The 57,546-nt window shown below is 35.0% G+C and overlaps 4 protein-coding genes across 5 annotated transcripts; 2 read left to right on the forward strand and 2 right to left on the reverse strand.

The window, feature by feature from the left end:
- Positions 1-14,584: 14,584 nt before the first annotated feature.
- LOC111397154 (THO complex subunit 4D-like) lies at positions 14,585-21,538 on the forward strand. Of its 2 annotated transcripts, XM_023023913.1 has the most exons (7): positions 14,586-14,869; positions 16,781-17,013; positions 17,849-17,992; positions 18,082-18,150; positions 18,684-18,871; positions 19,866-19,919; positions 21,097-21,538. In XM_023023913.1, the coding sequence occupies exons 2-7, from the start codon at positions 16,822-16,824 to the stop codon at positions 21,254-21,256; spliced, it is 807 nt and encodes a 268-aa protein (XP_022879681.1). In that variant the 5' UTR covers positions 14,586-14,869; positions 16,781-16,821; the 3' UTR covers positions 21,257-21,538. The 2 variants fall into 2 exon arrangements, with proteins under 2 accessions (XP_022879682.1, XP_022879681.1); XM_023023914.1 differs by lacking the exon at positions 19,866-19,919 and having other exon boundaries at positions 14,585-14,869.
- A 6,946-nt stretch (positions 21,539-28,484) lies between these two features.
- LOC111397155 (transcription factor MYB20-like) lies at positions 28,485-29,792 on the reverse strand. Its single transcript, XM_023023915.1, has 2 exons — positions 29,621-29,792; positions 28,485-29,054 (listed from the first exon to the last, which is right to left on the reverse strand). Exons 1-2 carry the CDS (start codon positions 29,683-29,685, stop codon positions 28,721-28,723), a joined length of 399 nt encoding a protein of 132 aa, XP_022879683.1. The 5' UTR covers positions 29,686-29,792; the 3' UTR covers positions 28,485-28,720.
- A 42-nt stretch (positions 29,793-29,834) lies between these two features.
- Positions 29,835-32,091, reverse strand: LOC111397156 (cyclin-A2-2-like). The gene is made up of 8 exons (XM_023023916.1): positions 31,938-32,091; positions 31,539-31,631; positions 30,962-31,095; positions 30,808-30,883; positions 30,472-30,548; positions 30,336-30,369; positions 30,104-30,253; positions 29,835-30,033 (listed from the first exon to the last, which is right to left on the reverse strand). Exons 1-8 carry the CDS (start codon positions 32,037-32,039, stop codon positions 29,854-29,856), a joined length of 846 nt encoding a protein of 281 aa, XP_022879684.1. The 5' UTR covers positions 32,040-32,091; the 3' UTR covers positions 29,835-29,853.
- A 3,817-nt stretch (positions 32,092-35,908) lies between these two features.
- Positions 35,909-37,659, forward strand: LOC111397964. Its single transcript, XM_023024925.1, has 5 exons — positions 35,909-36,207; positions 36,259-36,319; positions 36,439-36,684; positions 36,779-36,880; positions 37,360-37,659. The coding sequence occupies exons 1-5, from the start codon at positions 35,909-35,911 to the stop codon at positions 37,657-37,659; spliced, it is 1,008 nt and encodes a 335-aa protein (XP_022880693.1).
- Positions 37,660-57,546: the final 19,887 nt, after the last annotated feature.

Consider the following 57,546-nt stretch of genomic DNA (forward strand, 5'->3'; position numbering starts at 1 on the left):
AAGGAGTTGTGATTGTGAGATACAAATTACATATAATTGGATCTTGAATAAACCATGGTCGTAAGTAATAACGAGATACGGATATCGTTAATACAGTTAGACCATCACGTGTGGCATTTCTTACTTATGAAGTAAGTAGCTGATCTCACGAGCTAAAGTGTGGTGACACTTAAATGAACATGTGGATGTTTTGTTGTAGAACAAAACATTGGAGACCCGCTAAGAGATTCCACATGGATAACTATCTGAGTGTCAGTGGCTAATCTCTAACGTTCGGTAGTGGGATTGATCCTTTGACTTGAGGTCGTCATAGTACCCTATATGAGGACAGTCATACTTTGGCGGTGTTGGATGTTGCTCTGAAAAGGGCCGCTAATACGACATCGTTCGGGTACGTCAAGAATCGTATGAAGGTTGTGATTGATCAATAAAGGATTCGTCACTCTTAGATAGTAGGAGATGATCTGCGTTTCATTCAATTAAGTCGATGATGAAATCCTTGGCCAAGGTGTACTCATAAGTCGAAAAGGAGTTTTCGATTTATATTGACTTAATAGTGGAATGAAAGATATGATCGATGATCGAGATTGACACAATTCCATATCTCGTAATTGATCGGATCGTATTGACGAAGGGATAATAGTTCCATGATAAACGAACGATTTTGGTTTTGTCATACCACGTGACATTTCCCGTCACATGTATTGCCCTGACACATTGCTAGATGTCAATCAGGGACGGCGAATGTGAATTGACGATAAATTAAAAGGGTGTATTAATTTATCGATTTTGATTAGATCAAAATAATATTTCACGACGTTAGGCATCGTGGTCGGGAACCTAATGGGTCGCACACAAAAGAGAATTGGAAGACTGCAAATTGTTAATTGATTAATTTAACAATCGTTGGATAAATTAATTAATTGATTTTCTTATTTATAATCCCGAATTAATTAATTAGATTAATTAATTCACGGACCGGGTTTGATTAATTGGATTAATTAAATATTGGACCGGACCGGGCCGGGTCCATTTGGGTTTATATATATATGCAGCTAGGGTTTGAGGTCCATTAAGTCATTCATTATTCTTGCTAGTACAAGAAAGAAACCCTAGCAGTTGCTGTTTTCTCTCTGTGTGGATTTCATTGGAGGCTGCACAATTGGACAGTTGTGGGAGGCAGATTCAAGCTGCTGGAAAGGAATAACGCGAAAGAGTTTGCAAATCACACAAAAGGTATATTTCTCATCACAGTTTTTATCTAAATACAAAGCTGAATCCTGAATGGGAATTGAAATCTGTTAAATTCCGCTGTGCATGTTTAAATCAATTCCCAACAGGTGCAACACTAGAACTGTAAGTATTATGCCCTAGGTCCAATCAACTTTGGACATAAATGCTTTTGATATATATAATTAATGTAATTTAATGACAGATCTATTATTTAATTAATAGACAATTAAATAAATAATAGAGTCCGAAAATTCAAACCTCCGTAATTTGTTAATCACAAGGAATTGTGATTGTGAGATACAAATTACATCTGATTGAATCTTAAATCATCCATGGTCGTAAATAATAATGAGATACGGATATCGTTATTACGGATAGACCATCATGTGTGATATTTCTTACTTGTGAAGTAAGTAGATGATCTCACAAGTTAAAGTGTGGTGACACTTAAATGAACACGTGGATAACAAAACATTGGAGACTCGTCGAGAGATTCCACATGGATAACTATCTGAGTGTTAGTGGTTAATCTCTAACGTTCGGTAGTGAAATTGGTCATTTGACTTGAGGTCGTCATGGTACCTTATATGAGGACAATCATACTTTGGCGGTGTTGGATGTTGCTCTGAAAAGGGCCGCTAATACGACATCGTTCGGGTACGTCAAGAATCGTATGAAGGTTGTGATTGATCAATAAATGATTCGTCACTTTTAGATAGTAGGAAATTATGATCTGCGTTTCATTTAATTAAGTCGATGATGAAATCCTTGGTCAATGTGTACTCATAAGTCGAAAAGGAGTTTTCGGCTTATATTGACTTAATAGTGGAGTGAAAGATATGATCGATAATCGAGATTGACACAATTTCATATCTCGTAATTGATCGGATCATATTGACGAAGGGATTATAGTTTTACGGTAAACGAATGAATTTGGTTTTGTCATACCACGTGACATTTTCCGTCACATGTATTGCCCTGACACATTGCTAGATGTCAATCAGGGACGGCGAGTGTGAATTGACGATAAATTAAAAGGGTGTTTTAATTTATCAATTTTGATTAGATCAAAATAACATTTCACGTCGTTAGGCATCGTGGTCGGGAACCTAATGAGTCGCACACAAAAGAGAATTGGAAGATTGCAAATTGTCAATTGGTTAATTTAACAATCGTTGGATAAATTAATTAATTGAATTTGTTATTTATATTCCCGAATTAATTAATTGCATTAATTAATTCACGGACCGGGTTTAATTAATTTGATTAATTAAATATTGGACCGGACCGAGCCGAGCCTTTTTGGGTTTATATAAATACATAGCTAGGGTTTGAGGTCCATATGGTTTTCATTATTCTTGCTATCACAAGAGAGAAAACCCTAGTAGCTGCAATCTTGTTTTCTGTGTGGATTACTGTTGGAGGCTGGACAATTGGACAGCTGTGGATGACGAATCAAGATTGCTGGAACGAAAAGAATAGCAAAGAAGTTTGCAGATCTGGAAAAGGTACAATTTTATCACAATTTCTATCTAAACACAAAGGCAATTTGGTGGGAATCGAAAATTATTTTAAATTTCGCTGTGCATGTATAAGTAGATTCCCAACAGTGGTATCAGAGTAATCTTTGTGCTTGTTAGGAATTGATTTACGTATTATTAAAATCAAAAGTTGATTATCATGTTTTTTCTTTGATCTAGCAATTTAGAATTATTTTTCATTTTCAAAATTCGTTTGGAGATGAAATAATTTTGGATAAAAAAAAAAAAGGCGGGGATGGCGGTGTTGGACACGACAACGGTGGTGCACCGCCCGTGGCCGACCGCGATCTTGCTGCAGCTGGCAGCGACAGTGACGCCGCTGCTGTTGCAGTGGCATCACGCCACTGCTGGAGGGTGGGCAAGATCCCACCGCCTGAAGGCGGTGGGTTTTGCTGGTGAATGCGCCGCCGGCGCCTAAAAAAAAAACCTTAGGGTTTTTTAGTCAGGCAAGGGAGATTTGGAGGCGGGGGTCTCAGTTGCAATTTTTGAAATTGCAGGTCCCCGCTTGCAATATTATGAAAGGGGTCAAGTTGTAGTTTTAAAGAAGGGCTGCTGTGCAATTTTGTAATCTCGAGGGCCCTGTTGATAATTTGCCAAGGGGTCATTTTGCAATATTTTAAAAGAGGACTTGTTCTGCAATTTTAAATTTTGGAAATTTCAAACTTGGGTCAATTTGCAAGTTTTCAAAATGGTTTTGAATTTCAATTTTGAAATGGTTTTAAAATTAATTTTAATTGGGTTCGACCCATAATTTTGATTTTGACCCAAATTAAAATTTTATTTAAAATTGACGACATTTTTATATTTTTGTTAAAATTGAATTTTGACTTAAATATTAAACTTTGACCCTAAATTGAATTCTATTTTATTTAGGAGTTTTATCCTAAATTAAAATCTTAATTCAATTTAAGTTAGAATTGAATTATAATTTAGTGTTTAATTAAAATTTGATTTTAATTAAATTATTCACCCAAAGATATTTTAGATATTAGAATTAGATTCTAATTTGACTTTTGATTAAAATTTGATTTTAATTAAATTGCCTCGCCCTAAATTTCTTCTTGAAATTAGAGTTGGACTCTAATTTGGTATTTAATTAAAATTTTGATTTTAATTAAATTAATTCGCCCTTAATTATTGAAATTAGAGTTAGACCCTAATTTTGTTATTTAATTAAAATTTGATTTTAATTAAATTCCACCGTCTTAAATTGTGAAATTAGAGTTTGACTCTAATTTGATTTTTAATTAAAACTTGATTTTAATTGGATAATCCCGTCATATAATTGTTGAATTAGAGTTGGACTCTAATTTGGTATTTAATTGAAATTAAATTTTAATTAAATATGCCCGCTAATTAAATAATTGGTTAATATGATTAATTAATTATTTAATTATTCCGATCCTTTTGTCTAAAAGAGTTTAGACGACTTAATTACTAGAAACTTGAAATTTATTTGATATAATATTAGATATTATATAGGTATACATTTATGTGATGAATGTATTATTAGTGGATGATTATAGACTCGACTATATGGATGTGTTGAATGGTTAATTTTTATTTTTGTCGTTTTATGGGCCTGCGAGCTCTTAATTGTTTTGAGTCTGCGAGCCTGTTATCATTGTTATTATTTTGGACCTGCGAGTCCATTATTATTATTGTTACTATCGGTCTGTGAGTCCAATTTCATTTAGGTCTGCGTGACAACTGGTATATGATATATGTTGAAATTGGACTAATTGAAGAGACAAGAAGAGGTGGAGACCATGGAGATGGTGTATTGACACTGTTCAATGCTATATCCCCTAGGAATTGACCAACTAATCTTCCTTATGGCTCGGGAAGACTAGATAGTAAAAGTCCATTATCGTCCACACTATTATATTATGTTATATATATATATATATTTGCATAGTAGATGTATAATAATAATATATATATAATTGTATTGTTGTTGATGAGACTCATGAATGCAAAATCCCTCCATAAAATATTAAGTCACATTTGTAATCGCCTTCCATCATTATAGTGAAAAACTAGAGTCCCAAATTGCCTCAACTTGTTGAGTATACTCAAGACTGGTCCATTAGGGATATGTTTGACACTATGAAATATTTGATATTTCTGAATGACGAGTTTGACTTAACTAAAATTTATTTTTTGTTGAGTACACTCAAGGAGATAAATTTTAGAGGCATGTTAAGCTAACACATAAGATGTGTGAAAACAAAGAGTTGTCAGCTTAATGATTTGGGAGTTGTATGGAAATACAATTGATAATAGTATCTACCCAAATGTTATATTAGAGTTTGTTGAGTACACTTAAGGTCTTAATATAATAGATGGGGTCTCAGCCCACTGGGAGTCAAGCATGGACTCCATAAATTTATGTAAGAGGGTCATAAATTTTATTTAAACAGTGGGAGTATAATTAATTTAATAAAAGACTATGTTAAATTAATTGATACATTTTATATATTATTCTTTCGTTTTTCGTCATTTATAATTATTGAATTTGAGTAACCATATATTTTGAATGGCATACTAGATGCTAACAACCAAACTATATTTTCTTAATTAACACTGCAATTTGAGAATTGTTCTTATGCATGAGAAAATTGGTCACGTCCTTGAGTAGCCATTTTCAGAGACACCTGCTGATGATTCGATTAAAAAAGAGGTGGCTACTATAGTAAACACAATGATGATAATAGTACTGCAACGTATGTGATACTTGCAACTATGTCACTGAGTTACAAAAGCAACTTGAGAGTATAGATGTTAACACATAATTCTTCATTACAAAGAGTTGTATGATAATAATCATGTGTGGAAAGATATTGTAGAATCCCGAATTTTTAACTTAAATTCGCATATATTTTTATTTGTCATTTAATAGGAATGCAATGTTTGGTTAAATTCTTATGCAAGTTTATTGATTATCTCTATAGTTATCTTATTAGTTGAGGGACCAAATTGAAAAAAAAAAATATCAAATTATTTTATACTTTATTAAATGGGCCAAATAGTTAACTATTGAAGGAGTTAGAATTACTCTACCAATATTTGGTTCATTTTGAAGCTCATAATAAATGGCGAATTATTGACTCAAGAAAAATTTAATTTGGTCAAGTTAAACCCTAGTTTTAGCCGTCTAAAGAATATTATGGTTATAAGAGTTTTAAAGGATTAAATTTTTCGCCAGTTGACTGCCACCACTAGTTTAGCTAAATAAATTAGAATTTTAAGTTTTGGTTAAACAAAGTCTTTATGTTAAATATTAATAATTATACATTTTTAATTAAGAGGTAATCAATTAAAACGTAATTCCTGCTTACAAATTTAGTTAAATGCAAATCAAAGGAATTTGAATTATTTGATGTTAGACTTTAGTACATGAGTCACCCATGCATTTCATTACAACTTTCACGTGTCCATATAATTAGTAATCATTGTGTCCCGTAATTGGAACAAATTTTGGGAAGATTGGACTAAAATTCTAATTTAATTAATAAGCATACATTTTATAATTTTCGGCCATTAGGAGATTGACAATTTAAGATGTTTGTATTAGAGTAAATTATGCAAATAGGAGGCAGGTTTGTTTTCCCCGTCCACGTGTAAAAGTCATGCAGTGTAATGCCTATCATTTCCTTGTTGTAATTGTAATTAATATAGAAATTGGCAGAAAACCAATAATTAATCTCCAGTCATACTATATCGATCGGGAATTATGAATCAATTTCTCAGAAGATTGCATGAAAGACGAATTTAAATATGGCTGAAATTCCACTTCCCCCACGTGATTACCCGACTTCAACAGTATAAATAGAGCACTAAAATCACATTCTACTACACGTCCATTGCCTCTCCCTCTTTAAAATATTCCTCTATATTATTTAGATTTTTTAAGACTTTGAAATTGCAATCACATTTTTGCAATTTTATTCTCCACTTTCATCTTCAAAAGGTGAGATACTCAGTGCTATTAGTGGTTTTTTCCACATCTTTTCAAATACGTTATTATGAATTTAATTACTTAAATTCAGGCTCCTACGGGAGAAATCATGATACATTTTAAGGCACAATTTAGCCTTCACGTTATTTTCAAGGCACAATTTAGCCTTCACGTTATTTTGCAGCACTTGCTAGAATTATCATTTGTCATGGTGTGATAATTCTCATGTTATATTGGTAAGATAATTTATTTGTAATTTCATATTTGACTTGAATGTGGAGTAGCAAGTATCTCATTGAGTATAATTCGTTATACTCATCCCCTTATTTACAATTTTTAGGTAATAATTAGTATGCTGGACGGCGATGGATGGATTTGCTATTGGACCAACGGATCCTCGTCATGAAGTATTTTAATTTTCAAAAACACTAGAACTAATAATGGGTTATTCATTTTTGACCCAATTGTGAGTGCATTATAAATTTTCAATTAGTTTTAATTGTTCTAATAATTTTTGGATGAATGATATGTTTTCAAAGGTTCCGCATATTTAAATTTATCTTTTGAGTAGATGTTATTCAATCTTTTACAGAATTTCTCGTTATATTAAAACTGTTTATTTCAAGGTATATTCATGTTTCGTAACGTTTCGGGTTATAAGAATTCGGGGCGTTGCAGATATGAAACTTCCAAACAATTATACCGGTGCAAAATGACAGAGTAATCTTCAATCGATGCTTAGACACTGAAAATGATTGACGTTGAGAAATGTCTCAACTGTGTTCAATCATAAACCATGAACAAAGTAGTAACTTGATTCTGTAATCTCTGTCAGCTAAAGTTATTCACAACTAATTATAAATTTAATGTGAATAAGCTCGAATGCAAAAATATTGAGTTGCTTAACATGTTTATGACTGTTAACCCCTTTATCAAAGTTGATAGTGGGAAAACCATTGATTCCTCTAAAGATATTAAGAGGAAGTCTAAAGGGGTTTTGTGAAAGCACCCAATATGGTTAAGACAGTATAAGCGAAGGACAAATACTAAATCTAATGACCCTTGGTTTCATTATAGAATGAAAGGTCATTGAAAGGAATATTGCGTGACTTACGTCTACTTCACAAGTTTCTTAGGTATTTGATACAAAATGTAAATCTCATATTTATAAAAATATGGAGAAACTAAAAGGAAGTAGACCACTGCGAAAGGGAGAAGTTGACACACACGTTGGAGATGAGTAAAGGTTGTTGCATTGCCTGTATGAATATACTTCTTGCCATTGCCTTTTGGTTTAGTATTGAAGTTAGAGAAATGTCGCTTTATACCAACCATAGCTGGAACATTAAAATGAATTTCATGTTCGGACATGAACTATTTTAATGTTAAGGATAATAGTTGTTCTTGTTTATCTTAATAAGATTCTAATGGCTATGGTAAATTATAAAACGACGTTTATATTCTTTAATACTAAGGATTCTATAATGAGTATAGAAATTATAAGGCATAAATACTATAATCTAATTATTACCAAAATCTAGCATGATAGACTTTGTCATTTAGATGAAATGTAATTCCAAAGTTACATAAAGGTGTATACTTGGGATTAATTAATTTTGACAAGTACAAATTATGCATGTTTGGCACAATGACCAAATCTTCTTTTACTTGAAAAGAAGAGAGGTCAACATAATTATTGGTCTAATGCATAGTGATGCATATAGATTCATGTCAATCAATGTCAGGTAATATTTCTCTTATTTCATCAATGATCAAGTATACTTGATGAAAACTCAAATATGAAACTCTTGAAAAGTTCAAGGGATTCACACTAGAATTAGAAAAACAAATAGGTAAAGATACATTCACATTAAGATTCGATCAAGTGAGAGTATCTTAAAGATAAAATCTAGATTATTTAAGAGAAAATGAGATTCTCTTGCAGTGGACTTCTTCATATATACTGCAGTAAGGTGGTGTATCTAAAAGGAGGAATTGTTAATTATTAGATATAATGCGATTAATAACAAGCCATGCAAATCTCCCAAAATTGTTTTAGAGTCATGCATTAATTGCAGTGGGCATCACACTAAATCATGTCCCATCTAAATTGATTAACAGAACTCCATACGAGTTATGGAGAGAGAATAGTCCCAATTTATCTTATATGAAAGTTTGGGGCCATGACGCTTATTTGAAGTGCCTTAAATCGGATAAGTTTGAGATTAAATCTGATAAATACATATTTGTGGGATATTCAAAGGAGAGATTTGAATATAAATTCTATTATTATGAAGAAAGTTTTCATCTCACGACACATTGTCTTCTTAGAGAAAATGTTTACTTTAGGAGGGGACAGTGAGAGTAAAATAGAATTTTGAAAGAGTTGAAAAGTCTACAGATATAGTTAACCAAGTAGATAAATTCGAGTTTGATCTCATATCTGATATGGGACATACTTTGGATCAGGAAGTAAAGACTCTTGAGGACATGATAGCTCTATGTGAATCTAGTAGGATCATTCGACCTTCAAGAAGGTGCGAATCCATGATCATTAATCAGGTATTAGTGATCCAGGATAATAAATCTGCTAGTTGCAACAAAATAAAGTCAAGTGTTGATTTAAAAGAGACAGCAAGAGACCATGAAACTCGACGCAAGTGAACAAGGTTTGGACCTTGGTCAAGCCTCCTAATGGAATAAAGCCCATAAGCTTTTGTAAATAGTTTACAAAAGAAAAGGTCGATATGGATGTGACTATCCATATATACAAAGCAAGACTAGAAGCAAATGTTAAATGTTGACCTTAGTGAAACATTTCTCCTGTAACCTTGCTTAAGTCCATTCGGATTTTGTTTGCAACAGTTGCATACCGTGACTATAGGTTAAGAGAAATTTCTTGGAGTTGAAATCTTAGATTTGATAAAAAGTCAAAGTGTTTGATTTTATCAAATTTGAAAACGAATTGTATGTTTACAAGAAGATAGTGGGAGCATTTTCGTATTTGTAAAACGACATCCCTATATTTTAATCGTTGAAATAATGGTTGTTGAAGGATTTATTCTCAAACGATATTGAAAAAGCAACTTGATTTATAGAAATAGATCTAGAGGGTTGCTTGACTCGTCTCAATCTATATAAAATGTTGAGAAGATTTTATATGGAGAAATTGGTTTACACTTAGACGGTGTGTTGGAAAGGTTCCGAACGTAAGCAACCGTTGATTCAGTAGTAGAAACCTAATACATGATTACTTCAAAAGTAGCAAGGAGTTGCAATCTGGATCATGATGTTCATAAATGAATTTGGAGTAGTTCCTGATATTGTCGATCACATGTCATTGTATTGTGATAACAATAGAGCCATTGCGAAAGCAAAGGAACTAAGGTCTCATCAATGATCCAAACATGTATTATCAATTTTGATTAGATCAAAATAATATTTCACGTCGTTAGGTATTGTGGTCGGGAACCTAATGGGTCGCACACAAAAGAGAATTGGAAGATTGCAAATTGCCAATTGGTTAATTTAACAAGCGTTGGATAAATTAATTAATTGGATTTGTTATTTATATTCCCGAATTAATTAATTGGATTAATTAATTCACGGATTGGGTTTAATTAATTTGATTAATTAAATATTAGACCGGATCGGGTCTAGTCCGTTTGGGTTTATATAAATACATAGCTAGGGTTTGAGGTCCACATGATTTTTATTATTCTTGCTGGCACAAGAGAGAAAACCCTAGTAACTGCAATCTTGTTCTCTGTGTGGATTATCGTTGGAGGCTGGACAATTGGACAACTGTGGATGGCGAATCAAGATTGCTGGAATGAAAAGAATAGCAAAGAAGTTTGCAGATCTGGAAGAGGTACAATTTTATCACAATTTCTATCTAAACACAAATGCGATTTTTGGTGGGAATCGAAAATTATTTTAAATTCCGCTGTGCATGTATAAGTAGATTCATAACAAGAACTTCCTTAGATTAACAATATTTCTTTTGAGACGACCACAAATGATATTACTAATGACTCGTTTGAGATTGGAGACCTTTTGATGCTGTCAGTAAGGAAAAATCTTCCGAGAAAGAAGGCTGGAGTGACACCAAAACTTCCTCGTGTTAACATGATTGATGGGTTACTGGTTTTTGAAAAGATGGAGGGGAAGAGAAAAATCGTGTAAGACTATGCCTTGAGCTCCATTTTTGTGAAGAAAATGAATTTTTGAATAGTGTATTGAGAAAATGTGTGGTTAAAAAATAAAGAAAAGTTTTTGATTTGCTTCTAATATTATTTTATTAAAAAATGTGTAGTTAAAATGATGTCAAATCACTACTGAATAATATATTTTGGTTGAAAAAGGGCTCAAACAAGGGCATTTTATATTATTTATTTATTTATTTATTTTTGTATTGAGTCAACGGTGGAATTAACTTTAAGTGGATGGAACGATATTTTTTGCAGCGGAAGATGAAAATGCCAAAAAAGAAATGTAGGAATATTTTGCACAAAAACATTAAAATGTGAGGACGTTAGGTACAAATTAGCATTTTATAAAGTACTAGTCTTGTGCCATGCAATGCATGACTTGAATTTTATAAAAGGAGATATTAGCATATTAAATAAGGAAACAAAGGGAGACCGCAAACAATAAAAAATTGATTTGATTAATTAAACGATTTAATTATATCAATTAGATATTCAACAATAAAAAAAATGATTCGATTAATTAAACGACTTACTTATATTGAATATAGTATTATCAAATACGTCATTTATAAGTAAAATAATCACTTAGACTAAAATAATAATGTTTGAAAAAATACATTTGAATTATAGCAACAAGAAATTGAGCCAACAAATTTTTCATCTTAATTATTTTAACATCTAAAAAAATTTTATATATAAAAAAAAGTCGATAATTTTTAGGAATTTTTTTTCTTATTGTTACTTTTTCTTCTTGATAAATTAATTTTTAAAATAATCTAATACAATTTTTTGCATAAAAGAATGATTATTAAAAAATTTTACGTTAAAACCAAAAAAAAAAAAAAAAAAACAAATTTGACGTCAAACAAAAAAGAATTAAAAAGGAAAAAAGAAATAATTTTAAAAAAAAAATGCATTTTTAACACATACGTTTAATCTCCGTTTAACTATTTTCGATATTTATTTAGATCATTCGATATCTCTACGATATAGTTCTCAAAATGAGTTTCGAGAGAATGTAAATATTTACCGATTCGACTATCGTACAATCGTCGACGAATTTTTAAAGTTAACTTGTTATCGAAAATTTCGAAATAGTAATAAAATAATTGATTTTTTTAAGAAAAACTAATTATGCGTATTTTTTAACACATACGTTTAATATCCGTTTAACTATTTTTGATATCTATTTAGATCATTCGATATCTCTACGAAATAGTTCTCAAAATGAGTTTCGAGAAAATGTAAAATATTTATCGATTCGACTATCGCACAGTCGTCGATAAATTTTTAAAGTTAGCTTGTTATCAAAAATTTGGAAATATAGTTTGAAAATGCTTACATTGACGTCCGATAACATTTGCTATGATTGACTGTTTCGCGCACCGTTAATGACATGCAATACTATATCGCGGGTACTTCAAAACGATTTTAAGAATATAATATTTCGACTTCATTTGATATCCCGTAATGAGCCTGAAAATAAACACAAAAACATAAGTAAAAAAAATAAAATTCGAGAGAATGTAAAACATTTATCGATTCGATTATCGTATAATCGTCGACGAATTTTTAAAGTTAACTTGTTATCGAAAATTTCGAAATAGTAATAAAATAATTTATTTTTTTTTAAGAAAAACGAATTATTCTTATTTTTTAACACATATGTTTAATATCCGTTTAACTACTTTTGATATCTATTTAAATCATTCGATGTCTCTACGATATAGTTCTCAAAATGAGTTTCGAGAAAATGTAAAATATTTATCGATTCGATTATCGCACAATCGTCGATAAATTTTTAAAATTAGCTCATTATCGAAAATTTCGAAATTTAGTTTGAACATACCTACTTTGACGTTCGATAACATTTGCTATGATTGACCGTTTCACGCACCGTGAACGACGTGCAATACTATGTCACGAATATTTCAAAACGATATTAAGAATATAATATTTTGACTTTTTTTAATATTCCGTAATGAACCTGAAAATAAACACAAAAATATAAGTAAAAAAAATTAAAAAATTAAAAATTTGAATTCAGGCACTCCGCACAGCGCGGAGTGCTTGGAAAATTTTATTTTATTTTTTTTAGGACTTTTTTTGGGTAATTCGATCATAACTTTGGCTACAGTTATCAGAATCCTGCCCATGACCCCAATTCGTAAAGCTCTTTTTGACACGCACGTCGTGGCCACCCAGCTACGCTGGGTGGACATCATTTTCGAGGTCAAAATTCGATGTTTTCCCTTCCAAATCTCTTATAGTTATTTTCTTCATTTACGCGTTTGATGTACGTTTAACTATTTTCGATATTCATTTAAATAATTCGATATGTCTATAATATAATTCTCGAAATGAATTTGATAGAATATAGAAAATATATTTTTTTATAGATGTTGCGTAAAATATTTTTTTTTTGTTTTTGGTATAAAAATTCCTAATAAAATTATTATCGCCCTACTTTTCTTAATTCCTTTACGTAAAATGTATAAAAAAATATATTTTCTATATTACATCGAAACTCATTTCGAGCACTATATCATAGACACGTCAAATGATTTAAATGAATATCGAAAGTAATTAAACAAATATCAAACACGTAAATGAAGAGGAAGGGAAAATAGCGAATTTTGACGTCGAAAACGATGTCCACCCAGCCTAGTGAGGTGGCCACGACGTGCGCGTCTAAAAGAGCTTTCCGAATTGGGGTCATGGGCACGATTCTGACAACCGTAGCCAAAGTTATGGTCGAATTACCAAAACAATCTGTAAAAAAAAAAAATAATAATAATTTAGTGAAGCACTCCGCGCAGCGCGGAGTGTCTAATTTTACTCTTCTTCTTTTTTTTTTTTTTCTTTTCTTACGGAGTTATTTTTTTTCTAAATTTATTATTATTATATTTTTAATTTGGCTATAAGTTTTGCTACAGTTATCGGAATTGAGCCCATGATCCCAATTCAGAAAGCTCTTTTTGACATGCACGTCATGGCCACCTAACTTCGCTTGGTGGACATCGTTTTCGAGGTCAAATTTTGCCGTTTTCCCTTCCAAATCCCCAATTATAGTTTGACGTCAAATTTAAAAAATGCGTATAACTCGTCATTTTTTTAACGCACACATCTATAAAAAATATATTGTCTATATTTTATCGAACTCGTTTCGAAAAACTATATTATGCACTCATCGAATTGATCTAAATGAATATCGAAAATAGTTAAAGTTACATCAAACGCGTTTCTTAAAAAGTTTACAAAAAAAATATATTAATAGTATAATTAAAAAAATTAAAATTAAAATTAAAAAAAAAAACTTATCTGTGCAAAATCAACAACTGTGGGCGCAAGTGACCATTAAGTTTTCAATGTGTTAATTAGTGTAAGGTGGGATTTTCAAGGATAAAGTGGGAAAATAATGTAAAGGAGGAAAAAAGAGAAAAAAGAAAAGGACAAACTACTGTAGTAAAATTGGATAAATTAGATTCAAGTGTGAGAACGACTGTAACATAAATGAATAATATCAAAAGCCTCTCTTTTAAGAGATTAAAGATAAACGATCCATCCCTTGGTTATCCTTTTATAAAGATTAATATGAACGATCCAAGCCCTTGGTGACTCCAATCACGGAGTCCACCATCTAACCTTTACACACGCTGGTTGAGAAGAAATCCTAACCGAACAAATAAAACTCCCTTTCTCAAAAAGTCGAAATTCAAAGCTTTCAATACCCTTCTTCTCTTCAAACCCTGGGTCCTCCGATTTCTCACTTTAATGCAATCAATCAAAAGGAAATTTCCCATCAAACCCTGAGAAACTTCTCATCTCTTTCAGATCTCCTCCTCCCCACTCGTTTTTGATATTTATTCACGTTTACTTTTCTGTAAAAAATTTGGTCGCGGAAAATTTCAGATTTGATTCAGGTAACTGATCTAGTGCAGATTTTATTTTTTAATTTCGTTGTGTATATTATCCACGTGTATGTTAGGATTGTTAATTTGGATTTGGATTTTAAACTTTTTTGTTGAATTTCTAACTGAACTTGTTTTTACAATCCTGTCAAATGATTTGTTTTTCAATTCTGATAAATGAATTTGTATTGTTTTAATATTATGGCAAAATTTTGAGGGTTGTCGGATCTATTGGTTTCATGTTTGCTATTGAATAGTATCTTAAATCTTACGTACTATTATTGACAAAATTAACTCCTAGATGTAATCCTTTGTATGAATTATTCAGAAATTATGATTATATAGCTTTTTGATTGTCGTAATGCTTTTATTTATGAAAAGGAAATATTTTTTCGGGTAATTATATTACCGCAACAAAATTTACTTATTGCACCACATTTTTAATCAATTTTTTTATTTACTTAAATCACGTTGAGTAGAATTACTTAATTACCCACAATTTTATATAAATTCTTAACATAAGCATTTTTTTAATATCATACTCCACAATCATGATCGGAGTCTCCTTCCAGCCTGTACCACTGCTGCCACCACCTCCTCCATCTTCTCCGTCTTCAACTTTATGAAGAAGAAGAAGAAGAAAAGGAAGAAAAGAAGCAAGAGGGCATCCCTTCTGTATTTTCCATTCCCACATTGTCATCTCGTTTGCTCACCTCTCTCCCTTCTCTCTCCACAATCCACTGAATCATCTTCTAAACCCATTTTCTAACCCTTCTCTGTCGAAAAACCCACCACAATATAAACATACACTAACCTATAATCCACACACAAGCATCTTGTTCATCGTAATTGTAATTGCAGTACCCTTAATAATTTTTTCATTTCTATTTTGGCTCAACTAGTGTATAGATGCAATCAATTTTCACTTCCTTCAATCTTCGCCATCGGATGTTATGACCATTTTTGCTATTCAGTGGCTCTTCTCTTCTCGCATTTTGTTTCACTAATTTACAGCTCACAATATTAACAACCTTGTCAAACTCTAGCTCAGTTTTTGCTTTAGTTTCAGCATCGGGTGGTTTGAATTTTGATTCAGATTTGGGTCAGAGTTTTTGTTGTTTCACCAGAATTATCCCTTGCCGGCGTAGTGAGTGAGATAAGTGCATTTTTTGCACATAATGATTGTGAGGACAGCTAATATGCGCAGGGGTGCAAACTATGAACGTAGTGATTGGAAATTTACGAGGGTGTTGACCGTGGAGGAGGTGATGTCAGTTGTGGGTAAATATTCGGATGATGAATACATCACAATATTACATTATTTATTTATTTATTTTTGTTTGATTAGGAGTGTAATTGTAAATTTATTGTGGTGCATTTATTAAAAGTAAATTTTAATTGTGGTGAGATTGTATCATGGTGAAGTAAGTAAATTTTGTAGTGGTAATATAATTATCCTATTTTTTCTGTACCATGTATTTTGTCCTGATGTTGGAAGATCTGGTTAAGCTGCGACTGACAATTTTCTAACTCTACAATTTTGGTCATATTTATGCAGATTGGATCTCTACAGACACCCATAACTTCTTTTAAATAAGGAAGCCAATAAAATTAATTGTGTCCATTATTAAGGCATTGCTTAGATTGGATTTCAATTATCGTATATTTTCTCTGAAATTTTTTTTCGTTTCTTCGGATATAAAAAAAATTGTACTAGTTTTCTTCAGCAATAGTTAATCATTTTGTGATTATTTAACTGATTTTGAATTTCTTTCCATTTACCAAGACAATGGTCAATTGTTTTGCAATTTTGAAGGCTGATGCCTGATCTTGTAGTTTGTAGTAAAAGAGTATTCCTTTGTCTGCTTTGCGTATTTGACCCTGGTACTTATGAGACATACAATTGGTCTTTCTTTCTTGCAGATTTACCTTGTTTAGCAGAGGTTTTCTGGTTTTCTTAATCAATGGCTTCTCTAGATATGTCTCTTGATGATGTGATAAAGAGCAGGCGCACTAGTGATAGAGGCAGAGGACGAGGCAGGCCTCGACGTGGTAGAGGCTCGGGAGGGTCCTTCAGAGGTGGAAGGACAACTGAGGCTCCTCGCAGAGGTCCACTTGGCATAAATGCTCGGCCATCAGCTTACACCATTGCCAAGGCAAGCTCAAAACATTGAAGTCTTATGCATTTCTAGGCAACCTGCTATGCTTTAGTAACTCACGTGAAGGATCTGTAATTTTCCTTAAGAAATTCAAATATGAGAGATCTTGTGATACTATTTGGTCCAAGGAGAAGCTCATATTACTGCGGCCTGGAAAAGCTGTTTTATTGTAGTGCTTCTGTCCTGTGCTCTTCACAGTTCTGTTCATGTGTGGTTTTGTTCAAGGGATTTGCTGTGGAGTCTTTTGACAAAAGTAGAAGATCGTTGGTTGCCCATTAAAACACTTTGCTACTTTGCATCTTATGTTGAGGAGCTTCTTTACTCAAAAACTTAAGAGCTCTCACCATTTTAACATCTGCTAACCACTAAGGGCTTGAATTTTCTAAGTCATCTTTAAACATTGTTTAGCTGCCTTTTGATTGTTTAGAGGGGGAGTTCATGCTGGATACACGTGCTAGTGCTGTTTGTGGAATTATTTTATGATGAATACCATTGCTAAATGGACTTACCTTGAGGCGAGATTTCAGTATCAGTTTATGTCCTTTTTGCAAATGTGCCTTCTCTCGCTGGACTTCAGAACTGGAGCTCTCACCTTTTACATAGCACCCATTGACATGCAGTCGGTTGAATCAGCTAGCTACCCATTACTCTAATTTTACATACAAATTTCTGTGGAATTAGATTATCTTGTTTGAGCATCTCGATGTGGCTCCTTCGTGGAATTTTTTCTGATATCTGATTTATCTTGAGGAATGGTAAAATATTGTTTTCTTGGTCATATGCTGACATTTACTATCCCAATCACAATATATTTCTGGTTTGCATGCATCAGTCCTTCCGCAGAACCAAGAATTTGCCATGGCAGAATGGTCTGTTTGAAGATAGCCTTAGAGTTGCTGGGTTGTCAGGATTAGCAAATGGTACAAAGCTATATGTCTCCAACTTGGACGTTGGAGTGACAAATGATGATATAAGGGTACTAGCTGAACCATTCTTCTTGACATTTCATTCATCCTTGCAATGGGTTTCTTTTGAAGATATGTTGAAAATGGACTTGCGTCACAGGAACTATTTTCAGAGCTCGGGGAGATGGTAAGATATGCAATTCACTATGACAAGACTGGACGACCAAGTGTAAGTATCAGGCTTCACGCATTAATTTCCACTGTACTTTAGGTTATTTATGTTCTTTGAATTGTACATGTTCTCCTGACTATGTAATGCTTCTAGTGTTGGAGGTAAATTGTAAGTTGAGATATGTCACTCTTGATGCATACTCAAGTTAATGTAGAGGGCCATTTCTCTAGCAGGACACCCCTGAATTTTGAAATCACAGTGGTGGATCTTGGTAATATTATATGAAAACATTTTACGAGTGTGCAAGTGCAATGGCTTTGATGAGGGTGTTTCAGGTTTTCAATGTGCTGCATTGCATATTAGCTTTTTCCCTGATTCAGCATTTACGTTATCTGCTGTTTTAATCTTGTAAATTTTGTCTTCCACATGTAATTTTGAATTTTATCTTGCTTGACAATATTTTTAATGACTTGACGTTGTTCCCTAACGAATCTATTGTTCAATATTTTATGTTGTTTTGCTTGTATTAGACTATTTTTGCAATCAATAGTTTTCAGCTGCAGAAGTTCAATAAATCTATTGTTATGCAGGGCACAGCTGAAGTGGTTTTTGCTAGGAGAAGTGATGCATTCCAAGCTCTTAAGAGATATAACAATGTCCAACTGGATGGGAAGCCCATGAAGATCGAAATAATCGGTACTAATGCAGAGATCCCTCTATCAGCTCGCGTGAATGTAGTTGGAGGATCAAATGGAAAAAAGAGGACAGTTGTTATGACGTATGTTATTATATTACCTTACAGCTAATTTATTAAGTACTTCCAAGGTTTTCTTTTTACTCATATTTCTTCTTGATGTGGCATATCCTCTTAGTCTTGAATATCTAAACTATATAACTGTCTACATAGTTGACGTTATTAACTTTAGGTCACGAGCACACATTTTAAAACTTATTGATATTTTGCCGCAGGCTTTATATGGTTGTTATGAGTTTGATACGAATAGTTGATTTTTTATCCTGTCCACCTGTTTATCTCCGAGATCTTTATGTTTCAACCTGAAGATAGATGGAGGGTTTTACATCCAATTTTCTATCATACATTCTTTTCGAATTGGGCCCACATCTCTGGTTGGCCAGCTTCTGTATTTTGTGAGGAGGCGTATATACGCCCAAGGATACCAGTAAATGTCATAGAACTTGAATACATGAGTTTCTCATAGTCATCTTCTCATCTGAATAAGGGAAACTTGAAGTCAAAATCTGAGTTGCTCCCTTTGATTGACTGATTTTATCTGGGAGAACCATTTTTCTCTTTAAACCCCATGTAAAGATAAGCTATGCAAAGAAATCCAAACAAAGGCACCAACTTTATTTTTGAAAATAATCCCTATCATCTTAAATACAAACTGTATTCCTGATTAGTTCTGACACAGTTTAGCTGAGATAGGAATTTCTGTATATAGAATTGATGTGGTCCTACTTCCGCAGTAGCAAAATCTATTCGTAGTTATTATAATATATGTTTTATTTATGTGCTGGCTCTGTTAATGTTCTTGTAGCCAGAGCTGATTGTTCTGAAATATGCTGTCTTACTTATTGTGCTTTTCCTTTTTTTTTTCTTTTTTGGGGGGGGGGGGGGGGGGGGGGTGAGGAAATTGATCCCAGTATTATTGAGAAGATCTTCATCTTAAATTTTAGTTGAATAGTAACAACAATTCCATCATAAGTTGTCCTATTTTTAGTCAATTAACGGGGAGCTAGCAAATGTGCAGGCCTGGACCAGGTCGTTCCAGAGTTGGCTCGAGTTCTGCTAATCGCAATGTTGGGTAAGCTGTCCTGTAGCATCTACAATTTTGAGATGGTTTATAAACTGTAATTGAATTATATTTGGTGACTTCTGGAGCATGGAGCATTATTATTGGTAATAATCCATGTTGAAATGCCCAATGCTTCTGAGATATGAAATTTAATCATCCACTGTTAAGCAATGCTGGTTTAAGGAAGGACAAATCTTACCAAAATGTAATTTCTATTCAGAAGCTTGGTCTTCCTTGATACATGATTGAGTAAAGAAAGTTTACTTTCACGGAAGGGACATTGGTCCCTAACCTAAAGGAGCAAGTTGGTCCCCAAATTCTTCAATGTAGTTAGGCTATCGATCTCCAGCAATGGAAACCATCCAAAATGCTGTTCAGATTATCGTTTGGTCCTGACATGATCAACTTCATGATAGGCAAAATGTCGAGGTTTAAACTCTAAACTGTTATACACTTCATAAAGTTGGTATGTGAGCGTTATTTAGTAGATTTTTGGAAAATTTGTGTGAGTGAGTCTGCTTGTGGAATTCTATTGAAAGATTTGGGACCAACTTCTATTTATAGGTTGGGGACAAATAGTGCAGTTTTCCCTATATAAAATTTCTTTATATTTTTTATATATAGCATTTTCTTGATTGAAGAGTTGTTTGGAACTGTAGATACTCAAACCAGCATGCATTAGTTGCACAGTTTGCAGTCACTGTCAGTCTGTCACAGAAGTTCGAATGTTGGGTTCTAATAGCATGAGGGGGTTCAGATCTTCCTCTTTTTCTCTTTCGTTATTTTTTTTGTGTTGAGGGGTTTTACTTGTGGTGGTGGTGATTCCTTGCTTCAAAATTATTGTGTGCGCGCTTCTAAAATTGTATTTCTTGGCTGATTTAAAGCCCTGGCAGTCTCACACCTTATAGTGAAGTTTCGCATTAGTCTTTAAACTTCATTTTGTTTTCAAGTACTCTCCAAAGTTTATGTTTTAGTTTGACGTGGCATATGACATGGAGTCCTTCATGCTAAACATTACTTAGAAAAAATAAGTGTTTAGCTGATCAAATTAATCAAAAAGCGAACTCCAGTGACCACTCATGAGTTTGGAACAAAACCTAGTTTAGTGCCAACTTGAAACTTCGCCGAGTAAGTGTGTTTTTAACTTCAAGTTTGTTAATATGCGCTGCTGTATCTTTTTGTACAGCCAAAATAGCCGTGGTGGTTTGAGGAATGGACGAGGAGGTGGACGTGGACGTGGACGTGGCAGAGGCGGTGGTCGCTGGAGAAAGAAAAATGTCGAAAAATCGGCTGGTGAACTTGACACGGAGCTTGAGAACTATCATACCGAATCAATGCAAACATGATTCGATGGCTCTGCCTTCCAAGTATTTCAGTAAAAAACAATTAGTACTCAGAATTACATTAGTACGAAGTTTGACATGACAAACTTGCTCGGGTTTTTGTTTGTCGGACAACTTGGATGATGTGCTATTTAGTGTTCGAGTTTCTTTCTTGCTCTGTAAGTGTTTGTCGGACAATTTGGATGATGTGTTATTTAGTGTTCGAGTTTCTTTCTTTTGTAAGTGGAGAGCTAAACTTTAGATTTCATTATGGCTTTTCTGGGTGTTACCATTTTTCCTTTCCTACGTGCTGAGTTCAACATTTACATAATTTGATGGTTAACCCCTGTTTGGTTTGGATAAAAATTAGTTTTAGTAAATTTTGACGACTGTGAAAAAGTGCGGGTTCAAAAGTTTATAAAAGTTGTGACTTCCATAAAATGTGTGTTTAAAAATGAGTTTAGAAAGTGGTACCAAATAGGGATTTTGGTACAAAGAATGCAAGATAGAATTTCCAGAAAAATCCAAGGGATCTTAGCTTGTGGATTGTAGACTTGAAAATTGAATTTTATTTAGCATTCCGAATTTAGAGTTTACATAGAAAATGCTCTAACTGAGCAAATTCTGAGGGAGCCCTTTATTTAGCATTCCGAATTTAGAGTTTACATAGAAAATGCTCTAAATGAGCAAATTCTGTAGGAAGCCCTTTGAACTATTATAGGCATTTTCTTTTAGTTCTATCTTGCGTCTCGGGCCTCCCCTTTTTCGAACGCTCTTTACGTCATATGAATCTGCTAACGATGGAAGAATTACCCAAAAAAAAGAAAAAAAGAAAAGAAAAAAAGGAAAAATCTCTGAACATATTCCATTAATTTTTGGCACGTGTTTAAATCTATTGGTCCCCACGTTTCCTTTTAGTGTACTTTTGGCATCGTCCTTTTCATAACTGGTACGAGTAAATTGCTCTGGAGATCATAAATACCGACCGTACTCGCAACTTGGCAATTTGATGCAATAATGTCTGTTTGAGTAACATTTTTCAAGCAACCAGGGTACTCCGTTTGAGTTCTGCCGATGAACATCAGTTTAAGTTATATTTTTTAGGCAACCAGGTTACTCCGTTTGAATTTTGTCAATGAACATGCTGACATATCTGTCAAAACTAATGACGGCCAAAAGGGTCATTCGATTTCCTAAATTAACTCAACTAAAACTACATTGAGGTCGCCAAACTTTCACCATACTAGCGACTAGTCGTCTAACAATAAGTTTGGTGTAATCAAGTCATTATACTTAATTTACGAGCAATTAAGTTACTCCACATGAGTTCTAACAGTGAATCTACCTATGATATCTTATTTAAGAACGATCGATTGATTTAGTAGTTGAATCAACCGAAATGAAGAACACCCAACATAAAGGACAAATATAAACAATCTTCTTTTTCGAAGGCAACATTTGTTTTGGTCCTTTGCTAATTATGTTTCTAAGGTATCAACCTTCAGAAATAAAATTAATATTACAATGCTAAATAGACGGTGTGTAGGAGTTGGTTCAAATAATTAACCAAAAATTGGAAAATGAAAAGGTGTGTAAAAGTGAAAAATGAAAAGGTGTGACTACGTGTCAATTTCGACCAAATATTCGGACTGGATTCGATGGTCAAATTATAAAAGTAAATAGACCAACTTATTCTACTCGTCGAGTAAATCGTCGTGGTATATTTGGAATATCGAAACCAATTTCGAATGAATGAGAAATCGAGGTCCAATGTTGGAAGAAATGAAGTGTTGCAACTTTTCGAAAGAATGCAGATTTTGACAAAGTGTTGCAATTTTTTGAAATGATGCATGTTTTGGCTCACACTACTTCATTTACACCCTTTCTACATCTATAAATAGAACTCTATGGACATGGTTTGGAGTACACAAATTGCATTGAGCATTCATTCTCCTCTTGCAATTCTCTCCTTTCTAATTCCATAACATTTTCATGCATGTCCTTGGTAGAGAGAAAATTCCGTTCGAGTTCGTTGGTCGAAGCCATTTGGAGTGCTCCTATGACTTGACGTGGTCATTGTATCTTGAAAGATGATTGTCGAAAAATCGTTAGCACTGATGCAGGGCAAATTCATCTTAAGGACCAAGTGTCAAACACTTGCCTCGACCAAAAATTCATCACTTGCATTTTTCTTCATACAGTTTTTTTTATTTCTTTTGATTATATTTTAATTTCGGGAAGTGATTAACATTGTTTACATGTTTATGTTGCAAGGTTTGATTAAAAGAATAATTTGCTTTCATTAAAGAATCGAAAGGGATGAATCCATATCCATGCGTTCAGATTTGGTAACTTTTATGTTTTGCTTCTCAAATCCTATTTCGGTAAGTCGAAATTACGTTTCAATTTCACGCAAATAACCGATATGCTTTTGTGATTATAATATGCACGTAATCGGTGTAAATTTCCCCAACAATCTTAAGATGAATTATTGTTGATTTTCTCGTGCATTTTATATTTATGATCTTGGAAATTATATAGTGTGCAATTCTGAAAATTGTGTATAAACACGTGAATCCGTAAACTGACAATTGGTTAAGCACTTAAATTAATGGTATATATGATATTCCAAATAATTGTACTTGCCAAAATTGTGATACCAATTGGAAAGTTGGCAGTTTTAATTTGCTGACATCTTTTAATTAAACAAATGGTTTTGTGCATGAGGAATCTTGACTGGGTGTTTGTGCACTCATATTGATGGTTCTGTTCTCCATGAAACAGAATTCGTGCAAAAATAATTGGAGCCAGAATGTCTTAATATATTCGGATAAATTAAATAAAATATACATGTTGTTGAAGGATGTATCCTTCTACATTTCTGAAATGGTATGAATTTGTCTTTTATCATAAGTTGTGTTACGAAATAAAATTGCCTTACATACAAACGAGTGCTTACATGAAAAGATACATATTTAATGAATAAGTTACTAGTTTGATGATATTAAATAAATTACATGAAGGGTTGCTTCAATTTATTTAGTAATTAATTACTTGTGCAATTGTGAATTTAATCATGTTGTAACTGCCTCAATTAAAAGTAGACAACTATTATATGCCGTCCATTCATTTAGAATATGATATATGATTGCAATTGTTAATGCATGGTTGCTGAACCAGTACGTTTCTTTCCATGATGGTTTATTTTTGAACAAGTGAATGGGGTTCTAAAAACAGTTTACTAGATGGCAACAAAATATGGAAATACGTGGACCTCCTCCATGAGACATTTTATAGGATAAACTTATACAAATGAATGTATAAATATTTGGAATATATGTTGCTATTCCTACACTTTGTCCATGATGAATTGGATATCATTAAAATCAACTTGAGTCCAATAATGAATGGATGGAAATAAGGAAATTATTCCTAACCATTGGAATATAAGGATGCCAATTATTTGATGAAAGTATATGAATTTTCATGAGATTCCTTTGATTGGAATATGAAAATGGCATGGTAAATTAGTTTGTTAAAGTTTCATAACTTGTTGAAATTATACTAACTTTGATAAATATTGATAGCCTCATTTAATCCTATGAAATTAAATGAGATGATTTAAGTGGATATAATTATTTAGTTATAAGATTTAAGCCACTTAATTATTATGAAATATTCTATGATCAATTTTGCATGGACAGATGTATCTTTTCATATGAATAATCATGACTTTTGGTATGATTAATTTTTCAATGGGTGTACCTCTTTATAGAGATTAATTCAAGAGGTGTGTCCTTTTGTAAAGTTGTGTCTCTTGAAAACACAACTTTTCAACCGATGGTTGAAATAAAACTATCATGTGAAATGTCACAAATGTGATGAGTTGCATATGTTTGAAGAAGTTGCAATGCTTAGCCATCTTTATTGTTGAATTGACTTCAATCGCGAGACCAATTAAATTGGTTTATGCTTGGAAAGTATTACTGGTCCATATGATGGCCTTAATTTAATTTGGCTGATCAAATTAAAATAATTGGATTGAAATAAATTGTGAGTCGATGATCAATATTTTGAAAGTACCTAGACTTTCACGAAATACTCCATACGGATATTATCTAAGAGATAAATGAATTGAACTATGAAAGAGTTGATGAACTCTAAGTTCAATTATAACTTAAGAATGTGGGGGGTTAAATTTAATGCTTGTGAACTTGAAATAGAAAGTTCAAAACTTGTGGATGCAACATTACTAGATTGCATATGTATTCATAATTGAGAAATTGTGGGGGTAACTCAGTTTAACAGTTACGTTTGCTTCTATCTTATAATCACAGAACAATATCTATGAAGGTAGGAAGATAGAAAACCCTTATACTAATTATAAGGATGATATATACTAAGTCTAAAGTGGATGAAATGGGTTGTAAAACTAATTATGACGTTTGTTTAGATATGCAAGAACAATTGGAATATATGAAGAATATTCATAAAGTTAAAATGCATGGTAATGTTTCAATGATGATATTGAACACCTATGATTCTGAAATCCACTAGTAAAAGTGATTGGCTAGAGTAGTGATTGATAGAAATCTTCCAATCGTGTTTGAAAATTGATAAAGCTAATGAGGCATATAGCTTCATGAGAAGATTTCTTGGTGGCGACATTTTGCATCTATCAAATAAATCAATCGTTGGCTAGCTATATTTGATAAGATACTAAGTCACATGTAATGGTAGATCTAGACGTATAAGTTATAGACATAATACCATTAAGTAGTTGATCTCAATGGTGTAAACTCATGGTACCTTTAAAGAGATATACTAAGAGAGATTAAGAATACTGCATATCGAAGGGAATGAGGTAAATGCTACTACGTTAGAGTCCTTATAATGGTAACCCTATCTTGTTGACTGGAGATCTCAAGATCTTGGTTCAAAGGGACAACTAAGTTATGAGGATTCCATGAAGCACTAAGAAAAATAGTTTCCTAACTCATTCCTATGATATTAAAGTGCTTTCTGCAGAGTTGTAAGAGGTTAAGATAATTTTTTAATGATTCCTATATCTTGCTTAAGTCAAGTGGAGTAGGGCATAATACTCTTAATAGGAGGTTACCTACGTGAGTGTGAAGTGGGGCCGCTTCAATGAGAATTATTGAAGGCTTGAATTCTTTAAACACTCATAGAACCAAGAAGGGTTCAGGGCCAAAATGAACCAAGTAATGAGAACCATGAACGGTTTAGGAAAGACATCTATGTGAGTATCGTTGTCTTGGCTTACACTAAAGGATGAATGGTTCAACACATCACGTTCACCAATTAGCCAAGTAAGTCCGATGATATTTCATTAAGAGAGGTTTAAGGCCAGAACTACCTTCCCTGATGTAGTGTTTTTTTTCGTATCCTCTCTACATTGCATCATATCCAATTTCTGTTAATGTGGGGGATTGTAGGAGTTGGTTCAAATAATTAACCAAAATTTGAAAAATGAAAATGTGTGTAAAAGTGAAAAATGAAAAGGTGTGACTACGTGTCAATTTCGACCAAATATTCGGACTTGATCCGATAGTCAAATTATAAAAGTAAATAGACCAACTTATTCCATTTATCGAGTAGATCGTCGTGGTATATTTGGAATATCGAAACCAATTCCGGATGAATGAGAAATCGAGGTCCAAAGTTGGAAGAAATGAAGTGTTGCAACTTTTCGAAAGGATGCAAATTTTGGCCAAGTGTTGCAATTTTTTGAAATGATGCATATTTTGACCCACGCTACTTCATTTGCACCCTTTCTACATCTATAAATAGAACCTTATGGACATGATTTTTAGTACACCAATTGTATTGAGCATTCATTCTCCTCTTGCAATTCTCTCATTTCTAATTCCATAACATTTTCATGCATGTCCTTGGTAGAAAGGAAATTCTGTTCGAGTTCGTTGGTCGAAGCCATTTGGAGTGCTCCTATGGCTTGACGTGGTCGTTGTATCTTAGGAGATGATTGTCGAAAAATCGTTAGTACCGATGCAGGGCAAATTCATCTTAAGGACCAAGTGTCAAACACTTGTCTTGACCAAAAATTCATCACTTGCATCTTTCTTCCTACAGTTTTTTTGATTTCTTTTGATTATATTTTGATTTCGGGAAGTGATTAATATTGTTTACATGTTTATGTTGCAAGATTCGATCAAAAGAATAATTTGCTTTCATTCAAGAATCGAAAGGGATGAATCCATATCCATGCATTCAGATTTGGTAACTTTTATGTTTTGCTTCTCAAATCCTATTTCGGTAAGTCGAAATTACATTTCAATTTTACGCAAATAACCGATATGCTTTTGTGAATATAATATGCACGTAATCGGTGTAAATTTCCCCAACACGGTGCACTGTGGGCTAACACCATGAGAAAAAACCTCATCCATCATCATTCTAATAACACTCGACAAGATTTATAAGTCCATGTTAGGCAGAGATTCTTCGAGAAGAGATTTTGTAAAAAGTGATTTTTAAAGAATTTGTGGTTAAAAAATAAGAAAAACCTATGAATCCACGTATTAAATTATTTTATTGGAAGAATGTGTGCCTAAAAGTTAGTTTGAGAAAAATGAATTGAGTAGTGCTATTTAGTTGTAAGCGGAATTTGTGTTTATTATCAATCATATTCAGACTGCATCTTAATACGACGAAGAAGATAGGGATTGATCATTGATTTGTTTTGTTTGAAACACGTACACTCTAGCAAGGATTTTGTATGTAAATAAAAACAATAGTAACTTAGATATAAAGTGCACGAGGAAAGTACATAATTATATTTTAATTGGTCTGAGTCCCGCACGTGGAAAGTGCATATTCTATTTTATTTCTCCAATTTTTCATTCAAATTTGAACATTTCATTTGTAATATTAATATAACCCGTTGGATTGATTTTTGTTAGCACGAGAATACATCGAGTAACAGAAATAAAAGTTGAACGATTTGATTGTAACAAAGAAATTTTTTTGCTAATATTCCGTGACATCGGTTGTTTTTAAATGTTTAGATTTGTGAATTTGAGTTGGAATTTCCTATCGGTTTCACTATACCTCTAGAATAGTGTCTCTTGACTGTTTGAGATGGGATAGTGCGATTTGATCCAATATTCAATGTAGTTATATTGTTCTAAGATAATTCCACCAAGTGAAGTTGTCTCGTAAATTGAGGAAATGGCGTTTGTAATTTATACGGAGAAGAAAGATAACACGTCTGTTCTTACTAGAACTTACTGAGTAAAATCAAATTGATCATAACTTGTATACATAGCAAATATGCCTAACACAGCTGGTACGCCCGTGGAATTTTCGAACGTGGTTGTGTTGGCCTCTGTTTGGTACTAGTCTAATACTCAGTTTGGTGGTCATCTCCTCGACTTTTTGGACTCTATCTTGTCTAATCTAATCTAGTCCAGTCATGTCGACCTATAATCTAGTAATATCAAACCATTCCTAACTACTGAAGTCATCATACAGAACACTTAAGATATCAGTGTAATCTATAAAATCTAGGGGAAACTGCAAATCCTTAAATGGGCTTGCACCCATGCTTTTGTCTTCAGTAATAGTGGATTGCATTGACGTTTCAGGGTCTCTATTTTGATCCACTACCTGGGACGGTGGTTCTTGATTTTCCAGCTGTTGATCGGGGGTCGGAGGCGGCAGTGGGTTGTGGGTCAAAGGATCAATCCCTGTATTCATCAGCTTTTTCTTAATGCGAGTGTTCCAGTGATTCTTTATACAATTATCAGTTCTTCCAGGTAGATGAGAAGCAATCTTGGACCATCTGCAGAACATTAGGAACGCATAAATTATGGCATTGGACCACAAGAATTTGTCCACAAAAGAAAAAGGCTGAACTTTTATGTTGTCATGAAAGTCATAATCAAAATATAATGATTAGGCATTCGGGCTACTTTTCTTAACGAATTTGACCTCTTCATCAAAAATAAAAAGAATCGATCCAATTGCAACTTCAAATACGACAATGAAAAATCAAATTATCACTATATTAAACGAGCAATTAGATTTGTCTGAAACTCAAACTAGTATTTGGATTTTCAAGTTTGGTTATTTCCCTTGGTGTTCTCGAATGATTCACCAACTTCAAAGCTTTTTAGGGTAAAGTCTTAACTTCTTGTTATCCTTAAAAAGTCAACATTTTAAGATGAACCCCAAAACTCAATAATATCAAACTGAAAAGAAAAGCTTGTCCGTTGCACGTGGCTGGCAATGCAAACAAAAATAAAAAATAAAAAATCACCGAGGACTTGGGAGGAAAATAAAGATAATATCGAGATATATATGGTAGGTAGTACTGAACAAGACTGTACATAACAGGAAATGAGATACCTGTTTCCAAGCTTAGCATGGAGATCAATAACAATCTCCTCTTCATCTTCTGATAGAAGTCCCATTTTCAGGTCTGGACTTAGATAATTTTTCCATCTCAATCTACAGCTTTTACTACATCTTGATAGTCCTGCAAATTGCAATGACTTCAGGGCATATGACAATGAAAATTTGAATTAATAAGACTTTAACTTCTTTTGTTGCTTACCAAACATGCTATTAGTGCATTGCTATCAAGGTGCAAAAGTGAAAGGAAAGGGATGTCGTAAAAGGTTTACCTTAGATTGTTTATATTTTTCACGTATTGCTGGCAACTTGCATCCATGAGTGTTTAGCTGCAAGTCTTGCAACACGAGAACAGTGATTTTCATCTCCGATGCCTTGTAGTTGGTGTAATGCTCCAGAGTCGAATTCTGCAGAAAGTACACGGTCATTTTGGGTTTGATTGCTATCAGAAAGGGAAGAGTTATAAATGATGCAAACCCATGGATGGTCTGATTGATCTAGTGTCCATCTGGCTAGAAATACAGCAGATGCAGCAACAAGGGATGGAAGAAACTCCAGGAGACTGTACTCGGTTAGTGTTAACTCTGCTAAATAATTTGCCAAGAATTCCAGTTCAACAGATGGAACCTAGAAATGGGGGAAATTATTTAGTCAGAATGGTTTCTTCCTCGTATGAAAAACAGAAAGAGCTGTATAATGTCTTGTCTACCTCATATGAAACTTGTGCTGCTTGAATGAATCTCCTACGAAACAGATTGAGACAGGGCAAAAATAAGAGATACTTAACTTAACAAGATTGCATTTTATTGAAAATAAGGGACACATATTTTAGATATATCGAGTACCTAAGGAACTTCTTTGTAGTGGGAACAGATAATTGAAAACCCAAAAAGTTCAAAACACGACTTTCCATTTTCACCACCTGCCACGTAACCACAAGTGAGTTCTACTTTTGCAAATAAGGACTTTTCCAGATGGGGAGAGCATAAGTTAATTTATGGCCAAAGGCATTAATACTTTTAAAGCTATGAGTTTATTGAGATTTATATCAAGGAAAATGCAGCTATACAAAGAAAGAACCAAAATGAAACATAAAATATATCAGCCTCTAACATGAACATTGTCCTTGACCTACAGAAACTCAATAGTAGAAATAACCTTGTCAAAATAAAAGGATGTACCTCTTCTTTTGTGTAGGTATTGTCTGTTATAAAGCAAAACTCTTCCACACGAGGTGCGCATATTTCTTCATATTTTCTTCAAACCAAAATCCAGAAAGATATAAGCAAGAAAATATTTAAGCGTTTATACTTCTTGTAAATAAAGGAAACTTACGAAGCAATTAGCATGCAAGTTACACCAAGCAATTGCAATTTCTGCTTTTCAATATAGTTTTCAGACAGGAACCGATCAAGAAGATTTACAGTGAGGTAAAGTGTGTCTGGGACCAGCCTATACTCTTCAGAAACCTGAAATAGAGGAGACATACCCACAACATAAGATGACAACTAAGCAAAAAACTAATTTGAATACTCTCAAGAAATCCAGTTTTTCTTAAAAGATTAAGATTATTGGATGTCACAAGTTCTGAAACTTTGAATTAATAGTACAAAACAAAGATTGAAGATAACAGTGCACTGCTCAGAGGAGGTTGAAGAGTACAATTGAAGAGTGCAACCAACAACTGCTGGATTTACTATTTTTACAAGGAAGAAGCTTGATTTCTAGAGAACAAGAGGAAAAACTTGCTAGTTCGAAGTGAGAAAGACTATTGATACTAGTTACTACATACCAAGAGCAAAGGAACAAGAATTCCTAACAGTTCTTTGGTATCTTTGTAAGAATGATGGTTGTTTCCACAAGGAAAGGACAGTATAATCTCATGCATCCCAATTTGACTGTATGCACTAACCTCCACAAGCCAATCAATCAGTATCCCTCGCATGCCTGGGTTGATGTCTTGCTGCAGCTTTTCCATATAATCGCCAGAAGGCCTCCGGTCAAACTGAGAGAGAAGAAAATTGGTCTGAGTCTGAGTTAACATGATAGAAAACGGAAGTCTGCGATCGATCTAGAAAAACGATTAAGGTTTTGACTCCTTTCAACGTGATTATAAAAAATGAATTCACGGTGTGATACTGAACTAAATTTGATAACATGACACTGGATTTAGAAGTGACAAAAGCAAAAGTTCCCAACAATTTTGAGATTATTATGTATCAAGGGGCTAAGTGCTGAGTGGACAAATTTATGAATTAAAAATATGACAGAAAGAAAGAACATATAATAATAGGTATGCAGCCTTACAAACCTCCGTTGCGTGCAAATTTCTATATATATCAGGGGCATACATGCTGCACATCAGTGGATCCTTGTGTTTTGAATCTATATCCATAATGCCCACATTATCCATGTTTTCTTGTTTACTCCAGAATCTGCTTTCTCCTGGATGATACAATGAACACCCCCACCCCCCACGCCCAAAAAAAAAGAAAAAAAAAAGGAAAAAGCATTACTTTAGAGGTGTCCTGCGAGCTTAAGTAGATATCGATCCAGTCACACATGTTGCTAAGGAGGTACATCTCGTGAATTTAAATAGAAATCGATCTGCTCACACAGTGTTAGGAGCGCGTCCTGTGAGTTTAAAAGTAAAAGACTATCTAGTCACACATACAGATATGTCACGCAAGCTTAACCAGAAGTTGATCTAGAAATCGTTAATCTTTTACGTTTGTCTTATTTTCCTTTTAAGTTATTTATCATGAACTGAAAAATTTCCTTTAACCCTAAAAAATAGATAAAGTTAATATGAACTACCATAAATCAAACTTGGAAACAAGGTTATAAAAGATCTCACCTAATTGTGTTCATAAATATAAGAAATAGCGATACTTCTTGATCTTTCCATATCTTACTCAATTAAAAAATTTAGAAGTTAAATTGACGTTCTCTCATCGGTTTCTCTTTATTTTTGCCCTTGTAATTAACATCTTTGCAGTTGGCTTTTACTTTGATACAAGCCGATAATCACAAAAACGTGAATGTTCTGAAAAAACTTATTTAAAACTCGAATAACTATTTTAAAACTTATCAAATTCAAGGAAATATTTTCATAGCAAGTACACAATTTTGGTTCAAGACAGAGAAGCTACGTCACATGCTATTAATTTCAACCTCTCAATCACCAAAGAAAATCCATGAACGATTATCTTCCAATATTGCCTATTTTCTTCGATCATCTCTTTAGCCTTTACTTGTGTACAATAAATGAGTTTAGTTGAAGGATGAACCGAAAAAATCGGTCAACCTATATAATTAATTTGGTCCATACAAAAAATGCCTCATTATCTTTTGATGTCTTGTACGATAATATTGATAATTTCTAAAACTTGACGTTTATTTGATGTGTCTATTACGTATACTTCATTTCTATTTATTTTTTTTAGCACGATTTTGCTTACTGTACACACTAGTATATCTGATTCTTCTTCCGTCGAGATAAAAAGTTTTCTTTTTGTGACATAAAAAATATTTGTAGACAATATTAAAAAATTATTATTCATTATATATTTAATCATATTTAGTACTGCACACTTTTATCTCGTTTGCTCGCATAAACAATATCTCAAATTATTCTCGTGCAACAAGTGGGACCCTCGCGAGTTGCTTATATTACAAGTGTCGACATGCATGTTTGGATGAATTTGAAAAAAAATAATAAAAAAATTTACAAGTAAAAAATAAGTAAAGTTCATCGTTGGCCATATGCTCTTTTTGAATCCGCATCAAACCTTTCCATTTCTTTTAAAACTTTAACTCAAATAATAGTTGAGTACAATATCACAACACATAAATAGCTATTTTAAAAAAAAAATTAAAAAATCTAATATTTCATATGTTAAATTTGTAATGAACTAGTCATTCAATACTAAAATATGAAAACAAAGAGTATGTCGATATTTTACCCAATGATTGGATCAGCTTTCCCTTTATAACGAAACTCAAGGAAAGTTAGGAGTGAAAGGGGTCTTGGTATCTGAACAGCGGGAGCGAGCTGGTCCTTTCCATTTCATAAGATAAGCAACTTTTCATGTAATGGGAAAGCTACCAAGCACTCTTTAGATTGATGCCCGAGATAATTCCTTTTAGAGGTATTAATAGATAAATATAGTAATTAGACTTGTGTAGTTGTGTATATTTCATTGAGAAATAAGGCTTATATTTATATGAAAAATTAGGATTGCAAAAAATATAACAGTCACAATAATTAGAATTTTGTGGGTAGAATAGTCATACGGTGACTACTATTTATTACCTAAAATATCCTATATTTTTAAAAGTCAAAAAGTTCAAAAGCAGCAATCAAATTTGAAGAATAGAAATTAACCCTGATAATTGAAAAAAAAAAAAAAAGAAAAAAGAAAAAAGAGACATCATTGGATGGTGGACTGTTTTATTTGCACTACTATATGTTCAAAAAAATATTTAATGCAAGAAAATTCCACAAATTTCAGGTATTTTCTACCCAAATGCAATGTCGGGTCGAGAAGACTGGTCTTAAGCTCAACCAAATAATGACTATTTTGAGCTTGGGAAAAATTCATATGTCAGGTGTATAGTTTACACTAATTCACGATTGAGATATAAAAAGTACACACACACACACACACACACACGTAGTTTTCCTATAATCCCGTGTAGTTTCCATCAATAACAGGGCTCTACCACCAAAAAATCCTCATCAAAAATTAAACATCCAGCATAATTTCAATCCAGTCACTGTAGAACCCTATTTTAGCCGTGGAAGAAGAAAAAATCAGGTAATTGTGCTTCACCATTCATATATGAAGTGATTGATGTCATCGACATTGATGATTTCATGTCACAGATTTGGAATTAGTTTGGAGAAATTGACATTTTCGCATAACAGAAATCAATCCAGGTATTGGTCCGATTTTTTATTTCACTGCTAGTTTTTCGCATTTAGCATCATCACAAAAGATCTGAAATTTTTCTATAGTTAAATTTTCAACGACCTATCTATTGTGGTCGCATATGTGTCAAATTTAATAACATTGTGCAATGGAATATGAACGACATGTATGATATGTGACTTAATTGAGTGTAACCAGTATAGCATCGATTGTGGATGTCTGTGACCACTACAAAAATGTGGCAGATTGTAACGACATCAAACATAAGATGTTAACAGCATATGTGACCATTGTGATTTACATTGGAAGACGAAGAAACAAAGGATTCATTGTGGATAATTAAATGTGATCTCTGTGCTAAAAATGTGACCTCCATTTATTTTCGATTATCTGTAAGATATGTTAGGTTGACATTGATCGTACTCATATGTGACCTATTCCGATATTTGACCAAAATGTGACCATACGACACAACAATATTTATACACATATGTGACAAATTTGGATGTGTAAGTGAATTGGAAAAATGACTTAAACCAATTTTGTTCATGAGATGTGACCTGTGTGTCGCCAAATGTGACCTACTTTTTTGAATGTCATATGTGACTTCATGTTATTGCATAAATTCTTATATAAAACTATATGCATTGTATTAAATTAACCATTGAAAATGTGATTTTGCAAAAATGGTGTACTTGCATGTATGTTTGTTGCATGGATCTCGATCAGCGTTGGTGTTGGTAGACCGTAGATGCAATTATGTAAGCCTTGTTAACACGATTATGTCAGAGTGCAGCTTGGACTCGACGAAGGTAGCAGTATCATTGAAGTATGTACTGAACATCGTTTGCTTGCAATCAAGATAAAAAATGACAGCAACGTGCTTGCATATATTCTGCTGAAAGAAGCCGATCGTGATCCTGCTAAATACCCATTGATCATTGACATAACCGATGCAGCAATAAAGTACCCATCTGACATAGTCATAGATAACGCTTATTGTAGTAGAGAGCTTTATACATTACAGGATATGGCTACAGAAATCTACAAAGCATCAAGTAAACATGTAGATCACATTTGTGACAATGAAGTAACGATTATTTCTGTAGCAGATGCTAGTGAGGTCGAAGAAGGAATGATTTTCCGTGATAAGGATATTTTAAAATTGAGTCTATCCTTTTTTGCCATACGAAGCATGTTTGAGCTTATGGTTGAATGATCCGACAAGAAAGAATATGTTGTGAGGTGTTCTCAGAAAGGATGTACTTGGATATGCCGATCATCGAAATGGGGTAAAACGAATCTATTTAAGATTCGAAAGATTGGTAGTCACACATGTGCATCAAATATGGTGTTAGGGTCACATAGACAAGTATCAGCTGCAGTTGTTTCATCTAGCATCAAGTACAAGTACACATCGACTGGCACCATATACACACCAAAGGACATATGCAGTGATATGTTACATACTTTTGGAATATATTTGAATTACTCAAAAGTTTGGAGATCCCGTGAACAAACATTGAAGATGATTAGGGGTGATCCGACAGAATCATTCGGTAAGATACCAAGCTTCTTCTGCATGCTCCGACAAAGAAATCCTAGTACAGTCACAGAGTTGGAGATCGATAGTCACAATAGGTTCAAGTATTATTTTATGATACTCGGTGTATCAATATGAAGGTGACAACATTGTAGGCCCGAAATTCTCGTCGACGATACTTATTTGAATGGTCATTATAGAGGTACCATATTCACAGTATGTACACAGGATGCAAATAATGGCATATTTGTTTTTGCTTTTGGAGTGGGGGATAATGAGAACGACAAATTTTGGAGATAGTTTTTGGAGAAACTGAAAAATGCATATGGGTACAGAGAAGGATTGTGTTTTGTATCAGACCGTATGGCAGTATAAAGAAAGTAATAGAACAGGTGTATCCAGGAAGTTGCCACGTTATCTGCTCGTGTCATTTGCTGCAAAATCTAAAGTCATATTATGGAAAATCAGGGCAAGATATTATGCATGCGTTCAATTTGGCCGTCCGCGCTTACACATTAGAAGAATTTGAATACAACATGCAACAACTAGACGCGATGAATGGGAAGATTCGTGATTACCTGGTACTGTACTAACTACAGCACTCCATTGTCACGTACAGTGAAGTGGTCACATATATCCTTTTATACGATACTCATAGTAGATATCTTTTAGTAGGATGAAGTTGACCCTGAAAAGTGGTTACGAATACATATGCCGGCAAACAAATACTCTACAATGACACCAAACATTATAGAATCAGTAAACGCGATCACAAAGGTAGCTAATAATTACCCCATTGTATTCTTGCTGGAGTCATTGCTATAAACAGTACAAAATTGGTTCTGTAAACATAGAGACGAAGCGCATGAAACTTTTATGATGTTGACAAGCAAGTTCAAGAACGTTATGAGGAGAATGAGTTCAGTATCCTGAAGTTTGTGTATATGGCCTAAATGAAAAATGCATGTGATTATATTATAGGTGTCTGTGACACGAATGTACGTCTGTGATTATGTATCCAAATTATAACTGCATGTGACTAGCAATTTACGTTTGTGACGCTATATACTTTGTTCGTGATGTTATATATTTTGTTTGCTAATGCTAAACCTGTGACCTGAATGGATTGTATGTGACACCCAAGTATGAAGTCCTGTAACTAAACATATCATTATGCACTGAAATATGAATGTTTGTGACCTATTCTTTTTTAGTTTAAACTGACACATACCATTGGTGCTACTACACTCTCATAGGTATCTCCTTCCAACCAAACAGTATTTTTCGTGAGCGATGAAAGGTCTACCTTTGTTGTTGACGTTGAGCAACGTACATGCACTTGCAGGATGCTGCAGGTCGATCTAATGTTGTGTCCACGTGCATTGGCTGTAATTGCACATACAAAAAGGGATCTATATGCTTACTATTCTTATTATTACACAAGGGATGCATATGTAAATGCTTACGTAAGTTCGGTTTATCTTGTTGGAAATCCAGACGAATGGAGAGTGCCCGATGAAGTAGAATTGCAAATTGTTTTAGCTCCTAACTGTTGACCTATGGTTGACTTCATTCACAATGTTTTGATCATAACAAACAAAATTAATATTATTTCTAACAATTTATTTTGAGTAATGATAGTTCAATGTTAAAATCAATTAAGCGCTAAGTACTCAAGTCAAATCATTCGAGACGAAAAAAGATGAAGAGCACGAGAGGCGGTAATGAAAGAAAAAGGTCAAGATTGGAGTCACACATTTAAGAATTTAAGAGCCAAACTTCAGAGGAAGATTAAAGACTTGATTTCTTAGTCAAAATGTAAAGGTACTAACACTTTGATATATGACAATGAATGGTTAAGCTCAAAATCATTCTATGCATAAAAAACAATTTTTGTAAACTAAAAGTCATTCTAATGCAACGTTTTGATCAAATATAGAAATGACTTTTAAAAGTGATATTTGGACTTTAAAAAACATTTTTATCATGAAAAAATAGTTAAAAATATTTTTCAAAGATCCGTGCACTTTAAAACTTTCATATCAGAACAAACGGGGTCAAAACATAAAAATACCGCGCTGTCGGGGCGGTCAACCGCCCAGAGAGGCGGTCAACCAGATCGGTCGACCGGACACCCACCAATGGTCCAAAATTTGACCGTTCTGATTTCTGATTTTTGTTGTACAAACGGCTATATTGATCTTCCGGACGAGAGGCGGTCAACCGACTAGTCTTCCGCAAATGCAGATTTTTTCTCGTTTTTGAACTCTATAAATTTTCTCACTCTTTCCATTCTTCACAAGATTTTCAAGTGAATCAAAGTGAGATATTTTTTCTTTAAGAATTCTTTGAGCTTTCATTTGCATTCATTTCATTTGTTTCTTTATATCAAAAACTTTGATTGATTCAAACTCATTAATCATCATTCTCATCAATGTTTTTCATCTCTCTTTGTGTTTAATTTATTTATATCATTCTTAAAAGCATGGTGTATTCTTGAAGAAGGTATTCACATTACATTGCATAAATCTTTCTACTTTTTCATATTGAAAAACTTTGATTGTTGAATCAAATTTCTTGAATCATTTCCTCGTCAAAGTTTTTCATATCTCTTTGTGTTCAAATTATTTATATCAATTTTCAAAGAGAGATATATTCTTAAAGAAGTTCTTTGCACTTATATTGCATAAATTTTTCAACTTTTTCATATTGAAAACTTTAATTGATTGAATCAAATTTGTAACATTATCACATTCATCAAAGTTTCTCATTTCTCTCTTAGTACTTGATTTATTATAATCATTCATTAAAAGAGAGATATTTTTTGAGAAGATTATTTGAATTTACATTGCACTTAATTCTTCTTCATCTTCTCATAGAAATACTTTGATTGGTTGAACTTAATTTTTCAGTTGTCATTTTAATCTAACACTTGAGCTATCATTCGTTATTATTCATTAAAGTGTTAGCCTCTCCTAGTATTTAATTTGTTTTGTATTATTTATCAAGAGAGGATTTGATTGTAAAATCACTTTGATAAAGTGTGGGTCGTGTTGAGATCCCGGAAAGCTCAACATTGTGTAAGGATTAGTGTTCCTTGTTGTAAGTCACCATGTGAGTCATATTGAGGTCCCGTAAAACTCAATAGTGTGGGTCGTGTTAATGTCCTGTAAAACTCAACTTTGTAAATGATCGGTGCTCCTTGTTTGTAAGTCATCGGAAACGTTGTAAAAGGTTGGATTGTAACATTTATCAATCAAAATAGTGAAAAGGCCTTGCTCGTACCGGAGAGTTTGGTAACGGAGGACGTAGATCATTGCTTTGGATCGATCCTCCACAATTATGTCGTTTGCATTCTCTCTCCCTTTTAATTATCACTTTTATACTTGCATTTATTATTTGAATTTATTAATTTAGTCTTTACTTGCTTTCTTATTCGTGTTTGTTTGTTTAATTGACATATTTACTATCATATTGGTTTATATCTAGAATCAATTTTTGAAAAAGTTTTAAAAAACCAATTTACCCCCCTCTTAGTTAGTCATTCTTGGATTTTCACTAATCAGAAGCAGAGTTCTGGAAGACCTACTGAGAAGAGGAAAAGATCATCGAGGGAAGGGAAACCAAAAGTAAGATGTGAACGTTGTATTGCGCATGGTCACAACCGCAGGAGATACTCAAGTTTGGTCCCATTAAGTAAGAGTGATTGACGGAGTACCAACCCGTAATAGGAAGTTAATACATGATAAGGACTTATCAAAATTAGATCGCATTCTTGAATTCAAACTATTATTAGCATACCAACATTGAGATCATTTGTAACTAAATGTGTTTCAATTAATCAATTGACAAATGATGTTTAAAAAGTAAAGTAATAAATGCTCAATGAAATATATCTGCACTTTTCATTCAGTTTAACGCAGAATTGTGTAAAGTGATGATTATACATTCCATACACAGCAATATATTTGAATTGTGACCATTAATTCAATTAGAGGTATGAACTGTGACCTAAATGTGGTGGAGAAACTTGGATAAATTAACTGTGAATGGACAAATATCTATCCATTCAGATATTCGATAAATAAGATGAACTGTGACCAGCTTTTGGCATGATATGTTATGAGTGCTAAATCTGTGATTTGCTATACATATGATATGTGACCTAGTCATGACAAACTAAAACTATGACCAAAAGCACTACTAAATCTGTGACCAGATACACATATGATACGTGACCTGTTATTTACACACGACATGGCAAACTAAAACTGAGACCAAAAGCACAACTACAACATAACATAAGCTGTGACCTAATTTTCGATGTACAATTAGACTTGTGACTTGATCTTGGCATGATATGTTATGAGTGCTAAATCTATGATATGCTATGCATATGATATGTGACCTGTTATTGACATATGTCATGTCAAACTGAAACTTTGACCAAAAGCAATACTAAATCTATGTCCTGGTACACATGATATGTGACCTATTATTTACACACAACATTGCAAAATAAATCTGTGACCAAAAGCACAACTGTGTATCCAAAGAACAACATATTAACAATTGAAAGTTGGGGCACTCATGTATTGAAAAAGCATATTCACATCCACATGATAGTATTGAGTACAAACACCTCCACTGCTTGAAAGAAATATAAAAGGCTACCAATTGAAGCATAAAATTCATTTACAAATGTTTTCATATTTGTCATTCTATAACAATCCCCCCTCCTTTAAAAGCCTGCCTCGCCTTCTTCATGTAAGGTTCCCGGTGTTTGTAGAGTAGCAAGGCGATATCAAGCCTATATTTTGCAGCATCGAATTGATGGAGAATAGAACATCTGCCATCACGGAGGATATACAATACATACAATATCACGAACACCCCGCAGTCATGACTGTAAAAGAACACAATATAATATGTTATGAATTAATTAGAATACAAGTTATATGCATAGTCTTGGTCACATACTTACCCATTCGTCTGCTGAGGTAGGGTACTGTCAATAGTCACCTTCATTTGCTTGCATTCAGATTCGTTATAATCGGGGTCTTTTTTGAAAATTCTCAACACTTTCATAAGAGCAGACAATACCTTCACATAAGGCTCAATACCTTCCAGCACCTTCCAATGACGATAAGTTTTTCCAGCTGAATTGAACAGCATCAAAGTATGGCTTCTAAGTTCTACCAGACCTAGCATCCAGTCAGCTTTGTTGGTGGGTAGGAATGGCATAAACACATAGTCTACATCGGCCTAAGATGTGCTCAGGGATATCATGTGACCTATGACAGCCTTAATCAAGCTACTCTTCGACAACAGAACATGAGGATCTTTTTAGAAAGCGAGAAATATATCTTTTATCTTGTTCTGGAACCAAGAGTCCGTCATTGTAGCTCTAAACTTTACTTTCCCAAATTTTGCTACCTGACGAATGTAGTAGAAGCATGCATCCATATGCTGTTTGAATATGAGGGACAAAATTATGTACAACATTAAAAAGTTATGACTCTATGACAATGGACAGCTTAACGGTATGTGCATGGTGTAGTATGAGGTTCTTAATATTCTGTGACTGGTTAACAAGGACATGTGTTGTGAACAGATACATAAGTACTACCATACAGAACTGCTCAAAGACATTTCGGCATCTATCAGCTGGTGGAACCATGTCTTGTAACCGACTGGATATAAGCCAATACTAAAAGCTGGTTTGATTTGATCATCGTGCTCATTAAACTTTTTCTTGTTGTCACAAATTGACTGTCAAGATACTGTGACTGTGTGAGTAGTGTATTTGAAGATGTAAGAAAAATATACGTGTCTATTTTTGGGTTTATACCCTCTCTGAAACCAACCCAAGAATGTTGATTTATCAGCTTCTTCAACATGGTCTTTATAATTTCCAAATACGATAATATTACTGTCATGCTGCGGTACCTTTCCTTCCCCAGCAACAAACGGAGACCGCAGTACCCTCCCAGGCCTTGAAACCCGCTTAACTGGTAATTCAGAACCTGGTTCAAGAGTTGGTGATCCCTGTGAGTTGTAAAAGCTCACATTTAGTTTGTATAAATTCAATGTACACATTGTGTGACTAGCAGATTACACAAAAAAAAAACATAATTTGAATACTTCTTCGTCAACATTTTTGAATGCAGTGATCACATCAGATATGACAGCATCTACCTGTTTCTGAATTTCTACAGACTGCAAATCATCCTGTTGTGTGTATCTGATACTCAAGTCAAATGATGGCGGTTGAAGACTACATGGAAAGGCAACATCGTCGGTTGGGTCGACCTTTGATCCGAACAAATCCCAATTTTTGATGCACAGAATTTGACAGATCAATTAATAATGAATTTGAAGTTAGAGGCAAGAAAAAACCAGTGTTTTATTTTCTTAGCAATTCTGAACATACAGAAATTGTTTTCTCTCTACAATTCTCTCTGCCTTTCTTAGTCCTTTGCAGGGCCTATTTATTAGCTCATCAAAACGAGAACTTCTAGCAGGTAGTGCCTTCTTCTCAGGAACCATTATATCTCCATGATCTCCACAATCTCATCAACTGTGGGTAGCTCCTAAATAATAAGAGTAGTTGACATGTTCTCCACCTTCAAGCGTACTGGGCTGATACTGGGCTTCAGCTGTGGGACTTTGACAATTTCAGCCATACACAGCAGTATAGATCGTCCCAGATCACGGCTCCCCTATTCAGTAGGAACCAGCAACTGTTGGTTCAAAGAAAATAAACGAGGAAATTGTATATGTCTATGTTGGATTTTTGATACCCAATAAATCCCGAGCTATGATATTAACGTGGGTTAATATTATTTCATAGGCATATGCCGATGAATGAAATAAGTCCAACAATCAAGTCCATGAGCTACACCCGGCCCAATTGTATTCCTTATGGATGGCTTGAATCTAGGCCCGTTTACCCCTTTATTGGCCCAACTTAAAGCCTAACCCTAGAGTATATATTTGGCTATAACCCTAGCCATTTTCATATGATGAGTGTGTGATTTTGAGAGAAGAAGTAGTGAATCCCGGCTACCCCCCTTTTGTGTGAGAAAAAGGTGTCCAGAAGTGTCCAGAACGCTTGTATAACGTGTGCAATTGGTAGTTCTTTCATAGTATACCTTTGTGGTGTCTTCTCCTAGCCTTTGTGGCCATAAATCATCATCCTTTCTTATCCTACGTGGGTAAGATTGCATAGCAACCAAGGTGAATCAATTGGTTGTGGTTTGGAGCCGATTGTACTGGTTGTTGGTTGAGAAAGGTGCGTTGGACTGAGCCTGAAAAACCACCATTTGAAGATCCTTTTGAGAGAGCTTCCACAACAATTGGTATCAGAGCTTCAAGGTGAAGGTTTTGGCTCGTGAAATCTACCAGAAATCGTCCAAAAAATCGACAGAAACGCAGCAGAAATCAGATCGAAGAAGCTGTCCAAAAACTGTTAAAATCAGTTTTCGTTTTTCGCATTTTCTGATCAATCCAGAAAGAGTTTGGAGAAATGGAGACCACTGGCGTGACGTGCAGGAAGAGGCGAACCCTGCAGGCTGGCGCGTGTCAGTCGACGACGGCGCGTGAGGACTACGGGCAGAGGGAAAAAACAGCGCGTGCGAGCGCGTGAAGGATTATCTGGCGATGGTCCCTTCAGGCAGTTTGTTCCTTATATTATTTCTGACATTTTTTGTGTTGAAAGTTTTCTGTTTCAGGGTACGCAGAAGAATCTGGACAGCGTTGTTCTTCGGGCGTTCGGGACTCGATCGTGATTTTGGGTTGCTGCAGTTTCCAGAGACTTTAGGACGAATAGTGGTGGTCCTAAAGTGATAAATTCGCAACTCTCATAATTTACGGACTCAGATAGGTCCGCTCTGGTATATTGGCTTAACTTAGTTTAAATTTCAGCATTAGCAGATCATCGTGTGGGGTGATCGTTAGGATTGGAGGTTGTCATTGCTTGGCAACCATTGCTTATGCTAGAAAATTTAGGAATTATTTGCTCTGTTTTTTGAAGTGTTGAGTTTTGATTGCAAGTTGGTAGTTGATTTTGTGCTTTACCTGTCATATAGTCACTGTGTGAGACTTGTTGCATGGAAATTCGAACTTTTGTTTACATACCTTCGTGTTGCATTGATTTTCCTGTTAGAACGCCTGTACTTGACCCGTTCGAATATTTCTTTGATCTAAGATCGTGAATCTTACGAAACCCTGAAAATCTAGAACGGTGTATATTGCGGTTGTAGGATAACTTTGTGTGACCTATCTGTGCTTTGGTTGTTCTAATTTTTTAAAAATGTCTTCATGCTTTGAAGTTGAAATTTTTAGTGAGAAAGAGGATTTTTCAATTTGGCAACAAAAGATGAAGGGTATTTTGGTCCAACAAAAAGTTTCAAAAGCCCTATGGCAAATTTCCTGCAAATTTAACAGAAGTACAAAAAGAAGAGTATGATGAACTTGCATACACTTCAATTATTTTACACCTGTCTGATACTGTTTTGAGAAAAGTAGGAAAATTGGATTCTACAAAACAACTTTGGGAAAAGTTGGAGGACTTATATTTGCTTAAATCAACTCCTAATAAATTGTACTTGCTTGAACGATTTTTCAGCTTTAAAATGGATCTTTCAAAAGATCTTGATGATAATCTGGATGTCTTTAAGAAATTAGTTCAAGACATCGTTAACTGTGATGAAGAGGTATCTGAAACGTATAAGGCTATTATCCTGCTTAATTCCATGCCTGATTCATATAGGGAAGTTAAGAATGCAATTAAATATGGTAGGGACACCTTAATACCCGAAATTGTCATAGACTCACTTAGAAGTAAGGAGATGGAGATTAAGGCTGAAAAAGAGGATAACAGGAGTGGCGAGTTACATATGATGAGGAGTAGAATGAAGTTTAAGCAGATGAATTTGGGTAGAACTCAAGACGGTAGTAATTCAAGTAGTGACTTAAGTGATGAGGGTAGTAAGAAGAAGGGCAAGGGACGAGACACGTCTAGTGGTAGAAGGTGTTACAGTTGTGATAAGTCTGGACACTTTATTAAGGACTGTCCCAAGAAAAAAGATAAGCTAAAAGGAAAGATGAGAGGTGAGACGAATTTGGTTGAGGGGTCGAGTTATGACCCCAGTGACGTTTATTAAGTGTAAACTTAGTCACTGCATATGCATCTGTGTGTGATCCTTTTCTGCATGTGTGTGATTGTCTAAATTTTGTTGCGTGATTATTTGCTACATCTCAATGTGTTTGATATGTGCATTTGCATGAATTTGAGACATTAGGATTACTTGGTGTAATTGCTTGCATGTATAGTGGGTTAGGATGCATTAGCAGTATGTTGTGTGTCTTTTGGTAAGGTGGAGTATATATGCCTAGGGGTACATGGTGGTTTGTACCGGGGATGTGAAGCGTGACATTTGGATCACGAGTGGAGATGTGATCAAATGTCTAGGATCCTTTATTTGGAATGAGACCCTGATCAGGTAGAGTGTGAGAGAGACACTTCTATCACTTCTGTTAGGTGGAGACCCATTATCCACGTAGGTTAGGAGAAGTGATGTGGAGATAGAGGATTATCCTGTGGACTTATGATCTATTGTGACTTATCAGTTAGACATGAGTTGAGTGATCTGTCTAGTGAGCGTGGTGGGCGATGAGAGGAGATATGTGTTCTCGAGGTGTGAGCAACACGGAATGGGATAGGATAAGTGTGGTGAAATCTTTTCTTAGGGTCATTTATGCATGTGTTGCATATGTGGTTGACCGTGGTTTGATTGACTTGGTGTTAATCTATGGTTCTATGTGAACGTGTTTCTAAAAAGATTTGTGTGTGTTATCCTATAGTATATCGTCATTGCATGTGTATTTGCTCTTGATTGTTTACTGTTAAATATTTGCTTCTACTTGCGTGTTTTTTTGACTTTAGCCCCAGTGAGTACATAGAGTAGGTATGGTATGTGTTTCAAGTTGGAAACACGAGGTAAGGTCCGTGATCCAATTTTATTGACTACCTTAATTATGCAAGTGTTAACTGTATGTTTTGATTGCTTGCAGATTTATTGGGTATCAAGGTGGAGATTTGTTGGATTTTTGATACCCAATAAATCCCGGGCTATGATGTTAACGTGAGTTAATATTATTTTATAGGTACATGCCGATGAATGAAATAAGTCTAACAACCAAGTCAATGAGCTACACCCAGTCCAATTGTATTCCTTATGGATGGCTTGAATCTAGGCCCGTTTACCCCTTTATTGGCCCAACTTAAAGCCTAACCCTAGAGTATATATTTGGCTATAACCCTAGCCACTTTCATATGATGAGTGTGTGATTTTGAGAGAAGAAATAGTGAATCCCGGCTGCCCCCCTTTTGTGTGAGAAAAAGGTGTCCAGAAGTGTCCAGAACGCTTGTATAACGTGTGCAATTGGTGGTTCTTTCATAGTATACCTTTGTGGTGTCTTCTCCTAGCCTTTATGGCCATAAATCATCATCCTTTCTTGTCTTACGTGGGTAAGATTGCATAGCAACCAAGGTGAATCAATTGGTTGTGGTTTGGAGTCGATTGGACTGGTTGTTGGTTGAGAAAGGTGCGTTGGATTGAGCCTGGAAAACCACCGTTTGAAGATCCTTTTGAGAGAGCTTCTGCAACAGTCTAGACTCCTTGGAAAACCATTTCGCTTGTCTGGGAAGCTAACCCCAACGTCCAATTCAGAAGGACTAAATCACTCCCCGCCTTGTAGTAGTAGTCTTGCTTTCTACAATGGAATCTTCCACCAGTGGCACCTTCCTGTCAACTTCTAGCTCTTCAACTGTAGGTAAGACTTCTTGTGGGTCATCATCAAGTAAAGAGAGCTAAAAAAGCTTTAGCTTGTCAACGTTAACCACAGAATATCTCCATATAAACGGGAATCTCTAACTGACAAGCATTATCCCCAATTCAATGAAGAACTTTAAATGGCCCATATCGAATTGGCTTCAGTTTCTTTCCTTCTCCACGCAGACACTCATTTCCCGAGTGTAACCAAGCAAGATCTCCTTCTTGGAAATTTCCTTTTATGCGATGCTTATCATGGCGCATCTTGTATTTTTGCTGCTCGATTCAGCTCCTGCTCCACCTCATGATGAACCTTTCCAATATGTTCTATAAATTTATGTGCCCTAAATTCATCCTTCTAACCTTGAGTTGAGGATTCTGTTGATTCGATAGTAAACTCCATGTCAAAAGAACTCTACGGCAGAAAACCCAAGCATACTTCGAATGTTGACTTGTTGGCGGAGCCATGTATCGCATGACTGATAGCAAATTGCAGAAATGCCACGCTTTCGTCCCAAGTCTTTGGATGTTTTGCATTGTAACCTTGCAGCATATGGATGACCGTTCGATTGACAACTTATGTTTGCCCATCGGTTTGAGGGTGAAAGGCTGTGCTCTGCTTTAACTTGGTGTCCATCTTCTCCCATAATGCACACCAAAATTTACTCAAAAAGCGATTATCTCGATCAAAAATAATTGAACTCGGGAGCCCGAATAATTTCCTCACATTTTTGAAAAAGAGTCGTACGGCTTCTTCTTCGGTTATGGTTTTCTTGCAGGGCATGAGTACCACCATCTTGCTAAACCTGTCAACTACTACAAACAAGTAATCATTACCTCTCCGGGTGCTTGGCAAGTCTCCTAAGAAATCTATAGTTATGCTCTCCCAAGGTCTGGCTGGTACTGGAAGTGGGATATAAAGCCCAACCTTTTGGTTTGATAGCTTGGAGGTACTGCACAACATGCAACCTTTTATAAAACGCACCACATCATGCTGCATCTATGGCCAGAACACATAATGAAGCAGATTTTGCAATTTCTTTATCACCCTAAAGTGTTCAGCAATCTTGGAGGTGTGTGCTTCACGGATGTATTGGATCCTCCCTGCTGGTCGTGGGGTACAAAGGAGCACCCCTTTGTATAGTAGACCACCTCGTAGCACAAAATCAGTGGGCTTCCCAGCTTGTACATCTACCATGTAGGTTTGAAAATCTAGGTCATCTTTATACCAGTCACAATATTCAGCATGAAGAATCGGCTGAACCTGCATAAAGATAGGTAAACACAATGTTGCCATTGGTGGGCTAGAAAGCATATCTGCTAATTTGTTCTGGATGCCCTTTTTGTACTTGATCACCAAGTTGAATTGTTGAAGATAGGTCATCCGCTTCATATGCCTTGCCTACTGCAACCTGGATTGTATTTGCAAGTATTGGAGAGGTTGATGATCAATATACACTGTAGTATCCTTCCCAAGTAGGTAGGGCCTCCAATGTTTCACTACTTGATGCAAGGCAAACATTTCTTTGTCATAAGTGGAGTAGTTTTGGGCTGCTCCTTGAAATAGTTCTGAATGGTAAGGCACTGGTTTTCTCTCTTGCATTAGAACCGTTCCATGGCAAAAACTGATGCATCCGCCTCTAATTCAAAAAAATTTTGTAGGTTGGGTAATGCAAGCACTGGCGCCTCGCTAAGCTTCTTCTTTAAAAGAATGAACGCATCCTCGTGTTCTTGGTCCCACACAAATTTCTTTATGCCTTTGTCAAAGCATGGAGAGGTGAAGCAAAAATAGAGAAATTACGAATAAATTTTCGTAGATATTGACATGCACCCATAAAGCTTCGGATTAGGCGTGGCCAATCCTTGATGACACGTACCTTGGCGGGGTCAACTCGTAACTCTCTATTTCCCACAATGAAGCCGAGGTATATCAAGGATTGCTGCCCAAACTCGCATTTATTGCGATTAAGCTGCAAATGATGAAGTGCCAGTGTTTCGAAAACTTGTCGCACATGTTGTACATGTTCCTTCCAACTATGACTGAAGATGAGGATGTCATCTAAGTAGAAAACAACAGAATCGCCGATGAAGGGCTTGAGCACATCATTCATCAGTCGCATGAAGGTGGAAGGTGCATTGCACAACCCAAATGGTATCACCAGCCATTCGAACAGCCCATGCCGAGTCTTGAAAGCTGTCTTCCATGTGTCATCTTCCCTAATTCGGGCTTGGTGATATCCGGACTTTAGATTCAGCTTGGTGAATATAGTCGCATGCCTTAATTGATCAAGTAAGTCATCAATTCGAGAAAGAGGATACCTGTTTTTAATGGTGATTTTATTGAGTGCCCTATAGTCGATGCACATCCGCCATCCTCCATCTTTCTTTGGCACCAAAACAATTAGAGAACCGCATGGCGAGCTGGTGGGTTTTATCATGCCCTTTTCCAGTAACTCTCCAACTTGCCTCTTGATTTCTTCATTCTCCATTACTAAGTTTCGGTACATGGCAAGGTTGGGCAATGTAGAATCTGCAACTAGTTGAATTTCATGTTCCACCGCCCTTTGAGGAGGTAAACTCTGGACTTCGGAGAATAGCCCAGGAAATTCCTCCAGTAGAGCCTGTAAGCTGTCATTCTTGTCCAGGACCGAGGAAACTAATGCAGAAACTGTGGCTTCAGGCTCCCGTTGTCTCACCATCAACAAAACAAATTTTTGACAGGCATTTACCATTCTTCGGGCTTGACGTGCTACGACTAAATCAACTTTTGGAGAGGCTTGATCTTTTCTAACCACATTTTTTCCATCTTTCACGAATTCGTACTTTTGGGCTCGTCGATAGTACACGGCATCTCTTTCCCATATGTAGGGACTTCCGAAGATTACCTGACAAACATCAAGGGGAACTACTTGCAGGTTACTTCATCAATATATTGACTAGTAATGGCAAACCGAAACTTACACTGCCGATCAATCTTTAGCTCTATATCCTTTTGAATCCACCCCAAAGGATATGGTTTAGGATGGGAGTTGTTTCAAGTCCAAGCTTTTGTACCAGGCTTGCTGAAATCAAGTTTTTCTAACTTCCTGTATCTACGATGGCTCCAATGACATCTTGCTTGACCTGAATTCGTACCGAGAACAATTCTTCTTTTTCATCAGTCAAGGAATGGGAGTTGGAGGCTGTCTCCTTCGGCATTGCCATCAAAGATAGAGTCCTATCCACCTCCTCAACCTGTCCCAACTCTATCTTATCGTTTACTGAGGTAGAGGTTATGGTTCACTTTTCATTTTCTTCCTTCTTCCATTTCGCACGGAACAATAGGGCTGGGCAAATCTCTCGAACCGAACCGAACCGAACCCGAATCGAACCCGACAGTTCTTCTCAAGTTAAATATCCAAACGGATATCTGAATTGAGAACCGACGGATACGATTCGGTTTTAGATGAAGAACCGAAGAACTGATTCTTCCTATTTTTTTTATATTGAATAAATCAATTATTTTAATTTTTTTTAAACAAATTAACAAATTAGATGATTGATTGATACTCCATCTCCCAAGCTCTAGCCTAGCTAGTTTGACCCAACGTAACCAATTTCTAAATCCAATTTTTTTGACCAATTATTTATTTCATTTCTAAGTTTTTTAATTTTTAGCCCAAGTGCTCTTTTATTTTTCCATTTCTTAGCCCAACATCCAAGTGATCCAACCCACAATAACTAGTCCTAAATAAATTACACACATTATCACCTATACATAACACATCTGACATTCCAAAACCCAAATAGGAGTATAAAATCGTCGACTCCGAGTGCGAAGTTGTGACGTTTGAGCTCCGACCACGACTACGACTGTTGATCATTTGAACAAGGTAGTGTGTAAGCTTCCCTATATGTGATTGGTAAATTAATCTTGTTGGACAACTTGTTATTTACATGTTATTAAATTGCACTACGTTAATTTGTAAAACTACGATTGAATGTGTCATTAGTTGTATTTATATAGTATTGTTATAAATGTTAAAAAATTAAATTACAGTATGGAACCGAACAGAACTGAATCAAATCGAATCAAAACGAACAAAATCAAACCCGAACGGTTCCATACATATATTTGGACCCAATAGTTCCATTTATTAAATACCCGAAAATTTTTTGTTCGGTTCAGTTCTCTTTAAAACCAAACCAACCCGCATCCAAGCCTAGGGAACAACTCAGGGTGTAATTTCCAGCATTTTTCTTTGTCGTGACCTGTAATTTTACAATGGTCACAATATCTATCAAATTTAGAAGGGAGAATAGAATTACCCTTCGATGGCTTTTTGGGGCGTCCAGCATCTTTCTTCTTCGGGCTCCCAGCTGCTCGTGGTGCTCCTAACTTATTCTTTTACTCAATTGCCAAGGCTATGCTGCTTCCTTGGAAAATATTCATGGCTTGATACAATAGCATCTCCCCTTGAATAGTTCGATGTAGTCTAGTCATAGACTTGGTGAATACTTCTTCGTTGCTCAAATTTATTCCCAGAGCCACTGCTAGTCGTCGAAACTCGGTGGTATACTCCTGAACAGTATGTTCATGTCGTTGTCAGAAGTTGTGCCAATGGACCCACCGATCTTGAGAGTAGCCCATGTGATAGAATTCCTGTCAGAGGAGATGAGTGAACTCCTTCTAAGTCACCTCTTGTTCAGCTTCACTTTTCAGATATGCATTCCACCAGGTTAATGCGTGATTGGTCAGTTTTAGTCGAGCGAATGAAACCTTCTCTGCGCTACTGAACCCATAAAGAGTGAAGTAGGTTTCGAGCTGATCAATCCATGAATCCACCTTCTCTGCATCAATGGTACCATCAAATGTGGAAAATTCTATTCTAGCTCCAACCTTGAAGTTTTCCCTCAGGGAGTGAAATGATGTTGACATCGTCTTGATCATCATTGTCGTCATCTCCCTGTATGCCTAGATTCCCCCCTCCCCAGTCTTTCTAGCTTCCTTTGTCACTGGAGCCCGTGGTGGTGTGGACTCTTGGACATCAGCTTGCTCCCCTTTTGTTGACAATGATGGTTGAGCTTGAATCTATGAAAAAACTGCTCCCAGCTGTTCAGTTAGTTTATCAACTCTCATGGTGAGATCTGGTTGCTCAGTGCTAGTTTCTTCATCTAAAGACATGGTGGCTTTTCTTGCTCATCGCCTATGAACCTCTAGAATGGATAAGGATTCTCCTATTGCCTGGTACCCAGTTTTCGTCAGTACCATATACTTGACTTAAATCTACATCGAACAAGGCTCTAATACCAAACTTGATCCGAACAAATCCCAATTTTTAATGCACAGAATTTGACAGATCAATTAATAATGAATTTGAAGTTAGAGGCAAAACTTATAAGAGAAAACTAATGCTTTATTCTCTTAGCAATTCTGAACATACAGAATTTGTTCTCTCTACAATTATCTCTGCCTTTCTTAGTCCTTTGTAGGGCCTATATATAGCCCTTAAAAATAAGAACTTTTAGCAGGTAATGCCTTCTTCTCAGGAACCATTATGTCTCTATGATCTCCACAATCTCCTCAACTGTGGGCAACTCCTAAATAATAGGAGTAGTTGACATGCTCTCCACCTTCAAGCGTAGTGAGCTGATACTGGGCTTAGCTGTGGGACTTTGACAATTTCAACCATACCCGACATTATAGATTGTCCCAGATCAACCTTTTCCTTCCCTTTCCTGTCGATAACAGGTTGCATTTTTTCCACCTGTATGTTAAATTGGAGAATTTAAGACATGAAAACTGTAACTATGGTCAGTGAAAAATAGATTGAACATATCATGTACCTACCTCGTCGATCTTCTAGAATCCTCTGACAACATGACTTTCTTCACCTCCAACTCCAGCAGCTTCCGTTTCTTCATACTCATTCATTGGACAACCTTTCCTGTCATTGAATCACCTTAAAATCTCATCCATTGAACTCGAGATCATTGCAGTCACAAATTTAGATAGGAATTGCATGTTCGTTCTAATCTCGATCATGTCACGTTTTAACTGTCCTTGCATTAGGATGATTTTAATTATCTTTTTTGCCTGATCAGAGGTGAGGCTCGACCTCTGTGACTTCATGGCGTCCATCTCCATGGTTAATATTTTATTCTGTGACTTAAGTTCTGATATTTTTACATTCAAATCTTGAAGCATCTGTAAGCATGATTAAGATAAATAATTACACGCGACCTTCAAAAAGGATGCCCGTGACAAAAAAAAGGAACTGTGACCTGGACTAAGTGAACTGTGACCACAATTTGAAAACATTTGAACGGACATGAATAGAATCTTACACACTCCCTTGCATGTCATGATATTGTTCTTCATTTGGAGAATGTTGGGGATCTGAAGGGCCTTCATCAGCATGGGGTATTTCCTGATAGGATGTCACCTCACATCGTCGTGGAAGATCCACAAAATCGTCATAATCATCTGTAATGTGAGCATGTCTAACACCAATGTCCGTTACCAAAGGCACTAATTCTTCACTCATGTGTGCAGGGTCAACGGACTCTCCCTTCCTTCTTTCCTTTCGACGGCTGCCCCAGGAAAACTCTGGTTGAATTGGTTTGTTATGCTGCACGCCATCCATGTATGGCATTGCCATTTCAGCTTCAGTAGGTACCAGGTGACATATTTTAATTTGTATTGCATTATAGTAAAGATTAGAGAACAATAATTTTACCATATCTTCAACTATTAGCAGATTAGGGATTACTGAAACATTACATTAGGCTTGTTGAAGAAGCCCGGCTCCTCCAACTTAGATGCAGAAGGTTACTCATTTCCATTCCAATTTTTTATTAGAGGGTGCATCCTCGATACCCTTGTGACAATAACTTCATCTAGGTCAGGGAAGGTTTCGGAGATCCATGCTTGAAAGGCTACCAACATACCTCATAACCTATAGTGTGCAGTTTGTCGACTCAAAGCATCTTTCAAAGAACTCAAAGTAATCTCAAACAGTAACTTTCCCCATGGGAAACTGTTCAGTGCAGGGAAGTCCTTAACAAGCGTGAATGGTCAGCCACTTTCTTATAATCTCTAGGAAATAAGTAGGCAATAATGAAGTACAGGATACCAATGAGTGCAACATCATGATCCAGGAGAGTTTAAACAAGATCCAGATCCGACATTTGGCACGCAGATATAAATGTGGACTTGACATCTTCATGTGTCACAGTATCCACTTGAGAAAGGTACTTTTTCTTCAGTTGTGACGGTCTACTTTTGAAAATGCCTGTGTCACTTTCGCTAAAACATCTCAGTCCCGTAACTATGCAAAACTCAGATATAAAGAATTTAACAAAACGCCCAGCACCTAAAAACCACATCTCTTTAGGATTAGGTTGATGGACCTGCCACAAGAAAAAGTAATGAATTAATTGTGGCCGTACCACAATTTCATGGCAGTCGAGAAAATGGGCAAAGCATATTCCCCTCATAATGAGCTTCTGTCGGCCAGATAATTTTGCTTGAATACTTGAAAGCACGCCCTTGCTGATCGATGTTGTAATCTTGCCTAGGAACCATCGTTCCTTCGATATGATGAATCACCAATCCTGTACAAAATTGTTTAGAAAGACCAAATGTTAAGTAAATGTAGAGAAATCACACACAATTAAATGTATGCAACTGTGCATTCAGGCTACAGATACATTAACATTGTTGTATGACCAGAAATAATATGGTCACAGGCATGTGTAATGCTATGAATCCAAGCCTCATATTCACAACAAAACTTGGTCACAGACGAATATCATGGTCACATGCCATAAGTATCGTGTTCTATATTCAACTGAATGAGATCACAAAGGTATGTATTGTTATGCAATAAAGCCACATAACTGTTCTCAAATCATGTTACAAACCAATTACAGGCATACATTATATTGTGCATTCAAGCCACACACCATAGAAGCCACAGTCATAGTTTCACATCTGTTCATAATGAATTAGGTCACAGATGTATAAATCAACAACGTCAACAATCAAGCCACATGCAACAATTAGGTGAATAATTAAAGCCACACATTCATAACTCCCTCAGTCACATATTGACATCTTGGTCACATATTGATAATGGCGTGGTCACAGGCATATTTTTTGTTATATAATTAATCCACATTTCAGGAAAAATCTAGGTCACACCCAATATTGGTACCAAGAACCTTAAGCTAACGATTACAGTCGATTAAACGTTGCAAATATTACATAAGATTTCAATGCTTCTAATCCATGAATTCCATCAACATGTTTGCCAATAAAATCATAACAAACAACACCTAAAAATTACAATTACCTTTCTCGAGCGCAATTTGTTCGCAGTCAGAGACGCCGGTTGCTTATTAGGTGGTGTTTTTTGGGGGCTAACTTCAGATTTCCTCTTGCTTCTACGTTTCGACGTATCTTCGACATTGATATCCAACTTCGCGGCCTTCAACTTTTCCATTTTAGATGTCCACAGAAATTTGGACGAAAACGGCCGACTGTATTATACACTGCTTGACGTGGTCGGACGTGGCTTGTACTCTAACTTGCCGAAAGTGAAATCAACGAACAGTGTAGATGATTGAGAGATCGGGGGAGAGAGAGTGGGAGATTGATGAAATGGTGAAATTCCGACAATTGCGAGGAACCATGTAGCGGATTGAGAGAGAGAGAGAGTGGGAGATAGATAAAATGATTTATTATGGAAGTTATGATAATTAAAATTCAAATTACGATATTTAAGGAAGCACGGCAGTTGCAATAAATATCGTTTAAAAATTAAATTACAATTTAATATTTAAATATATAATAATTAAATTAAAACATGAGATTTGCATAAACAACTTTGGAACCAGACTCCTACATTGTGATCTCCAAATATCCGGAATTCTGTAATTTCCACTTTGAGCTTTTAATGATTTTTCTAAGCCCTTCATATCTTGAGGCCCAAGGCCACCTGACCAGATCCTAAATGGCCTTTAGCTAGTGTCGGGCCTGCAGGCTTGCATTGCACTATATAACATTCCAAATCACAATTTCCGTTCTTGTGGAATTTCCACATGGTACCCTACTTTTAAGTTTGAATTTCATAATCCATATTTCAAAATTCATATTATAATTAAGATTTAATATTGTATTAAATAAATTTATTACTAATTAAATCAATTCACCCCAAAATCATTCTCTCATTCTCTTTTTCTCATTTTGATCTCCTCTCCAGTGATAAACTACCCATCTCGAGGGCATTGTGAGAGCCTATGACGATGACATCGCCACAGTGGAAGGAGTATCTCTATAGCAGCGATATTCTCATTTTTTCTTGGAATTAAACTTAACCATTATTCTGAATATTGACAAACAACTTCAAATATCACCAACATATCGTTTGTCTAGTTTTTTCTTCTATCCATTTTTTATGGCTCTTTTCTTGAGTTCTTGAATATGTTCGTTCCAATAGAGGGCTTTTAAGAAAGAATTTGGCTTTGAACTTACCTTCTCTGTAAAGAAGGGGTGACTAGGATAAGTGATATGCAAAAAGCATTTTGCTTTACACGTTCGCTTTCAGATCATCATGCCTGACGCATCTCCTGACCTTAGAGCTTGGATGAGTTGTTAAATATCCATTGATTTATTAACTCAATGTGCTATTTTATATATATATATATATATATATATATATATATATATAACACACACACACACACACACACACACACCCACCCACGGAAATGATCTCCTAGCACCGGTGCTTAGCTTATGTTAAGCACCGATAACATGACACATTATTTAATTGGTAAATAAGTTAATGATAGGCCCCATGTATTTAATGATTTACCAATTATATGATGTGCTTATCACCGGTGCTTAGCTTATATTTTGTGTGTGTGTGTGTGTAATATATATTTCTTGTATCATTATTGTACTAAGCTGTGAGAGAAAATGATAGCTCGCCCACTTAATTCTGTGCTAAGCAAGCTCCTTTGTGTTAAATAATTTGTATTTTATTATAAATTTTAACTAAAATAATTCTTTGAATCATTTACCTAGAACTAAGATATAAAACTGCACCATGAAAAATGATCATATTATGTTATCTATTTTGGTCAAAACCTGAGGAAGAAGTTCTGAGCGGGGATTAGTCTGAAATTTTTGACACATAAAGATATACGGAGGAATCATCTACAAAAGATATAATTTTAACTGAATGGACGGTCTTACTCTGTATATACGTAGGACTGTTACCGAAACTTTTCTTGGAAAAGAGGGTTCAACTAGTGACAGAATACCAAGAGCCATTATTCCTAATTCCAAAACTGCAACTACTTGGTTTTAGTAACAGACAAAGATAAAGTAGATAAAATTTACAAGTCATTATGATTAGCCCCTAAGTTAAGAAAGAAAAACAATTATAGAAGAACATCATCATCAATACCAAACCAACATTATCGTTGATCACTTTGAGAAAAAATGACACCGGTAGGCATTAAAGAAAGAACAATGCTATCATTATTATTAACAAAAGCTGTCCAAGAAAGCTAACCTTCCCACCCACAAAAACCAAGAAAGATAACCACAATCTA

This window comes from Olea europaea, chromosome 7 (assembly GCF_002742605.1).
Source record: "Olea europaea var. sylvestris chromosome 7, O_europaea_v1, whole genome shotgun sequence".
Taxonomy (NCBI): Eukaryota; Viridiplantae; Streptophyta; class Magnoliopsida; order Lamiales; family Oleaceae; genus Olea; species Olea europaea.

Bases quoted from the DNA above. Each gene is read 5' to 3' on its own strand.
- LOC111397154 (XM_023023913.1), top strand. From the start codon at position 16,822: ATGGCTTCTCTAGATATGTCTCTTGATGATGTGATAAAGAGCAGGCGC. The intron at 18,151-18,683 runs GTAAGTATCAGG...ATTGTTATGCAG, and splicing joins ACAAGACTGGACGACCAAGT to GGCACAGCTGAAGTGGTTTT. The intron at 18,872-19,865 runs GTATGTTATTAT...GCAAATGTGCAG, and splicing joins AAGAGGACAGTTGTTATGAC to GCCTGGACCAGGTCGTTCCA.
- LOC111397155 (XM_023023915.1), bottom strand. From the start codon at position 29,685: ATGGGACTTCTATCAGAAGATGAAGAGGAGATTGTTATTGATCTCCAT. The intron at 29,055-29,620 runs GTATCTCATTTC...AATGTTCTGCAG, and splicing joins CATGCTAAGCTTGGAAACAG to ATGGTCCAAGATTGCTTCTC.
- LOC111397156 (XM_023023916.1), bottom strand. From the start codon at position 32,039: ATGGATAATGTGGGCATTATGGATATAGATTCAAAACACAAGGATCCA. The intron at 31,632-31,937 runs GTTTGTAAGGCT...CTTCTCTCTCAG, and splicing joins GAAATTTGCACGCAACGGAG to TTTGACCGGAGGCCTTCTGG. The intron at 31,096-31,538 runs GTTAGTGCATAC...CCTCTATTTCAG, and splicing joins TGATTGATTGGCTTGTGGAG to GTTTCTGAAGAGTATAGGCT.
- LOC111397964 (XM_023024925.1), top strand. From the start codon at position 35,909: ATGGTGTTAGGGTCACATAGACAAGTATCAGCTGCAGTTGTTTCATCT. The intron at 36,320-36,438 runs GTATGTACACAG...ATATGGGTACAG, and splicing joins ATAGAGGTACCATATTCACA to AGAAGGATTGTGTTTTGTAT. The intron at 36,685-36,778 runs GTACTGTACTAA...ATCTTTTAGTAG, and splicing joins GGAAGATTCGTGATTACCTG to GATGAAGTTGACCCTGAAAA.